We start from the raw sequence: 72089 nt of genomic DNA on the forward strand, positions 1-72089 counted from the left end.
CATTAGTTGGATATCAAAACTGCTTTTTTGAATGGTGATTTGCAGGAAGAAGTTTATGTAATTCAACCAAGTGGTTTTCTTGTAAAAGTTCAAGAGCAAAAGGTATGTAGATTGCGTAAAGCTTTGTATGGTCTCAAACAGGCTCCAAGAGCATGGTATGAGAAGATACATACTTATTTGATTGGCCAGGGATTTCAGAATAGTCCAACAAAAAGTACTTTGTATGTCAAAAGAGAGATGGAGTTCTCATTATGCTAACACTTTATGTGGATGATATGCTTCTTACAGGCAATAATGCAAATGAAATTGAAGCGTTTAAAGATGCTTTGAGAAAAACCTTTGAGATGTCTGATCTTGGTTTGCTACATTATTACTTGGGTATTCAGTTTGTGCAATCAGAGGATGGCATATACATGTTGCAGGAAAAATATTTGCATAAAATTTTGGACAAGTTTGGTATGCAAAATTGTAAACCAATCTCTACACCCGTAGAAACTGGATCAAAGTTGAGCATGCACGATACTGGAGAACCTTTTGATGTACATACTTATGCAGCAGCGGTTGGTTGCTTGATATATTTGGCAGGCAACACTCGTTCAGACATTCAATTTGGGGTTTCACAAGCAAGCAGATTTATGCACAACCCAGGTATGCATCATTGGCAGGCTGTGAAGCGCATACTTCGTTACCTTTCAGGTACCCCTAATCGTGCCATGTTCTTTCCAAGGGGGGATATGTATGGAAAGCACAGTTCTATGCAGCTTCTTGGTTACAGTGATTCAGATTGGGCTGGTGATTTTGACACACGACATTCCACAAGTGGAAATTGTTTTTTCTTGGGAAATGCATGTATATCTTGGCTAAGCAAGAAGCAACCCACAGTGGCTACATCAACTTGTGAAGCTGAGTACAGGGCAGCTTTCACGGCAATAGTTGATTGTGTATGGATACGCAGGTTATTGGCAGATCTTTGTGAGTGTCAACAGGCACCCACTACCATTTTCACTGACAGTCAGAGTGCTATGGCAGTTGCAAGGAATCCAGTATTTCATGCAAGAACAAAGCACATAGAGGTTCACTACCACTATGTCAGGGAAAGGCTACATGCAGGGGAGATCACACTAACTTACTGTCCTACACAGGATAACATTGCAGATCTATTTACAAAGGCGTTATCACGAGAAAATTTTGAAGCTTTCCGAAAAGCTTTGGGCTTACTCTCATACACATGATGATCTGCTACCTTGTACGGATTCACACTATCACTACAGGGGGGATTTGTAGACATGTAGTAGTGTTAGTGTGTATACGCGCTTCACCAGGGGCACTTTTCTCCCACTGTGTTTTTCCCCTTGGACATCTGGTGTGAAAGGACACCTTATCTCTTAGGGTTTCATATAAGCTTTGTAGCTCTGAGTTTGTAGATACACTATTATTCTAATACAGAGAGAGAGACTATAGAGATCTCATACACAAGCTCTGTGTCTTCTCCTTCTCCATCTTCTTCCTACTCTGAGTTGTTGTCTTCCTTCTGTTTCCTGTTTCATCATCTTCAACAATAAATGCTCGCACAGAAACATTGCAACATCATACTCAAAAATTTGATATGCCATACATTTCAAGGGAATTGGAGGAAGTTCACGTAAATGATCGTACTTCAATGGATGAAAAAGAGCCGGATCACCAACATGTGCAATAGCACGAGTATTCTCATTGCCAATGGTGCATCTTTGTGAAGTGAGACTGGTGGATTTACATGCAAAAACATAATGGGGTAAGTATGATTGACTATATGCTACTCTCCGAAGCCATCATGTATCGCATAAAGAGTTTTAGGCTTGGCCAATGGACACCGGAATCAGACCATCGAACCTTATGAATTGACCTTGCATGTGGAGAAGCAAGCAAGCAAGCATGCTATTCTTAGCCAAAGGGAAGAGAAGTTATCACTTTGTATGGATTTCAAATGGGCACCAGTGTATATTATTTGTTCTTGTGCCAGATAATTCTTTGCCATAAATTATGTCCATGGTATCAACAAAGATAGATCACACAAAGGGTGGTTTGATAAAGAATGTCAAGATGCTCAAAAATCCTTGATAAAGCTTGATGCAAATATGGACAAAGACAACTATCATAGTCATTTGCATACATACAAGGCATTGATTCAAAAGAAGAGAAGAAGATAGGACGTAACGCATCAAATTTTTCAAGTCCAAGAAAAGGTACATTGGTGCAACCAAAGTCGATCGACCATAGAAGATGTAACCAGCAGGAGTGTATAGGCTAGCACATGCATGACAAAGTGTTGGGGCAGCTACAAAGATTCTAGGCAGACAGGTAGCAGTGGACATGTATGTCTGATGAGGTTTTATAAATCAAAAGGGCTCCAGGGTGGGCCTGGCGAGGTGGTGGGTTAAGGAGGATTGTAGGGCTGGTTTTTGGCTTAACACTAGAATGGTAACCTAACAGGACACAAAAGTGTCCTTTCAGGGTTTTGGGAAAAAATTCCAAAACCATAGTAGATCCACTCATTTTGAAAAATCCTTTCATGAGCTTATAGTTCAATAACTACTACATATGGAAAAAATGAGAAACTTGTAATTTTTCTCATCCCTTGGTCACTACAAGCCTCCAAAGTTGATGGACCAGTGCATTTTGTCCAAAACAACAGTTTCTTACGATTGATTGCATATAAATAAGAGTGGAGATTTTTGTAGGACATGAGATAAAATGCCCCGTTAACTCCAATGGGTTGGTGACCAAAACATATGGTTTCTTTTACCTCACTAATTTTTTTTTGGGCTAAAAATATAGGTACAAAAAAGTTGCATTTTTGCCATTCTGTGGACCTATCATCAAAGATTCTATAGTCACGCTCAATACAGATACTATATACATGTTTTCTTAGTTGCCTTTGGGCCTCTGGATTCAAAAGGAGCCATGGAGCATGTCAAAAGGATAATGGATCTCTTACAATTGGAACCTTGGGGGCAATGATAAAGTGCTAAATATAGCAAACATGAAAAAACTGGGTTTAGCATTATGACCTCTAGAAACCCATAGAAACTACTCAATATCTAGCCAAGTTTGTAGTCTATGATTAGATATGGTTACTACCTACAAAATACACACAATTGGCCTAAGAAACTAGCAATATTGAGAAAGTTATACTTGCTACTCTAAAATGTATCGTATTCTTCAGCAATAAAAAAACTCAACCATCATCATATACTATGCTATATAGCATATTAGGTCCCCCAAAACTCAAGGAAGATTAGCTTTATGTTATACATTACACTTACATAATCAAAATTGAATTTGGATATCAAGAAAGCCACCAAAAAAATCATAAAAGTGCTAATTTTGGCCAAAAAAACAGGATTATGCAATTCTTGTAAATTAGTCATAACTTTCAATTTTAACACTTAGCTCTCCCTACAAGCATCAAAACATGTTGAGAACTATGAAGGCCTAACCTCTATCCATCTAAACCTCACAAACATGAAGTTTAGAGTGGTATAGTTGCCAAAATTTGAAAAAAAAGCCAAAAACAGGACCCGTTTTTTCACACAGTTAGGTTCAAAAATGTTGTGCAAGAGTAAGGTTAATGGTGAGATCGATACTCAAAAAAAAATGCTAAGTTTTTTTCAGCTCATAAGGCAACTTTGTGCATATGTAGCACCTAGAAATTCATTTTCATACTCTTCAAATAATTCAAGCAAAATGGTCACTTAACAGGACACAAAAGTGTCCAAGGACATAAAAGTGTCCTGTTACCATTCTAGTGTTAAAGTGGTAAAGCTTGAAGTGATGAGGGAACGGCTAATCAAACAGAGCTGCAAGGCCAATATATTTGAGTTTGAAGGTGCATTGCATTGCCGATCCGAGACAGATAGGGCAGGTGATGGCAAGTGGTCAAAGGTAGTTTGAAGTGGTGGATAAGTAGAGCTTGTTTTATGGAGCCTACCGGTCTTTTCGGATTGCAAATTGGAGCTCTATAGTGCTAGGTATATCCATTGGAAGATTTGTTGGGAGTGAGTTATGGCCCGGATTGAATGCATTGAGAGGCATGCCATTTGGTGTTGTTTTACACTTGCCAAAGTTCAAGAAGGTAGTACACATCATGTGAAGTCAACAAGAAGTGACAGACCTCCCGTTATGAGTCCTGAGCAGCAAGTTACAACTTGTTGAAATTGGGGACGGTTGCCCGAGCAGTGGTGCCAGACAGCTTTTCCGGTTTAGGACGCAGCATCGGTTTGAGACCACACAATAGTCAAGAGGTGGCAAGGATTATGGGGTTTGGACTCCGGAGTCCTCGTGATGAAGTCTTGACCGAATTTTACAGGTTTGGAATCAGAGCATGGAGCAAGGAATTACAAGAGCTTGAAGGTGGCGGAGAAAAAGGGTTTTTTTAGAGGTTAAATAGGGAGTTTCAAGGGGTTTAATGGGCAATTCATGAGCGACCGCCACGTGGCAATGACATGAGCGCATATGTGCATCCGTGGGCAAAAAAGCCATGTTATAAAACCTAGAGTGACGCTACCAATGTTCGGGAAAAATGTGTCTCATCTTAATATCGTGTCGTTTTCAATTTCAAAAATGCCGGTTGAGGGCAAAGAGAAAGGGAGAAATTCCGCTCCAAAACAGAGAAAAATAGTGTAAAAACCCAAAAAATTAACCTAATTTTCTAAAATTTCCCTTGGCAAATCCAAGGAAAGGAATTTTGTATGTTTGGAAAAAAGATTTTTCCCGAACACTGGGGCGGCGCTACTTACTGGTGTGTCAAGGAGTAGAGGCGTACCTCTCCTGGTGAATGGGCATGACAGGTACGCCTCTCGGCGCTGCTCGGGCGGAGCTGACGCAGCTTTTGTTGGGAATGGTGGTAGCGCCAATGGCGCGTGGCGGTGGTGGGTGTCTACGATGCTGCATGGTAGTGCCTGTTGATTGTGCCTAATGATGATGTGGTGGCCCTAAGGGGCTTGTCCTACGGCCCGTAGTTGCCTTAGCTTCTTGAGGACAAGGGCATGGTAGTGCCTGTTGATTGTGCCTAATGATGATGTGGTGGCCCTAAGGGGCTTGTCCTACGGCCCGTAGTTGCCTTAGCTTCTTGAGGACAAGGGCAAAGACACCTCCCCCCCCCCCCCCCCCCCCCCGTGTCCCAACTCAGGTAGGGGAGGGGTCTCATGTGTCATGTGAGAGAAAAAGAGAACTCAGCAGTTCGAGGGAAAAATGGGCTCCCAAGGAGCATGGTCAAGGTGCAATTAAGGAGGTCAGTTCAAGCCGGTGGATAAAAGACAATGCCGGACAAAGAGGTTCAAGGTAAGGCCATCCAAGGGGCAAAAAATCAAGGAGGTCATCCAGAGGAGGGTCCTCAAGGTGGAAATAAGAGAGAGAAAATAAAATGCAAGAGGGGCACAAACAACATCGCTAGTGCCCCCACCCCCCCAAGTCCAAGAGTAGAGAGGAGCAGTACTCCCCAAGCTCTCAAAGGAAAAAACTCTCTATGCAAGCATTCTAACTAGGAAGTGGACAAGTGTGCGGTGCTCCCTTATTTACTAAATAAGGGTGATTTCTCTTATTGATAACCAAAGATGGTCAATTTTTGGGGCTTTTTGCATTGTGGAGGCTTGCAGAAACCTGGTGTGGAGTTGTTATGTGTTGAAGCTCGCCATTTTGGCGTTATGACGGTTGTAGTATCTCTCTGCTAAGTAATACTAAGCCATTGTCCCACTTCTTGGTGTTGTTTCTCCCCTTCCCCTTAAGTTTCTCTTGCTCTTTGTGTGCATGTTGGTGCCTGTGGAGTTGTGTGCCGGCGGATTGTTGTGTGGTCAAAGAGGGAAAAATTGTAGTGTGGTGAGGTGGGTTGAGTTGTTTTGGTGCATTTGGGTTGAATGGTGGTGTTGCTGAAGGGGGAAATATTGTTTTGTGTACAAGGGTTGAGTCCATTAGTGCAAATTGGTCGGTTTGAAGGTGTTATCTGAGAGGTTAGGGATGTTGTGGATACCTTGAGCTATAGGGAGACATTGTGTTGTGTGTTGGGTGTGTTTCCCATTTCCCCACTCCAACGTGCATGTCCAAGATTTTGGAGAAACTTGAGGGACAAGCAGGTTGAGAGTTTTGGTAACTTGAGCCTTGTGGATATTTACACACATTGTAGGCAACTATATGAGCAACCAAATGCTCGAAAAATTCCATTTTATGGTTCACTCCTATGTATGCCCACTTATCTTTACTATTGAGGATGTGTGTGGTGGGATCGAATAGTTGGCCACTCTCAAAGCGGGAGATCTTCAAGATATCAAGCTAGAAATGATCAAATGGATGGGAGATTTTACACATGAGTGGATGTGTGAAATGTTCAAACTTGAGCTTCAACATGGTATGCCTTGTGATTGGATTCTAATTGGGTCAAGCCTTCGCATAAAGGAGGAGATGTAAAGAATGTAAATAACTACAATGCTATAATGATTGGGTCTCTTACGAAAAAGTTGTTTTGTGCATAATGGAGATAAAATTGAGTGATTGGACTAAAGAGAATGGCAAGCATGCAAAAGAACAAGCGAGTTTTCGTTGATGCCATAGCACCATCGATCATGTTGTCACTCTTCATGTTCTCATGGAGGAAATTATTTTCAAAGGCAAGTGATTGTATTGTTGCTTTATGGACTTTAAGAAAGCATTTGATATGATTTCACTTAACAATTTGTAGAGAAGGATGGAAGAACTCCAAGTGCCAAGTGAGTTTATGCTTGTGGTTTCTAGAATCCATGGGAAGGTGATGTGTCAATTGCACATGGGAAGAGGAATTTTAGATTTTTTTGCAAGCACTATTGGGGTCAAACAAGGATGCCCGTTGTCACAATGAATCGTTTGAAAGTCGGAAAGAGAGCGTACTATGCATTTGAGAACATGTGTAATGCAGGAAACATCAAGTGTTGGGTTCTCAAGAAGTACTCAAGTGTGGGATCTCAATAAGTAGAAGAGGGAGTAAACATTTGTGAAATTTACAAGTCTAGAGTAGTGGATTTCTCATCACAAAAAAAGAGAAGGGGTTGCGATTCTCTTTTTGGTACTATAAAAGGGCCAACAGAGTGTTAGCAGGTATGGTATGTATACAACATAGATTTGGAGGATGTATGTCAAATACATGAAGCAGTTCTATTTCCCATGATTGCAAGCTATTTATTTATCAAGAAAGTCATTTTGCATAGTAGTTCATGATTTTGCAAAAGTGTCTATACTATAGTAGAATGGCAAAATGAGACGATTTTCAAGTGTGGGAAAGTGTGCTCTCCTCCACTTTAATGAAGGCATTGCAGGAGGCCTTTAACTCTCTCTCTCTCTCTCTCTCTCTCTCTCTCTCTCTCTCACACACACACACACACACACACACTTTGTCACTTCATTTAACAATAAATATTGCATCCAACTACACACACACACACACACACACCTTTTGGCAATGCATTTTTACAATGGCTCCTTTAAATAACTCTTGGTTTGGCACTTCATCTGGCTGTAGTTGCTCTAGCACCTCATCTGGAGGGGGGTTTTGATTATGCTCTGAATCACTATATCTGGCTAGGAACAATGACATCCAACTATATGCACTCGATTTAAAACTTGAAATGTTGCCTTATGGGAGATTACCTTGTGCTTTACTATACACCTCCCATAATGATAACTCCTATCTTTTTCTATGCAGAACTCAATGGTTAAGAGGAGCTATCCACCATAGATTATTTTTTATCTAGAAAACCCCGCACCCATTTTGGTTACCTTATGGGTTGAGCCCCTTATTATAACTCTTACTAAATTTGCTTAGACCCCATTTTTTGGCCTCATGCCTGGGCGAGAGTGGAGGCTTCTGATTTGATCGGATTACCTAAGATTTAGCACTCTGTTGTGACGGGTCTCTTCCATTCATGGTGCATCACGATCTCGTTCTAATAACCTAGCTTGATGGTGGGTGGCTTGGCATGGATTTTTTGCCTTCCTCTCTTGGTATAATTCTTAGCAGTAAAACCTCCTACACTCATATTGAGAAGGTTCGGTGCTAGGCTGTTGCGGCACCTCCACATCTGAGAACTTTTTGGTGATTTCCCCTGCCTCTTCCACTATATAAGGTGAGGGATTTTTTCTCCTCCCTCACTTAGACTTGGTGTAGAGGAAGAATGTGCGAGTAAGGTCAGATTCATGCTTCACTCTACAATAGTCTATATCCGCTGCTACTGTGATGATGGCTTCCACTTCAAAGGTTTTATTCACCATCATTAGTGTATACTGTGCATTCTATCACATTGGAGCCTCTATTCTAAACTAGTCTTTTACTAATGTTGATTGATGATACACCTGTTAATCTGATTAGCAGGGTTTCTGTGAAACTTAAAATCGTACATTTTTGCTCTTACAAAAACTTGAAATTTTTTATATTCATATAATGGGAAGGCTTGGGCATAAAAAGTGGTGAGAATGGTTTCTATTACTGGTCTTTTGTATAAAATAGTTGAACTCTGGTTCTTGATCGCTGGCCTAAATCTAGGTTTTTTTTATAACCATATTCTCCCTTGCTAGGGGTCTCAAGGGTCTTAAGTTATTATCATGTTCGCTGTGATTTGATCTATATACGTGCTTCAATAGCAGGTTTTCTCGGCTGGATAAGTATTGATAGGATATTTGGTCTACAACTCATTTTTTTGGTCTTTTAATCTTGGTCTCTACATATGGATAATGATCTGGTTTTTGGTCCTTTACTACCTAAGTTTTTATGGTATTATGATATGGGGGAGACTGTTTTGACTTACAAAAATTCTAACCTTCACCTATTGCTTCGATGTCTGGCTTAGATCTTGGTTTTTTTTACCATATTCAAACATACATATTCCACTACATCTAGTTCTTGGTGGTGATGCTGCCATAAAATATATGTAAACCTTATACATATTCGGGTTTTGATACTTTACTTAGAATCGGCATAAATTTTGACCAACATATGGGTACTGATCTGGTTTTTGGTGCTTTACTACTACCTGAGTATGTTATGGTATTGTGATATGGGGAGATTGTTTTGCTTTGACTTCCATAAAATGTGACCTTCAGCTTGTTGCTTGGATGTCTGGCTTAGATGTGGTCTTTTTTTCTGTTAACCCCCACGGCTCACAGACACCATATCACCTACGACGGACGTTGTATTATTTACTTGGTAGAGTCAGGCACCGGGCTTATCAGTCCAATAGGGAAAGGGTAAGAGTGATCGCCGATGAGAGGCGCACTCTAACTGGAACATTCAAGGGATTAGTTGGCTAAGCATGGGCGCCCAAGTGTGAATGGGGCGAGCTCATATAAAAGTCAACTAAACCTAAAATTCACTCATTCTCTCATTTGTGCAATTGAAGAGTGCTCTTGCTCCATCTCCATCTTCTTCTTCTTCATCTCCTTGTGTGTGTGTGTGTATGCGTGAGAGAGAGAGAGAGTGTCTGTGTGTGTGCAATCGAGCATTGCGGCAGCACGACGGCGGCGAGGCGGTTGAGCGCGGCGTAGCGGCGTCTCCCTCTTCTTCGCGGCGAGGAATCCTCGTGACGAAGCAAGCATAGAGCGGTGAGTGACACACCATCGTCATCTTTGAACTTACTAGTTTAGGCTTGTTGTTTGCTTGGAGCCATTTGTAGCTCGCACGCAGTGTATCGGCAAGTTCCTTGCATTGACATGTGCGACATACGCGCACATTTTTGGCGCTGTTTTCGGGGAATGCCATACACAAAGCTTGAATGGCACTCTGTGCTTCTTTTGTGGTGCAATTTCTATTGTAGGAAAGGTAAGGAAGGAGGGTGTGTGTGTTGAGAAGAAGGATTTTGTGTCATATTGTGTATTTTTTTTGTTAATGGAGTTTTCAAAGGTACTATGTTTATTCTCTGTGTATTAAGGTTGTTAGTTTTCTTTGTTAATGGATTTTTCAAAGGTACTGTGTTTATTCTCTGTGTATTAAAGTTGTTAGTTTTCTGTGTACAGTAAGTAGGAAGTAGATCTGTGAGAGCTAATAGAGTGTGTTAGTGTGTAACAGTAGGTGTATTAGTTAGAAGTAGGTAGATAGCGTGTGTGTCTGCTCTCGCACAGGTCGCGGCGACCTTATCTTCTAAAATAATAATAATAATTTAAAAAAATTAAAAAAAATTAAGGTAGGACCGGGATCAGGAATATCTCCCAGACCCAAGCCCAAGCTCACGCTCAGGCGTAGGCCTCAGTCGCCTTTTAAAATTACAAATTTTAGCTTCACACGGAGCTAAAAATCGTTTTTTTGAGGACCAACGGAACTTTAGATGCCCGAAAATTGTGCTATAAAGCACACACCGACCCTCTAAGTGATACGCTCGTTTCGAGTTATCACACTTTAATCAAAAAAATCAAACATTAAAAAACATTTTAAAAAAACATTAAAAACATAAAAAACACGAGTGAAAACGGACACTTAAAAAAGTAAGTGGTTAACCTTTGAGGTTATTGGCCGACGCTTGTAGGGTTCCAAAGGCACATGCATCTGCGCTCTGGTCATGTGCTAGAGACGGAGCAACTAGAGAGAATTTTGACTTACGCGAGTTCTCAATATCCACCTACTTTTGGTTCCGGGCCCTCGGCGGGGACCCAAGGTAGTACAAACCAAGACCCAAACATAGCGACTAGTGACTCTTCCTCTGACTACGACGTCATGGAGGGTTTTCCAATGCCTAATCCCGATAGCTCAAGCCAAGACATGCATGCCATGGGCCCGCGGTCCGGGCCGAGAATGCTTAGCCGCCTGAAGGAAATCTTTAGTAGAGCCACTCGCTCCGAACATGGAGCTAATGATATAAATGAGGGGGGTGTGGAAGTAAATTCTCCATTTGTGACCAACGTAGACCCTATACCGTTAGAGAATGTGTACGTGAATACTTCATTCACTACACCTCCTGACTCTTTAGAGTTATTCCCCTCTGAGGTCATATTACCCGATGGTAGAAGCCTTGCCGAAGTGCAAGAGATTGAGCGATATATCCTTGCAGCGAGGGAAAGGAAATTGAGAGCTTACGCAAGGCGGAGCAACGAAGAGAGCTAAAATCGAAAGGGCATATGTCAATATCCTTGCTAAAAGAGCAATCAAGTGCTCCTGACTTAGCAACCGCTAAGGGCCAACCCCTAGAAAGCAACATTGCATCTAGCTCAAAGGACACCCCTAGCACCTCAATCCTAGATGGAGTGTTCTTAAATGAGAACTGGGAGTACAAACTACAAACGAAAACTTTGACCGACCTATACACAGGTCACACCTATCACGTGGGTTGGTTAGATGTCCTACAATCCACAATGGGTGCTACTAGTGTGGAGGATCAACAACAAAGAGTTTGTGAGGTCATCCATAGGGTCATTGAGTTAGAGAGACAGAACAAGGGGATCAACATGCCTTCAACGGGTCTCATGAGATTCTTAGATATGGGAAAGGCTAAACAACCAACCTTATCGCAAATGGAGACTCCCTTGGTAAGTCCAATGGATCCTCCATATGTTGTTTCTCCAAGGGTCTCAGTGTAATCTGAACCCACAAATGATAGCTTCACCTTTCCAAGTCTAGCTCATCTTTCCCTTGATGACACCACGGCTACCATGCCTACCCCAATGATGGGCATGCCAAGAAACACGCCATGGACCTCATTTGTTAGTAAAGCACCACTACATGGTAGCTCAATGCTTACAACAGTACCTACAAGTGTGTACCAATCGTATACACCCATGGGTCCTCGTACCCTACCCCTCCCATTGTTTCAACTACCTATGCTCCACAACCACAACACCCAAGTTCTTATTTCCATTGGACTATACCGGCTAGCATTAGCATGTTACATCCGACGTCTGCTATGCCTAGGGCCACACATATGAACTATGGACCACCACATGGCACAACATCGTACCCAACGTGGAACCCAAGGGCTTCCTATGCGCCAAGCCCGATGCCAATACCTATTCCACATGTAGTCTCTGGAGCACCTCCACCCACGGTGTCTGCTCATTTAGGTGACTTGGCAACATTTGCTCAAGCTATCGGTTGATCTATTGCTGAGAATATGCATAACGCGCCTGATAGAGAGCCTAGAAGTAAGGCAGTACAAATAGCCAAGCTCACACAAAAATTTAGTGGAGACGGGGATGTGAGAAAGAATATCGAAGTGTTTGAACAAATATGTGATTCTCTAGGAGAACACAATGACCTACATAAGAGCAATGACCTACATAAGAGCAATGCTTTAAGCCTAACCTTAAGTGAAAAGGCTTGGGATTGGTATAGAACCCTAAGGGTGGAAGAAAAAACGATTTACCCTACTCTTAGGAGACAGTTCTTAAAAGAATACATACGAGAGGGAGTGCTTTGGAGTGTAGCCTCTCAGCTCCAGAAAGCCCAACGAGAGGAAGGAGAGTCAGTGAGAGACTTTATTAGTCGCTTGAAGCATTTGAATTCTCATTGTAATCCAAATGAGCGCTTCAACAATAACCAATTGCTTGATAGATTCATTAGGGGGTTACGACATGAGGATATCTACAATGGCTTAGTCATTAGAGGTATCACCACTTGGGAAGCACTCACCACCAATGCGATCCAATTGGAGGATAATTTAATGATTCAAGGAGAAAGAGTGTCCGTTGAGTCTAAATCTATTAGCTCACAAGCATCGGGGCATCAGTCAATGACTCTAAAGCCTATTGCTAAGGAGCCAAAGATATCTGAGATGACTTTAGCAGATCTCACCAAGGCTATTCAAGAGAGTCTTAGAGACAATCGTGCTCCACATAACAATCATATGTATCCAAGAAGGGAGCAACAATGGTGCTCAGTATGCTATGGACCGTATAGTACCAGTGAATGCCCTACTTTTAGAGTAAAATTCAATGGGAATTGCAATGCATGTGGAAGGTATGGTCATCAAGCTAAGGATTGCATGGTATTTAAGCGTGCGATGGCCAATAGACCAACCTTAGCATGGACAGACACACCTCGAGTGCCTACATTGATGCCGGCCCCACCTCTTGAACAAACATCACAACACATGGTCCCTAGGGCCCAAAATATTATTCAAACAACACCTTTACCACCTCCAGTGCTAGGACCGCAACCACCACATCCGAGAATCACTTCAAGTGGGTTTTGAGTCATCTATTTCTTGTTTGGAAGGCTTTGAGGAAGATATAGATCCTAATATTGCCTATGGGATGGATGTGCTTGAAGAAAGTCCACAATACCACATGGAGACTATTGGGGACAAGTCAAACCTGTATATCAAGTAGCTGCTCTTGCGGCAAGAGGCCAAAATATCAATTACACTGCTACGAGACCACCTCTTCAATGCTATGAGTGTGGAGGTTCGCATCGTGTAGCCGAATGTCCTATTAGGCTACAAAAAAATGCCACACTAATGCAAACCAATCAAGCAAGCACATCTACAATGCCGATACTCATGTGTAATCGATGTGGCATAGATCATTTGATTGCCCAATGTCCAAATAATCCAAATGCACCGAAGATCACGCCATTAAACTTGATTGAAGTTACCGAGGAGCCATCACAAAGTACACATGTGGTACCAGTAAATGTACTCACACGATCGATGCTCCAAAAACAAAATTATATTCTTGAGGAAAGAGACACGGCATCAATTGCCCAATCTCAAAAAAAGAAGAAACACGAAGAAAGAGATCGCAAAGAGCAACCAAGTTACCCCAGTTCAAAGACCAACATAGGGACTGGTGACGACCCCGTATATATGAACGACGCTGAAGAAAATTCTGATTCAGGTGAAACCATGGAGACCAAAACGACCACGAAGATAAAAACCAACAAGGAAGATCTTCATGAGCCACAATGGCCAGGACCCAAGAAGAAGATAGGAACTTATCCAAACCCTACAAAGGAGATTGAGCGAGTCAAGCAATTAAGGAGTTTGGTAGAAGATACCCAAAGGGATCTAGAACGAGCACCTAGGCAGATCCAGATTACAGACACCGTGTTTCCTACGCAACAACAACCTCACCAAGTCCATAGACCCTTAGCCATACCTAGTGTCATCCAAGAAGAAAGTGACTTAAAATCATGGGAAAGTGGGCGTACTCACTTCTTGATGGAAAGAATGTTTACAGAGGGACTACTTGATCCTATCGAAGAAATGGAGATCCCATCTTCCCCACGTCAAGGGACTCAAGTCCAAAAGGTGTCGTTAAACATTTTCAAATTGATGGATTTCATGTCTTCAAAAGTTAGAACCACCATCATGTCCAAACTATACAAAGACTCTGAGCTAGTCTCAGCTCTTCGAGCCTTCCTCAATGGAGAACTAAAGTTTGGGCTACCACAATTTTCACAGATGGATGGAGCTGGGGAGATGCGAATAGAGGAGGAACACTTAGATCCACAACCAAACCTAGATGAGAACCTTGTTATAGAAATACCTGTTAACAAGTTGGGACAATACTTTGAAGGTGATGAATCCAATGCGACCATACCAATCACTACTAAGGGATTAACTGTGAAGGGAATCCTTGATGGAGGCGCTGGGGTTAGCATTGTGACTAAAACTTGCTGGGAAACTATGGGAAGACCTCACCTTGCGACCACAACCATAGTAGTGAAGATGGCCAATGGGTCTATTGTTAAACCTATTGGGATGCTAGAAGATCTCAAGATCAAGATCTTTGGACATAAAATAAGGATTACCTTCATTGTTATGGATTTCTCCAAACACACTATGGCATCGGAGATGATCTTAGGACGTCCTTTCATGAGGGAAGCAAAAATGGTGCATGACTGGTCTAAGAACCATGTCTACCTGCAGTTCCAAGATTCTGTCATTCGAGTGGATCTTGTGACGGGTCGAACACATCCTCTAGGAAACAGGTTTATAATTGATCATAGATCTGACACCACAATTCACTCGGCCCCATTGCAGTATTGTTACACGTGTAAAGCGGACACTGATGTTGGGGAAGATTCTCCTTATATGGATGTACTACCTGGGATGACTGAGTCGGACAATGTGGATTGGGTCCACTTAGCAGCAACAATAGACACTTGGGGAAATAGGGGGACAACCTGGGTAACACCTGAGGGGGATGAAATACCACCACTTGTACCCTTAAATATGCTAGAAGCAATGCATATAGCTTCTGATGATCTACAAGACGAAAGTTTAACTGGCATTGGAACCAGTAGCGCCTCACAAGACTATAGCCCACACGATTTGGGGTCAGAATCATCAATTGAAATTGACTCTGAGGATGAAGAATCTGAGTTAAATCTTAGTGCAAATGTGGGGACAAACCATTCAGGGCCCAGTGGTAACCTAGATGACAATCTATCCAAGGGAGCAGCAGATACAAGTAGTGATTCATCTAGTGACTCTTCACTAGAGATCGGCCGTAATCGAGAATTAAAGAAGAAGAGTAAGAGATATAAGAGGCGACGATATCGAGCAAATGTGCATGCTAGAATAAATGAAAAGAAATCTACTGCAGAATGGCTTAATTATATAGGGGCATGTGATGCTCATCGGAACTTGGTAGATAACTGGGGTGAATACCTTCAAAGCGTTATGTGGTGTAGTCCACAACCCATTGACATCGCACAACGAGAGGCTACAGAGAAGCCAAAGTTGAGCCGTACTGTAAGGAGACGACAAAATCGAGAGTTAGCTCAACAACAAAAGGAATCAGAAGTGAAATCACAGTCCACAGAACAACAGGACCCCACAAACTTACACCCTGCACCTGAACATTTCAAATCCTATACCACAGAGGAACGTAAGGTTTTGTATACAAAGGCTCAAAGAAAACCTATCGATGGGAGCAATGGAGTCTATGGCGGTCCAGCGATAGTTAAGGAAATAGAGTTAGCAGACCCAGGAGAAGAGTCTAAACTTGTTTTCATTGCCCAGGATCTGATCGAGACTGAGGAGTGTGTACTTAAAGAACTTCTCAAGGAATTTAGGGATATATTTTCCTGGACATATCATGATATGAAAGGTGTTCCACCTTCCGTGGTGCAACACACAATCCCCATGAATAGCATGGCTAAACCAGTTCAGCAACGACCCCACCCAATGAATCCTAAATATGCAAAAATCGTTCAAGAAGAGATTGAAAAGCTTGTGGAATGCGGATTCATATACCCTATTGAGCACTCAGAATGGGTGTCTCCAATAGTCATTGTGCTAAAAAAGAATGGGAAACTCAGAGTGTGCATGGATCTCAAGAAGGTTAATGCCGCCACTAGGAGGGACCATTACCCCTTGCCATATTCAGAACATGTGCTTGAAAGAGTTGCAGGGAAGGAAGCTTATAGTTTTTTAGATGGGTACTCTGGCTACAATCAAATCACAATTACGTTGGAGGACCAAGCTAAAAGAGCCTTTATAACCGAATTTGGAGTGTTCGCATTTCGTTAGTATGGCTTTTGGTTTAACCAATGCCCCTACTACCTTTCAAAGATTAATAAACACTGCTTTTAGAGAATATTTGAGGGAGTTTTATGAAGCTTTCTTAGATGACCTTTGTGTTTATTCCTCTTGGAAAGAACATCTATCATGCTTACGAAAAGTGTTTGAGAAGTGTAGACTATATCGCATCTCCTTAAACCCTTTCAAATGCCAATTTTGGGTTAAACATGGAGTCATTTTATGGCATATAGTGTCCAAAAATGGGATTTCCACAGATGAGGGAGAAATTAAAGCCATTGCTGAATTGCCACCACCTACAAACTATAAAGGAGTTCAAAGGTTCATGGGCCATGTTGGTTATTACCGATGGTTTATTTTAAACTTTGCCGAGATAGCTCGTCCTTTGTACAAGCTTCTTATTGAGTTCCAATGGACTGCGGAGTGTTACCATGCTTATGAGTAATTGAAAAAGACCTTGACTAGTGCTCCTATTCTATGAGTGCCCGATTGGAATGTAATTTTTCATGTGCATATTGATGCATCGAACTTTGCTATTGGGTGTGTTCTAGCTCAACCCGGAGAACATAAACTGGACTACCCCATTAGCTTTGCAAGTCGTCAGTTGAATGATGCTGAGAGAAACTACACCACTATAGAGCAAGAAGGTTTAGGGTATGATTTATGCAGTGAAGAAATTTCGCTACTACCTTCTCGCCAACAAGTTTGTGTTCTATGTTGATTATCAAGCCTTGTTGTATCTAGTAAATAAACCTTGCTCCACGGGAAGAATTACACGATGGTTGTTAATTCTCCTTGAGTTTGATTTTACCGTTGTGGTGAGACCTGGTAAAAGACATGTCATGGCGGATCATTTGTCTCGCATACCCAATGGTGAAGCCCCTACTGGAGTCGATGATGAGTTGCCCGATACTTCTCTATTCTTAGTCGAAACCATACCTGAATGGAGTGAGAAGATTGTGAACTTTCTAGTTAATGGTTTTCCCCCCAAAGAGCTTCGTAAAGACATAGCTCGAAAACTGTTAAAAGAATGTGAACCGTACTCTCTCATTGCAGGAACTCTCTACAGGCTAGGGAAGGATGATATTCTTAGACGTTGTGCCCGTGAGGATGAGTATTTATACATACTGCAAGAAGCCCAGATGGGTATAGCCGGCGGACATTTCTCAGGGGAACTAACAGCTAGAAAGGTGTTGCAATCAGGCTATTGGTGGCCTACCTTATTCAAGGATGCATCACTTTTTGCAAAAGGATGTGATGAATGCCAACGTTACAAGATCACACAACGAAAGGATAGGATGCCCTTACATCCTATTAAAGTGACTCAACCATTTGAAAAATGGGGTTTGGACTTTGTAGGCCCAATTAGTTCGGCAGCTCGTAGCACTCAAACTCGATATATTATCGTTGCCATTGACTATGTGACGAAGTGGACGGAAGCCAGGGCGACACGTAAGGCCGATGCGGAATCCAAGGCGACACGTAAGCCCCTTTGAGATTGTGAGTGACCATGGTACTCATTTTATAAATGGAGTAATAAAAGAACTCACTACCAACTTTATGATAGCTCACCATAAGTCCACACCTTATTATCCACAAGAAAATGGCCAAGCTGAGAGCACCAATAAGACCTTAATCTCTATCTTAACCAAAACGGTGGAAGCTCATCGCACAGATTGGGATTTAAAGCTTACATCAGCTCTATGGGCTTATCGTACTGCGTACAAAGTTGCCATTAACTGCACACCATTCAAGACAGTGTATGGCCAAGAAGCGGTTATGCTATGGAAGTTTGTCGTTCCTAGTCTTCGAGTAGCTTCTCAAGAAGGTTGGGATGGTAACCCCTTAGTTGAGTGATTATATATCCTTGAAAGGCTAGATGAAGAGAGGCAATTAGCTGTGCAAAATGCACTTGTGGAGAAAGATAGGAGGAAGAAATGGTTTGATCGTCATCTAAAGAACAAAGATATCAATGTTGGTGATAAAGTCCTTATGTATGGAGTGCGTAACAAAAAGAAAAAGTTGAAATATGCGGGAAAAGGACCATATAGAGTATGTGAGATCACCCTACAAGGAACCATTCGTGTGGAGACTCTTGATGGAGTTGAAACCATTGGATTCTTCAATGGGAGAAAATTTAAAAGATACTATGATCCTTTAAGCCAAGAGGAGCTACGTGCCATCCATACAAAAAAGGCAACCAAGGCACAAATAGAATTGAAGAAGATACAAGCTCAAGCTGAGGCTAAGGAGCGACAACAACGCATAAGACGAAAACGAGAGGCTAACCTTGGAGTCACACATGCATTCCACGTAGAAACCGACGAGGATTGGTTGGACTCTGACACACCTCTACGATACCCTATTGAGCTAAATAGCACCTATGAAAAAGTGCTATATAACACCTTATTAGACACGGGTGCTAAATATAATCTGCTATCATATGGGGTGTGGTGTCAGTTAGGGAAGCCACCTCTATCTGAGAGTATTATCCAAGTCAAGGGTGTCAACAAAAAAAAACTGCGGTTTTTGAAATCTGGCAGACTTCTGTCAGTTATGACAATGGGGTTGTAGCTCAAGACTTTTTGGTCATGCCTGTTGGAACTATGGAGGGTAATATAAACCTCGGACGCACATGGATGATAGCCACCAAATGCACTATTGATTGGGGGACAGGGGGTGTCACAACACAGAAACCAACTCTTAGCCCTGCCACTCAAGCCATAGTCCCTGAGATATTGCCTCTTAAGGAAATAAAACCCAAAACATTGCATGTCCAAGAGGTTGAACCATATGTTCCCATAGCTCTCTAGAGCTTCAACTGATGTAGCTGAAATAAAGCTTGAGACATACAAGACCCATCCTAATATAACAAAGAAAACATACAAGTGGGTCCCTCAAGCTTCTTTAGCGACCATAGCCAGTGCTAAAAGACAGGAGCCTCGTAAGAGACGTCCCATTCGCCCCAAGAAATGTAAAGAAATGTTTTGTTGGATTCCTAAAAAACTATTGGAAGTCAAGGCTACTATGAAGGAAATGATCAAATTTGGGTGCCAAAACGTAAATTGTGCTCTTACTTGTCACCGGGCCCATGTGAGCTCAATCCTGTGGCTCCAAAACAAATTGAAGATCCCGGAAAGGAAAAAATCACGGAATGCTACACACCTGCTCCAGAACTAGTTTGGATACCGAAGAAAGAACGATTTGTTCCCCCTAGCTCAGGAATATCGAAATCAAATGAAGCTTCTTGCTCTTCATGTAGTTCGTATACAGAAATAGAAGCTTCAACACAACCTCCACCTACCAATGTACATATCCATACAAGCAAGAAAGATTTTGCACCTCCCGTTGTAAGTTCACCACCTACAACAATGTTGCAAATAAAATCATGGGAGAGTACCTTGCCACCCTTGCAACTAGATGAAATGCATAGGGCGGTCGAAAACTATTGGTTAAAGCCTTCACCCATAACAACTTGGAACAATTGGTTTCAAAAGGTGACGACATCATTCCAAAAGGTATGATCTACCCAAGGAAGGGGGAGTGTTTGCTGACATCCATCATTCACTTGCTTCCCCCTCAACCTTCCTCCCTAACCTCTTAATCTCTAATCTTAGGGAATGTATATATAAAGCCTTATACTCACAAAAACAAGATAAAAAAGTAAAAGAGCAAGAGCCATAACACAAAATCATAAAAACACATTATGCACAAGAGCACGACCCTTGTAATATTTGCACTCTAACCATCATCTATTTGCCTGTACAGATATGGCTAGTACGCTAGAGTCATTCACTCATGCCTTGGGTGAGAGGTACCCTCGTTACTTTTCACAAGTGTTCCACATGGTCTTTCCGGTGCTTGCATGTGAATGGGATTTGGTAGGTACGCTAGCATGTGAGAGGAATTTCGAGGAGTTAGAATGACTGATACGTCTCTTGACCACGACTTATCCATACAAAGTAAAGAGTGTATCTCCCATTGCACAAGACTACCCTTTTGACCAAGATGACTATAGGCGTCTAGTGACCTTCTTAGTAAACATGGGTACCTATGATGAAGAAGAAGATTTACATGACTACACAGATGGCACATATGGTCTCATGGATGATACTTTGTTTATCTCGACGACGAAGATAGGGGTTTAGCCTTAGGGTTTCCCCCCAATCTCTACAATATCCTATTCCCTTGACTCTCTAGGGGGAGTGCAAATAATTAGGTTAGGGTTCCTTATGTTTTTTGTTGTGTTCAATAAGTGTTGGTACCTTTTCCCACTGATGTGTCTCCTAGAGGTATTCTTTGTGTTTCCTAGTGTGTACAGGAACGTGTTGCTGTGGTTAGGATTTGGACCTTCATGGGATCTTTCTCTCGTTCACACTTCAAATAAAGCGCGACCATCAACACAAACAGGTGTTTCTTGTCCATTAGCATTGTCCCTTATCTTTTTTTCATCCATGTTTGTCCGCTTTGATTGTGATTGGTGCATAATATTCATCGCATTTGCTTAGTATCAAAAATTTAATTCAATGGAATTTTTTTTCATAATCACTTGTTTAAGTTTAAAAATTAAGCAGTCTGACTAAGCTAGTTTGACCAAGCTAGGCGTTAGAGATCTTCTCTTAATACCATGGAGAATGCCTTCCTAATAATCAATGGTTACTTAGGTTCTTAATCCGATTTAGGCAGCATTGTGTGAAATGTACTAGGGCTTTCTAGTGGGCTTAATCCCTATTGACCTTTAGCTTAAGTATTATAAAGGAAGTTTACTAGTGTGATGAGCCTGGGGAGGTGTAATAGTGTTATATGACCCCCCAAACTTACAAAATTAAAATGTTGAAACTGAACAAACAAAAAATCAAAATGCCACAATGTAAAATCTTAAGCTGGAAGAGAAATCTCAGCTTGATTTGGTACTTCACTCACATGTATCGCCTATGGTACTAGAGCCCTAGAGGTTCCCAGTGTGGGCACTTTTCCTTGAAAAGCAAAAAACCCAAGGCATACAAAATAAGCACACACATCAAAATTGAATCACTATGAAAAGACTTTGGGGGGTCAAAGAAAAGGCAATCAGTCAGGCGATGATTTCATGAGAAATTCCTTTTATCGTAGCTTAACTACAAGGTCTTCTAGGTATAGCCTCTAGTCAACCCTCGAACATGAAATACTTGGCTCTCGCGATTAAACAACTTAATTGACCAGAGAAAATTAAGAAGCTTACCCATGGTATTAATAGTCGATCTTTAGTGCCTTTCGATCGTTAAATTAGCGACCCCAGAGTTGTTTAATTTTTTATCTTTACAGCTGTTTATGCATTTGATTATATTGCAATTTAATGTTTATTGCTGACAAATGGTTTAAAATTCTGTTACCAATCAAATTGTCTGCCTACAATTGCGCATGCTTTTTAATTGCTTATGAGAATGCAATTACTGTGCCAATGTTGTTTGATTTTGCAGTGATTGAAGGAAGCTAAGGACATTCATCTCAAATACTCTTCCACCTCACAAACGAGCTTTAACTCAATAGCTTCTGAGGACGGAATCTACATCAGGAAGGGGGGCATGTTAACCCACACGGCTCACGGACACCATATCACCTACGACGGACGTATTATTTACTTGGTAGAGTCAGGTACCGGGCTTGTCGGTCCAATAGGGAAAGGGTAAGAGTGATCGTCGATGAGAGGTGCACTCTAACTGCAACATTCAAGAGATTAGTTGGCTAAGCATGGGCGTCCAAGTGTGAATGGGGCGAGCTCATATAAAAGTCAACTAAACCTAAAATTCACTCATTCTCTCATTTGTGCAATTGAAGAGTGCTCTTGCTCCATCTCCATCTTCTTCTTCTTCATCTCCTTGTGTGTGTGTGTGTGTGTGTATGCGTGAGAGAGAGAGAGTGTGTGTGCGATCGAGCATTGCGACGGCACGACGGCGGCGAGGCAGGCGGCGAGGCGGTTGAGCGCGACGTAGCGGTGTCTCCCTCTTCTTCACGGCGAGGAATCCTCCACGAAGCAAGCATAGAGCGGTGAGTGACACACCATCGTCATCTTTGAGCTTACTAGTTTAGGCTTGCTGTGTGCTTGGAGCCATTTGTGGCTCGCACGCAGTGTATCGGCAAGTTCCTTGCATTGACACGTGCGACATACGCGCACATTTTCATATATATATATATATATATATATTCATATATATATATATATATATATATATATATATATATATATATATATATATATATATATATATATATATATATATATACTCCACTACATCTAGTTCTTGGTTGTGGTGCTGCCATAAAATATGTAAACCGTATATATACATACATATTCTGCTTTTTTATGCTTTACTACCTGAAATTTGGCTTAACCTGTGATTCTATTACCATATACATGTGGTAGTGATGTGTGTGAACACACTAGGACCGCCGGGGCATTATATCAGCGGGTCGTGCACGAGAGTGGCTGCTCCATATAATATGTAGGAACATGAAGTCCAACACCGCATTGCTTGACAAAAATCTTGAGGCTAGAGTGTTTGACTTTGGCATGGCAAGGCTAATACGTGCTCTAGAAACTCAATTGAGTGTGAGGAAATTTACAGAGGCACCTTGCTATGTGCCTCCAAAGTACTACCAAAGCTTTGGTGCACTTTCACAGGGGGTGTCTCTCATTTGGGGTGATCTTGCTAGAGCTCCTCATTGGGAAGCGATCTACATACAATGAATTTTTTGAAGATGTGAATGAGAGGTGTACATATGAGGCACTAGATACGGGGCTTATACAAGTAGATAATGGGAACAATCAATGTGAAATGTTGCAATACTTGCAGATCACATGTATCTTCCAAGACATTCCTTCCAAGCGACCCACAATGTGACCAGTAATCTCTATGCCCAAAGGAGTTATTGTTGCAATGTGATGATCATGGAGAAGGCAACCATGCAGGAACTCAAATACACATCCAGGATTCCAGCTTGCTGGTGCTTGATTGTCAAATAAGTGCATGTAGCGAGCAATGCTGCTACTAAAAACTTTGATGGTTGTAAAAACTTAAGAAACAATATTTGGTTCAACAAGCTGTAAGATACGTTTATATCATGGATAATTTGTTATTTGGTTTACAAGCCATCAACTGGTTAATATGGTGTACCCATGCATCCACTTGCAAAATAGAGATCAAAACTCATCGCCATTTTTTGGCCAAGGAATTGGCTTTCTAATGAAGCCTAGTAGCACATTGAATTATACATGCTCTCAACATGATACTTAATTTAAAACTCCATAAACTCCAATAGAGAACATTAAATAGAGATGATTCATCCAAACACCAACATTAGTCCCTGGTTTGATTGTACACCTAGGATAGCTTTTGTGAGAAAGAAACTTTAAGCTCAATATTTTTTTTTTTGGCAAAGCTAGCTTGGCCTCGTGATTTTATCAATTGTTTCGTCTTCTATTATACTCTTTTGGTTGTGCGCACCACTGGGAAGCTACAAATCATCGTCAAGGCATAGATCAAACGAGGAGTGTGGTCCTTTGTGGGAGACCACCCAATGCTGCAAGTGAGGGATCCGCGTAGTGTTCAAGAGGTCTGTTATATAGATAAGGTTGCTTACACACCGTATGCGGACGTGGAAGACAGTTAGCAAAAAATGATGGGCTGCGAAGAACGGATAACGCCCAACAGAATGGATAGTTGAACCCATCTTCCCAACATGGCCGAGTGTTGAACTTCATACAACTCAACCAAGGCCCATCGTCAAACCAATAGGCTAAAGCCACGCGACAGGATTCTTATCACTTTTATGAATTAAGGACTCAGTGTTGTGTAACACATACCCGCCCATGCGCAAAAGTGATGGGCACGAGCATAGCCAGTGTGTATCCAGCCTAATATTTTGGTATGAGTTTGATTTAGTTCGTATGCTCTGGACCAAAGAGTGTCGGTGCCATTGGCGAAAGGAAAGTCCGTTTTGGGACATTTATCCTTCCGCCTCCGATCACTCTCAGCTTGGTACAATAACACAGGCGACTGGGGTTCAAATCCCGGCAATCTGCACCTGCTGCTGTTCCGTTGTGTCTTTCATTTTGGCAAAGTCGAATTTCTTCTGTGCACGCTTATTCTTCACAAATTTGTTCAGGCATGAGGTCGACGAGCTCACGTCCCTTCAGCCACTGCATGCACCATATGGTGCATGCTGCCATGCTCCCACGTGATCCAGTGTCGATATGACGCTCATTCTGCTGCTCCCTAGGCAGTCGCAGCACGGAACAAAAGCAGTCTTTGGATGAGGCTCTTCAAAGTGCATGTTGTACATGCCAGGCCCGCCCACCCACATCGGAGCGTTGTATGGATGTGGCTCTTCAAAACACATTGCATGCCTACATACAAGGCGGCCTGCCCAGCCACTCCGGTCACCTGCACCACACGCTCCACAACAATGGCACTGGGATAGGCGGTGGGGTGCAAATATTCTTGTGCTTTGAAAGCCTGTGCTGTCAGCCGCTCCTTAAGTGATGGCAAATGGGTTCATGGTCAATTCATTAGCAGTGGACTGGAATTGGACATCCTTGGGTGCACCCTTGTTGATACGTACGGGAAATGTGAGGAGCTCGAGGAGGCTTGCAGAATGTTTGATGACCTGGAACAGAAAGATGTAGCGTCATGGGGTGCAATGTGCTTCATCCAAGGCAACTGCATCCTAGCTCTTTGTTTGTACGGTGAAATAAGAAGGAAACAGGTCGAACAAAACGCTTTTGTTATGTCTTGTGTATTGAAGGCTGTGACTTGATAGGGACCACATATCAAGGAATGTTCGTGCATGACCACATCATCAGGCACCGACTCGAATCAGATCAGTTTGTTGAGAACGGCTTGATAGACCTGTACGTGAAGTGCGATTGCATGCGTGAGGCAAATAACGTGAGGAAAGCTTCTAGGAATGGCAGTGTTGTTTTGTGGGGTGCTCTTATTTTGGGGTGTGCCCAGGGTGCCGACGCCAAGGTTGCCATGGAATGCGTTCAGGATATGCAGATCCAGGGATCGAAACCAATTGAGGCGATATATGTGATTGCCATTGCAGCTTGTGGGCATGCACGTCAGGTTGAGGACGGTCAGGTCTGTTTCGGTTCCATGATGGGAAGCCAAGGCAAAGCATTTACTGTCAAGCCTTACAATTGTGTGGCCCATGCATATGCACACACTGGATTTCTCAAGGAGGCATCAGAACTTCTTCACAGTTTGCCGACTCCACCAGATGCATTCGGATAGGCTTCTCTGTGCAGTGCTTCCAGCTTGCATGCATGGCAAGGCAGTCAATGATATCTTCACGTCTCCCCAATTGTCCACGCTCAGGTTTTGCCAATATTCTGAGGACTTCGCTTCTTTGACCAAAGGAATTTTGGTTCGAAGTTTTTCAAAAGTGTTTCATTGATGCTGTGTATGCATTAGTGATATTATCTATAATCAACCACAAGATGTGGAGCATATACATTCTGAATGCGGTTTGATCACTTGTAACAATTGAATTTTTTTCGTTTTTAATACCCTTTCATTACAAAATATCATAAAGGTTGGCACTAGAATGAACCAGACTGAGAATGTAAGAGGTGTTATGATCAACGAGTCTGAGACACAAAGACTGAGAGTTCTTCCTTATTGTGAGGTAAAGCAACACATTAAAAGGCTCAAAACATTTGAGAAGTTCATATAATCCAAGGGCAACACCCCGATGGCTTCCTGATTTGAATTTGATCGAGCAAAGCAATTCATGCATAATTACATTCGCCAGGATGTTTCAAGCACCATAAGGGTTGGATAGGCATGGCCTTGATGCCCCGAGAAACCATGTGGTAGCGCCAATCGCTGAGGCGATAAAGAGCATCGACAGAGCGCCTCTCTCCTTTACCATCCCGGTTGCCGGACCACAGGGACTCCGCCAGGGCAGATGCACGAGGCCACAAAAGCCCGTCTAGAACAGTCTCATCTGCCTGCTCTGACCAAAGGCACACCTCCCCTCCCATCACAAGCCCTGCCTCTTCCTTTGTCAGGTTGTACGTGATATCGTAGTCGTAGATCCGTTGCCATGTCTTGTATGGTGCGCACCATGACCCCCCGCTACCACCATAATTGTAGGAGGGTGTCCCAGGAGTGGGATTCACCTGCTGATCAACGTTAGTATTATTCCCTACAAAGTCTCCTATGCCACAATCAAGATAGTAGAAATCCGCTGAAGCAACAATTGTGCGGTACCCTGCGGCAGTGAGACGCTTGGTATTGAGGGGTCCCTCATTCCATGTCTCGAGGATTGTAGTTTCAGGTGGAAGAAATGAAGAGCTGACATGGACGTCATCACTAAGCAAAATATCCTCCCAATATATGGCAGTTTTGTTGTTAGAGGTAATGTATGGGTGGGTAAGGCGAACAAACTTTTCCAAGAGGGTGCTGAGTGTATTATTGCCCTGTTTTAGGTACTCCGCAATGTCCGGACTGGATTCCCAGCAGGCTGTAATCGGCTCATCTTTGCCACCATGAAAGAGCTGGTCAGGGAAGGCTGATGCCACATCATCGATCACATTTTTGAGTACCCGATATGTTTCATTCTTGAGGGGGTTCAGTTGGCCAGGTGCGGGCTCCACTGCCATATCAGGCAGCCAAAATTTGTCGTAACATGTCACTAAATCTGGGTATGCACCTGCCCAAGATCCGCTGTGTCCTGCATAGATAAAACAAATCCCTCTTCCATTTAGTCAAAAACATTGCCCCTGGCGATAAAGAAAGAATCCACTCTATTTCTCAAAGCAACAGAACCTAGAGGCAATCATTGGCATCATACTTACAATGTTAGCATACCAAATATCGAAATTATACATATAATAATGCGTACCGACCAAGTCTCTCAACATCTAACTGCTAAATTGCAATTTCATGTACTGTCTGGACCTCTCATGTGCATTTTTGGCTACTACCTACAAGGTTGAGCACATCTTCGGACGATCCAATGTTATAGAGCTTCTTGTTTGATCATCCGACTTTCCTGGATGAGGTTTAGAGGTGGAGCATGTGGTGCCAGACCCTTAGGCAACGATGACGGGAGGTTTTGTTGGAGTGCGGACTTCTCCTATGTCCACGTTCTTTCCTTCCCCGATGTTAGTGTGGCGCTACAGATTTGTTCATTCCTTTGCCCTTTTGTGAGCTTGTCAGTACCAGTTGTCCGACAGGTTTGCAACCTTCTAAGGGCAGCAGTCTTGATGTTCAACAGCAGATTTGCTGAGATCATTTGGATGACAAGTTTGCGCGCGTAGCGTCAACAGTTAGTGGGGACATCTAGTTCCTACTCTCGCAATCGGCAACATTTGGATGCTACTTCCATACATCCCTTCCCTTTGGAGAGCTCCAACGGGTAGTCCTTTGGGTGCAGATCTGCCCCCGGCTGGCAGCAGGTTCTTCCCTTGCATTTTTTTGCCGAGCTTTCTGGCATGTTACAGATCAGCCCCAGCGTTCATCACGGGCTTGTTCCCCGAGCCAATTCCTTTACTCTATTTTTGAGTATTAGTTCACGTTGTGTATGGGATATTGATTGTATGGTTCAGTTGTGGGACAAGTGAAAAGGATAGTTTTGGTGAAGATTTGAAGGAAGCAAGTTACAACAGTGGGAGCATATGTGCTCTTCCGAGCCTTTATGCAATTTGGCATATTGTACTGGATTGTACCTACAGGTTTGATCTTTGCAGATGCACAGAGGTGACAAACATTTGGCTTGATCTCAAGGAGTTTGCTTGAGTAGCTAGGTTCTTGTTGGACCCCAACGGCTTCTTTAGCAAACATGATCCTTAGGTGACGACCTTCCAGGTCTTCTTATTCCTAGCAGTCCGAGTTTACGGATGGTGTGATTCTCTTCGAGTCTCGAGTTCCATGAGATTCAAGTTTTGCTATTCAGATACAAAGGAAGCAGTTTTACTCCACGTTGTCTCAACTCGTGGTACCTGAGAGCGTACGTTTTAGGATACTTCTCTTTCAAAGGGGGCTTTCTCGTGATAAAATATTATCTTCATTTGCCTTTTGGTGCTCCATTCAACGGAGTACCATGCACGGTGTCTTCCAATCCTTGGTTTCCTTGCCCATTTCTTGCGGCCTTGGATGGTGTGCTTTAGCCCACAGTGCAGTCAGTATCTTGGCGGATATTTTTCTCTAGCCATTTCGATGGTTGCTTCGTCTTTCGGATTTGTGGTGTGATGGTTGCTCTTTCCAATGCATTTGAGTTTTCAACCCGTCGTCGTTACCGGCGATAGCAGATCAGCCCACAACCTCGTCGTCGTTGTCGTCGCAATACCAAGCATCTCCAGCAATACCCATTAGTACCTCAGCAGCACCGCAGTACAAGTACCCCTCGTCGTGTCGTCATCGTCAACACAATACCCCAGCATCTAGCACCCCTTGCATTTTGGCTTGGCTCCTGCCTAGCTCAACGTAAAAATCATCACGACCACAGTGTCCTTAGCACCGAGGTACCTTCAATACCCGCAGTACCAAGTACCAAGAACCTGCAATATCCATCACCTCTAGCAAGTACCCATCAGCACCTCGGTAGCATCAAGTACCCATTAGCATTTCAGCATCTCAGCATTTAGCATCATTGTATTAGCATTCTGTGCAAGTAATAAAGCAAGTACTTGCTTTGGCATAGAGCAAGGGACCCTTGAAGGTAGTTGGGACCCGACATACCGTGTCATCTCTCTTTTCTCTCTCTCTCTCTCTCTCTCTCTCTCTCTCTCTCTCTCCATCCCTCTCTTTTATTCAGTTCAGTTCACTTCTTTCAAGTGAAGTAAAGTAACCTTGTGTTTGTGCAGAGTACTAGATCCGAGCTAAATCCTTAAACACTTCCGCTACACCTGACATTGCAGGTGTTCTACATCGAAGTCGAGGTGTCCATCGGATCATGAGCCACTTCTTGTCTTCATTGCATCTTCCACTACCACCTTTGACACACGTGTCCCTCCTAAGCGTCCAGAGAATCATCGCATTGAACTCGTGGGAGGAGCGGAGCCCGTCAGCAAGACTCCCTACCGCTTGAACGAATCTCAAGAACAAGAGTTAAGAGCGGCACCTAAGTCTAACCAAGCTGGTGACCAAGGGATTCATACAACCTAGTGTAAGTCTATTTTCTGCTCCTATTTTTTTGTCTGCAAGAAAAATGGTCGTCTCGTTTGTGTGTAGATTAAGTGTCACGTGACACATCCAGCCCTATGTGTCCGTGGACAAGCTACAGCATGATCAAGGTTCAGTCAGTCCAATCAGTCTAGATTAGAGGTGATCCGGCACTTTTGTGAGTCTATTCGTAGACCGTGCATGCCCAGTCACTTAGCATAGATGCATATCCTCTGGTTGCACACAGCATGATCATCAGTATTCCCATCAGAATCCATTAGAATCAATTAGGGGAATTTTCCAGTGCATTTAGCCTATTTTCCCTATTTTTGACATTTTTCACTTATTAATTTGAGTGACTTTCCAACAAGAGTAGGTAGGGCAATTTTGTTAAGTTAATATATAAGCAAACCCAAGTTAGCACTAAATGGCAGAAGAGGCAGCAAGAGCACATGCTCAACAGGCACCTTCTCAGCAAGAAGAACCCCATCAGAACCCTGGCGTTTTGCAGATTTCCTTCATCACCGGACATTCCCTCACTTAGCGTTTCAGATTTGCTTGACCGCCATAGACTTCAGCCCAACGTTTTGCATATAGCCACACCTCCCCCTGATCCCCTGGCGTTTTCAGCTTGACCATCGCCAGCATACCAACAGGCCAACGTTTTTGCACTAACGCTATCAAACAAGGCAGCCCCAACGTTTTTGGTTTTCAGCCTCAATCGCATCATATGGTCAGCGTTTTCAGCCCTATTGGACAGCAGCAGATTCAGCCCTGGTTGCTTGCAGAAGATAGCCATTTTCAGCCATCGAAAACGCAGCCAAAACAGTCATTTTCAGCCACCGAAACAGCCCCGAAATTCAGCAGTTAGAAGACCACATATTTCAGCCCTAAAGTCGTCGTTGTCATCGGCATAGTCCCCAAGTTGCATCAGTCCATTGCATACGCATTGTACCACTTTGTGCAATCAAAAGTAAACCACTCTCGCCGACGAGAGTGGGGCCTTCGGAGGAGGGTTTTACAACGTCTTTGGTGTCATGACTCATATCTCTCTTCTTTCTCTATCTCTCAGTCTCATACACTTGCACACACGGTGTCCATTCACTTTGTTGTGATCATAGCACTTTCCATTAAGAACGGAAGGCTCTCCCTTCTATAAGAACTAAAAGAAACCTTGAGCACAATTCGGAGCACTCATCTTGAGCAAAGCGCAAACAATCATTCCGTTGCCCCTAACATTGGTATCAGAGCTTTGGCAGTGTTCTGTATCACTCAAGGAAAGAACTGTTGGGTTAAAGGCCTAAATAACCCCTTTTTTGTACATTTTTATACTTTGTCCAAGAACCCGGACACATTTTTTAAAGGTCACTTATAATAAAAGTGGGAAAACCCAAAACTCATTTATTGAGTTTTCCCCAAAAACGTGAGCCCTCTCTCTCTCCCTCTTCGTTCTGCTAGCACTTCCTCTCTTGCTGGCTTTCGCCACCCCTCTCTACACACACACTGCACATCTTCGCGTGCTCTATCACTTGCACACACCGCCGCGCGCTCATCAACTGGTATCAAAGCCAGATTAGGGTTTAAAAAGCTTTGCGCAGGTGGCTGGACAACAGGCGAAAGGCTTCTCTCGCGTCAAATTTCCGCTTTCATCGCGAAGCCCCTTGCTTCCGGTGTCACCTAGGGTGATTAAGGTTTCCAAAACAGGCTGAAATTAGGTCAAAACAGGTAAAAACCAAAAAATTACAGGTCAAAACAGCAAAACCCAGGTGTTCTAAATCGATTCCCGTGAATGTCCCTTGCTTTTCCCACTCAAAACAGGTCCATTTGATGCAAATTGATGCGCCAAAACAGTAAATTTGCAAAAAATTCAGAATTGGACTGTTCTTATGTACACAAATTGAGGTTTATGTACGCCTTTTGTGGGTTTATGCAAGTACACATTGGGGATACTAGTTAATTGCTGAAATTTTTAGCACATTGTATGCAACGTGCGGTACATTGTGATCACTGAAAATTTTCAGATTTTGTGTAGACACTTTCTGCTGCATTTTTATCCGTGCAAATGGCCTCTACTTCCTCGTCATCTGATGCCAAGAGCTTGATGGAAATCAAGCGATTTGACGGTACAGGTTTCGACCTATGGTAGGACAGGATGCAGGGGATTTTGTTCCTCAAGGATTGTGAGGACGCCCTTTTGGCTGTAAAGCCTGAGGATATGCCGGATGAGGATTGGGCAAAGCTCAACAAGAGGGCAAAGGTCTATATCAAAATGGTTGTGACCGATGACATTCTGGTGGACATAAAGGGCTTGGACACTGCACATGCAATTTGGCATAAGTTGAAGGCCACTTATGAGAATGCCACCCCTGTGAATCAGGTGCATTTGATGCGCAAACTAGTGAACATGATGCTTGACGAAGCCAAGTCGGCTTCTGAGCACTTAAGTGCTTTCACCAGTGTTATGAGTCAGCTACAGGATACTGGGCTTCAACCTTTTGATGACAAGTTGAAAGCCATATTTTTGTTGATGACTTTGCCAGACTCTTCGGAAACGCTTGTGGTTTCTTTGAGTAATAGCCCCAACCTCACATATGATGGAGTGTGAGGCTCCATCTTAAATGAGGAAATTAGACGCAAGTCTAGTGGTGGGAAAGGTGACAGTTCTGCTTACAATGCGAGAGGCAGAAGTCAGAAGCAAAATACAGGTACCAAGACTCAAAACAGGAGCAAAAGCAAGTCTAGGGATAAGGATGTGACTTGTTACCAGTGTGGCAGAAAAGGCCATAAGAAGCCAGATTGCAGGTATTTCAAGAAAGAGCAGGAAAGAAAGAAGGAATCACAGGAGAAGAAGAAGACAGAGGATAAGAAAGGGGAAAAATCAGCAAGTACCTCCTCCAAGGATTCGGAGACTGTCAATGTATCCTCTAGTGTGGTTATCACAGAGTTATCCGACAGTGAGGAGATCTTGGTTGTAGCTTCATGCCCCTCAGATTTTGTTGTAGCAAATGCAGAAGACATGCTTATCTCACATAGAGATGTCATTGATGCATTGCTAAGTGCAAATGATGGCCTTACACAACCTTGGATAGTAGACTCGGGTGCCTCATTTCATGTGACTCCATCTGTGGAGTGTTTTGCTTCTTATCATGCAGGCAAGTATGGCAAGGTTTACCTTGGGGATAACCATGCTTGTGACATTGAAGGAATGGGCACTGTGTGCTTGGCATTAAACAATGGCCAAGAGTTTATGCTTAAAGATGTAAGGTATGTACCAGGCATCAAGAAGAGTCTATTGTCTGTTGGCCAGATGGATGCACAGGGTTATACAACCATTTTTGCTGGGGGTTCATGGAAGTTTCTTAAGGGATCAATGCTCATTGTCAAGGGATGCAAGAGTGACACATTGTACTATTTACATGGCAAAGCTTTGCCTGGCAAGTTTCTTGCAGTGGCCGAAGTTGCTTCTCATTTGGAGAAAGACTTGGCCATATGAGCCAGAAGGGACTTGATGTGCTCTCCTCTTTGAAGAGGGTTGATGTAAAGGGCACCAAGTTAGATTTTTGTAATGACTGTTTGTATGGTAAACAAAAAAAGTCTTCTTATTATTCTGGTGTCTCGCGCAAAGCTAATGCTCTTGATTTAATTCACTCCGATGTATGTTCAATGCCTGTTAAGTCTTTTGGTGGTGTATCATACTTTGTTACATTCATTGATGATTGCACTAGGAAAGGCTAGGCATATTTGTTAAAGAATAAGAGTGAGACATTTAAGGCATTTAAGAGGTTTCATGCTTTTGAGACCACGCAAAAGGGTAGTAAGCTTAAATGTCTGAGATCTGACAATGGGGGGGAGTACACGTCTATTGAATTTCAACGTTATTGCGAAGAATATGGGATTAAAAGGGAGTTGACAGCCCCTTATAATCCATCTTCTAATGGTGTGGCTGAGAGGTATAACCGTACTATATGTGAGAGAGTACGTTGCATGTTGTCCACGGCTAATCTCCCTCATGGGTTTTGGGGAGAGGCTTTGAAAACTGTAGTTCATGTATGCAATCGCTCTCCTAACAGTACGCTAAAAAATGACATTCCAGAGGAGGTTTGGTCTGGCAAACCTGCCTCTTATGATCATTTGAGAGTGTTTGGTTGCGAAGCTTTTGTCCATGTTCGTAATGACTTGAGGACAAAGCTAGATGCCAAGTCCATCCAAGGACTCTTCTTAGGTTATGGGGAAGAGGGTGAAATGGGCTACAGGATATGGTTGCCTCAGTTTAAGAGGGTAGTACGCAACCGAGATGTAGTGTTCAATGAGGCTAAATTGCTGAAAAATGCTACATCTTCTGAAATTGACAAGAAATCGGTCAAATTTCAGCCTCTCTTGCTACCTATTGATGTTGAAAAAGAGCCTCACGATGCATTACCGCAAGCTGAATTTGATAATCAGCCGGTTAACCTTGAGCCAGAAGAGGTAGGACATGATTTAGATGCTCCAAATGAGGATGGACAACCACCTGTCATTGTTGAAAATGAGTTACCTCCTAATGTAGAACCTGTGCCTGAGAATGTAGATCATTGGGTACGCAAGTCTACTCGTGTCAGAAGGTTGATACAACGCTTTGACCCCTCTTTGCATTATGTTATGTTGACAGATGAGGGAGAGCCTCTTACATATAAAGAGGCAAAATCATGTGAGTTAAGCAGTAAGTGGGAGCTTGCGATGCAAGAGGAAATCAAATCTTTGCATGCAAACAATACTTGGGATCTTGTGCCATTGCCTAAAGGAAGAAAGGCTCTTTCTAACAAATGGGTTTACAAGGTCAAATGTGTTGATGGAAAGCCCAAGTATAAAGCAAGGTTAGTTGCCAAAGGGTATGCACAGAAAGAGGGGATTGACTTTCAAGAGATCTTTTCTCCTGTTGTAAAGCTTACGACATTGCGTGTCCTTTTTGCTCTCGCTGCAGTGCTTGACTTAGAATTGAATCAAATGGATGTAAAAACAGCTTTTCTTCATGGTGACATTGATGAAGATATCTACATGAAGCAACCTGAGGGTTTTATAGTTCTTGATAGAAAGGAACTTGTATGCAAACTAAGAAGGGCACTGTATGGTTTGAGGCAATCATCACGTCAGTGATACAAAAAGTTTGATACTTTTATGCTGTCTCAAGGCTTTAAACGCAGCCATTCAGACCATTGTTTGTATACAAAGAAGGATAATGATGGAAGTCCTATAATCCTTGTGCTATATGTAGATGATATGTTGATTGCTGGGAAGCATAAGTCTACCATTGATGCTCTTTAACGTCAGCTGAAGTCAGCTTTTGCAATGAAGGATTTAGGTGATGCTGAGCACATTCTGGGCATGAGAATCAAGAGAGATAGAAAGCTGAAATTGCTCTTCTTATCTCAAGAAAAGTACATTGCTAAAGTACTTGACAGATTTAACATGGCTGAAGCTAAGTCACTTGGAGTACCTTTACCTCCACACACAAAACTTAGCAAAGCCGATTGCCCAAAGGATGACGTGGCAGTGAATGCTATGAAGGGAATCCCTTATGCATCAGCTTATGGTTCTCTTATGTATGCTATGGTTGCCACTTGTCCTGACATTGCCCATGCGGTGGGAGTTGTTAGTAGATACATGTCCAATCCCGGCAAAGCACATTGGGAAGCTGTGAAATGCATTCTGAGATACTTGTCAGGTACACAATCTAGGTGTTTATGCTATGGCAAAAGTGACCTGCAGTTGCAGGGCTATTGTGATGCAGATATGGCAGGTGACTTGGATACCAGGAAGTCCACTAGTGGCTATGTGTTTGCTATTGCCAGTGGTGCTGTCTCTTGGTGTTCACGACTGCAGAAAATTGTGGCATTGAGTACTACTGAGGCTGAATATATTTCAGCCACTAAGGCTTCTAAAGAGGCCATATGGTTGGGCAGACTTGTCAAAGAGCTTGGTATGCCTGCTAGTACTCTTGTCTTGGGATGTAATAGCCAAAGTGCTATCTATTTGGCCAAGAATGCCATGTTTCATGCACGGACAAAGCACATTGATGTGTGATACCACTTCATACGACAGGTATTGGAGGATGGTCTAGTCACCTTGACTAAGATTCACACAGAGGATAACCCTGCAGATGTTCTCACCAAGAGTCTTGCTAAGGCTCAACATGAGCATTGCATACAGTTGGTGGGAGTTGGTTAACTTAAAGGCGTCATTTATGCCTTTAAGTGGAAGGTTGTTGGGTTAAAGGCCTAAATAACCCCTTTTTTGTACATTTTTATGAACCTGGACACATTTTTTAAAAGTCACTTATAATAAAAGTGGGAAAACCCAAAAACTCATTTATTGAGTTTTCCCCAAAAACGTGAGCCCTCTCTCTCTCCCTTTTCGTTCTGCTAGCGCTTCCTCTCCTGCTGGCTTTCGCCACCCCTCTCTGCACACACACTGCACATCTTCGCGTGCTCTATCACTTGCACACACCGCCGCGCGCTCATCAAGAACCACAAGAACCACAAGATTTTTTTTTTCTTGTTGAGGTCGCACGAACCCAAGTTCGCTTGGGCGTGTCGATTCCTAATCCTGTTTTGTTGAAGAGTGACAAGTATCCCAAGAAAGAAGGGCTTGTCCAGCCTCCCCTTGTGTCTCTTTTCACTCATCGAGAGCGGACCGTGCACTTAGAGGCCGGCCAATCGACGTGAGGTGGGAAAAAGCAACCTTGGTGTGAGTGCAAGGCCGCCAAGGGGTGCGCCCGTGGAAAAGAGTAGAACTCGCGTGAAGAGAAGATCCTTCTCAAACGCGGTTTGCAAGCGAAAGAAAAACCTCAAGAACCTCAAGACCCTCGAGAACCCAAGAACCCAAGACCCTCAAGAACCCAAGTTCCTCGTGAACTTAAGGACCAAAGATCATAGTGCATGGTCCTCACCCGAAGCGGAATGGATACTTCACATACAGGTGATGAGCATGAGAGAGGCGACGAAGAATTTTCCCCACCAGGAGATTTTTTCGACCCTTCCCCTTCGCCATCTACGCCACCAAGTGTACCAAACCCTATGGAGGAAATGGTCAAGCGATGATGGCCATGATGGATAAACAAGAAGCAAATTGCCTTGCTAAGGACCACGAGCAAGAAGCAAATCGCCTTGCTTTAGAACGCGAGCGCGACGCACGCAAAGAAAGAAAGCAACAAAGAAAGGCAGAAGAGGCAGCTCAAAGAGCGGCCTTGGAGACCGAGCGTGCAGCTCAAAGACGCTCAAGAATTGCTTCGACAAGTGCTAGCCTCGAAGACCAAACCACCCAAAGATCGTGGAAGTTCCTCAAGTGGTGCAAGCCACGACGCGGATTCCAACCATCCAGTCACAGAGAAGTTGACTTTCAGTAAGTATGACGGTAAGATGGATGCTAAGGTTATTCATTCTTGGTTGCATCAATTTAATGCTTATTTTGCGACAACTAAGAAGACGGGAAATAGCAAAGTTTTGATGGTAGCTATGTACCTTGCCGGTGATGCCATCAATTGGTACCACGCATGGCAAGAGGCACAGCTAGCCGCGCACCTAGAGGAAGCCGACGGATTGACGCCCCTTTCCTTCAATTGGGCTGATTTCCAAGACAAGCTTAAAGCGCGGTTTATGCCACCTCAGTACCTCGCACGATTAAAGGATGATTGGCGCTCTCTCAAGCAAAATGGTATGCCGGTTATGTCTTTTTCTAATCGTATTTTGCAGCTAGGTACTCAATTACGCAAATCGGATGATGAGCGCAAAGAGGCTTTTCTCTTTGGATTGGACGAGTATATCAAGTACGATGTCAAGGCACTCAATCCAATCGATCTCAACAAGGCGGTAGCGATTGCTCTCGCACAAGAGATGAAGCACAACAAGGGAAAGCCTAAGGAGAACAAGACTTCCACAAGTACCTCGCAGACTTCTCAGAACCCTCAGAATAGTAAGAACGGTAAGAATGGTAAGAATGGTAACTCTTCTAACCAATCTTCCAACAGTCTCTCAGAAAAGAATTCTTCCAATGAATCTAAGGATAAGGCTAACACAATTGCTAAACCTAAGCTTACTCCAGATGAAAAGGTAGCACAAGGAATTGTAGAAGGATACATCACGTCGGAAGAGCAAAGCACTTATTCTAAGGAAGGTCGTTGTTTTCATTGTCACATTAAGGGTCACATAAAAAGAACATGTCCTAAGCTTGAATCGAATGAATCTAAAGAATCCACAAAACCCACTTCCTTTGTCAATGCAATGAATGATCACACGAGTGTACCCCACGTTTCTCCTGACCCTCCCATTGATGATTCTCTCATTAAATGTTATGGTCGTACGTCGGGGTAGCGTTTTGTCATATTGTTTGACCCAGGTAGTATGCATGATGTGATCAGTCCCGAGAGAGCCCGCCTCGAAGTTAGTCCGAGATCTCCTATCGAGGTCTCTAGCTTTTGTCCCGGTATGGACGCTCTCATCACGGAGGAGTGCCTTGATGTATTGTTTGGAATTCAACAAGCTGCCTTAACTAGAAGATTTGTTGTTTCTCCTCTCTCAGGATGTGATATGATTTTGGGCACTCGATGGTTTCGTGATAATGACGCTCTCATGAATTTTGCGGCTAACACTTTAACTCTCAATGCCGACAGTGATTCTCCTATTGTCATTCATGGAGAGGACATTGTTCATTCTCCATCTCTCATTGCTAATATGCAGAACAAGATTGAAAGAATTCAGGAGAAGCAGACTCTCTCAGTCTCTTTTTCTCCACAGCATGACACAGAATTTGCATGATTATGAGAAGCATGATGATTTGAATGATAATGATTTACATGATGGTTTGGATGACAAAGATAAGCATGATGATTTGCATGATCAAGATGTGATTTCTCACAAGCATGATGAGTTGCATGAAGAAGATGTGATTGTTCACCAGGATGATGTGTTAGTGGATGCTAACCTCGTTGTAGATTCAATCAATCACGAAGAACCGATCTTGGCTTTCGAGTCGAGGTCCAAAGAACCCCCATAGGACGATTCGATCATTCAGGAAGAATTGATCTTGGCTCTCGAGCCTAGGTCCAAGGAACCCTCACAGGAAGTATTATGTGTTCACATGATTGATACGCACGGATTGTTCGAATGTTTCATTCGTGATCGTTTCCTGTATTTTAGTCAGCCACTTTATGTGATCCCTTTTCCTAGGCATGACATATTGTATGTTGAGCACGTTTCTCTCATGAATGAGCACGAATGTATGCGGATTTTTCATGAAAAGCTGAAAAGTATGTATGTAAGAAAGCCACATTCCAGGTCTCTTCCTTGGCATGAGATAGTTTCCGAACGAGCACATGAAAGTATGAGCACCAAGAGTCGGCATTTCCATTGTGAATTGCCACAGTTGATTGCTCTAGATCATAAGAGAAAGATTCGATCTCATTGTTTGCATGTGTTTGATGAACGGTTTGTCACTCCGTCTCTATGTTCATCTACATTGCATACACAGTCTTTAGAGAAGACAATATTTTTTTCCTTCACTTTACATCGAATGGGTATGTTCATGGTTTTGTGTTGGAAATGGTTGCAAGAATTTTCAGCCATGGAGAGTCTTGAAGATGGAAGAAGCAGGTCTCTAGACGATGTTGAAGCAAGGAAGGAGCCACAAAAGACTTTGTGTCGCTTTCGGCGCGGCCCAAAGAAGCAAGCGTTACAGACCTTTATGAAGTTCCAAGTACCGCACGACCCACACATCAGAGTGGGCCAGCGAAGAGTCCCTTCCACGATTCCGGATGCTATTGGCGATCTCCCTCGACGCCATACAGTTAGGTACAAGTACCTCACTTTGAAAAGGAGGGGATGTCACGTGACACATCCAGCCCTATGTGTCTGTGGACAAGCTACAGCATGATCAAGGTTCAGTCAGTCCAGTCAGTCTAGATTAGAGGTGATCTGGCACTTTTGTGAGTCTATTCGTAGACCGTGCATGCCCAGTCACTTAGCATAGATGCATATCCTCTGGTTGCACACAGCATGATCATCAATATTCCCATCAGAATCCATTAGAATCGGTTAGCGGAATTTTCCAGTGCATTTTTCCTATTTTTGACATTTTTCACTTATTAATTTAAGTGACTTTCCAACAAGAGTAGATAAGGCAATTTTGCTAAGTTAATATATAAGCAAACCCAAGTTAGCACTAAATGGCAGAACAGGTAGCAGGAGCACATGCTCAACAGGCACCTTCTCAGCAAGAACCCCATCAGAACCCTGGTGTTTTGCAGATTTCTTTCGTCGCCGGACATTCCCTCACTTAGTGGTTTCAGATTTGCTTGACCGCCATAGACTTCAGCCCAGCGTTTTGCATATCGCCACACCTCCCCCTGATCCCCTGGCGTTTTCAGCTTGACCATCGCCAGCATACCAACAGGCCAGCGTTTTTGCACTAACGCTATCAGACAAGGCAGCCCCAACGTTTTTGGTTTTCAGCCTCAATCACATCAGATGGTCAGCGTTTTCAGCCCTATTGGACAGCAGCAGATTCAGCCCTAGTTGCTTGCAGAAGATAGCCATTTTCAGCCATCGAAAACGCAGCCAAAACAGTCATTTTCAGCCACCGAAACAGCCCCGAAATTCAGCAGTTAGTAGACCACAGATTTCAGCCCTAAAGTCGTCGTCGTCATCACCGTTGTCGTCATCGGCATAGTCCCTAGTGGCATCAGTCCATTGCATACGCATTGTACCACTTTGTGCAATCAAAAGTAGACCACTCTCGCCGACGAGAGTGGGGCCTTCGGAGAAGGGTTTTACAACGTCTCTGGTGTCGTATCTCTCTTCTTTCTCTCTCTCTCTGTCTCATACACTTGCACACACAGTGTCCATTCACTTTGTTGTGATAATAGCACTTTCCATTAAGAACGGAAGGCTCTCCCTTCTATAAGAACTAAAAGGAACCTTGAGCACAGTTCAGAGCACTCATCTTGAGCAAAGCGCAAACAATCATTCCGTTGTACCTAACATTAAGGCATGACAATCAAGAAGGTTCTCTATGCCTTCACATTGAGTATATCCTCCATAGGCTCAATGGGGCAAAGGTTTTCAGCAAGGTCGATCTCAAGAGTAGATACCATCAAGTAAGGGTATTCAAAGGCGACATCTACGAGACTGCCTTCAGAACTGAACGAGGGCAATGGGAGTATGTTGTTGTTATGCCTTTTGGATTGACAGGCGCCATGGGTACTTTCAATCGTCTCATGGTAGATCGCTTTGGTGACGTGATCGGCATATGTGTTTATTTTCCTTGATGGCATTCACATTTTTTCTGCATCATGGGAATAGCACGGGATGTAGAGAAGGTTTTAGCTTGTTTAGATGAGTGCCAACTGTATATTGCAGCAAAGAAGTCGAAAATTTTTCTGACTGAGGTTGATTATCTGGGCTATATCATCTCTGCAAACGGTGTCAAGCTGGACCACGCAAAGGTAGCACAGGCTCGTAATTGAGATTTGCCCAAAATAGCATATGATGTGCGTTGATTATTAGGTCTGTGTCAAGCATATAGTTCGCATATAGAGAATTTTGCATAGCCGCACCAATGATTGATGTTTTGAAAGGGGTTAAGACTCACCGTCAACGTGTTGTCTTGCCCGAGGCAGCCGTTGTGGGGTAAGCAATAGGGTCTTTTGATGTCGTTGCCTATTCCCGGAGGCCCATTTCAAGACATTTTACCATAGTTACCGGGGAACGCCACCCCATGGGCAAAGAACTTCGAAACGGCGTTCCGAGGGGGGGGTACATGGTCCGGAACGACCAGACGTGCCACAGAGACTTTTGATACCGGAACGGCTCAAAACGGTCGGCCCAGAATGGACAGATTTTCAGATTTTGGTGATTTGTCTTGTGAGCCTTCCCCTTGTTAAATGTCCCTTTCCCCACCCCTTACCTTCACAATGCACACAAGCTTTCAAGGGCCAAAGCTAAAGCTCTACCCTCTCGAGTCTCGACTCTCAAGCTCTAGCCTCTTTCAAGTAAGAGCATCCCAGAGACTATCCAAGGTGGGTGTGTCATATCGAACAAAGAGCATAGTGTCATCAGCATATTCCTGATCCAACAAATCTCGCGAGTCGGCCAATGGCATAGCAAGACCTCTCAATTGTGGGGTTCCGTGGCGCAAGAAAAGAGACATGACCTCCACAAAAAACAGAAAGAAGTAGGCAATCGGGGCATCCTTGGCGAACTGAATGAGACAGAGGAAAACGAGGTCCAATGTAGCCCTTGATTGTGACAACGCTGGAAGCAGTACATATAATGCAGAAGCACCTCTAACCCACTGTAAGGGGAAACCCATTCTCTAAATAGTGCCCTCCAAGAAACCCTAATCTACTCTGTCATAAGCCTTCTCAAAATCAAGAAGCATGATAGCTATAGGTTGATATGTCCGACGAGCCCGCTCGATTGCTTCATAGAAAGTGAAGATGTTATCTAAGATACAACGGTCTTGCACAAAACCTGTCTGCAAAGCATGGATGAGATGGGGCATTAAGGGTTTCAAGCGCATACTGATCATGCGAGCGAAGATCTTATACACAAAAGACATGAGGGTGATTGGTCTCCACGGTCGGAGGGACGATCCATCTCCGCCTTTTGGTATAATAGAAATAAGTTCTGAACACATGGAGGCAGGCATCTCTCCTGTGTCAAATATGTGTTGCAAACCTGAAAGCATAACAAGGCTAAGAGTATCCCAAAACCTCAAAAAGGATTGTCTAATCAACCCATCCTCTACGAGACAAGAGACACTATCAAGGCCAACCACTGCATCATGCATCTCCTGCATAGTGAAAGGGGCTAGTAACATATGGCACATAGCCTCCGTAACCACAGGTACATGAGACCAAACCTCTTTTCTAGCACGCAGAATATCATTTGTAAACTAGTCAACGATAAACAAATGCTCAAAATAATATGAAGCTATGTAAAGGACCTCGTCAGGGTCTGTATGTAATCTGTCTACAAAATCACATAAGGCTCTAATGGAAGTCCCCTTGGGACGCTCTCAGAAGTGGGCAAAGAAATTCTCATTCATCCTCTCCGCTTGAATATCCATGTCGAGATCGAAGCATGATAGGCAAATTCGGATTTCTAAGTCCGAATGTAAGTAAGTGTCTCTCTGGTTTAAAGCCCTTCTTTATATAGGAGAGGATGGAGAGAGTTTAAAGCCCTTCTTTATATAGGAGAGGATGGAAATAACACCCCCCCCCCCAAAAGTTCAAAAGACCTCTCCCAAACTGTCATTTTTTTTTAACTTTGGCGTTCCGGATATGCCTGGAAAGGGAACGACGTTCCGTTCCCGTTTTGTTTTCGTTTCGAGGAGGCATCGGGCTTGGGAATGCGTTACAGGAACGGGAGGGCCCCGTTCCGCCCGTTCCCTGTTACTATGCTCGAAACTTCCGTTTCGAGGAGGCACCGGACTTGGGAACGCGTTACGGGAACGGGAGGGCCCCGTTCCGCCCGTTCCCTGTTGCTATGCTGGAAACTTCTCAAGCTATCAGCGAATGCAGCTCACACGGTCCTATAAATCATGTTCTCTACGAAACAGGCATTATAGCGCCCGGCTGACGGACTCACACGGCGAGCATTTGAGTTAGCCATACGGATAGCGCTAGATATGATAGAACTTGGTACACCCAGGTCACAGCATGGTTCGGCGCACATGGCCTTGATCTTGAGAGCTTGCCACCATTCCAGTATGACCCCGACTCACCCCAGGTTCATCTCTCACGTAGTGAGAGAGACATAGTGCTCCGACAGAATCTCTGGCAGCTATATATCAGACAGACTTGATCACATCTCCCCTTCAGTGGAAGATGTCACACTACAGAGATCATTTCCTTACCATACTCGAGGACGGGTTCATACAGGCTACAACAACCACGCTATATGGACACCTACATGCCACACAGCTCACGGGTGGCGACTGGTCAGCTTGAGAGTATCATCACACAAAGAGATAGAGGTGGGCGAGCTCATGATATTCCCAGGAAGGAGAGTCTGTCGACTATGCAGAGAGGAGGTGGAGAGTGAGGAGCATTTTGTCTGTAGATGCAAAGCTTATGATGATATTAGAGGCAAATACAAGTCGTTATTTATAGGGCAGTCTTCTCTCTGCAAGATCATGCAGTTTCAAGATCAGAGACGGTTGGGGTGCTACCTACTAGAGATACAAGGGCATAGAGATACACTTCTGCAACCACAAAGATACATGTGGGGGAAGACGGTCACAACTTAAAGATTTTTTCCAAAGGACTAAACCTCCTCCACTTCCAGATCCACCAAGTGGAGTGACTCTCCAGCAGGCTGAAATGAGCCGGCCAAACGACGTCCATGTGTTACCAGAATGCGGAGCCCCACGACTCCACCACTAACAAATCGAGGAGATCTAGACCCGAGAGCGTCGAGCTGTTGAGGATAGACGAGCCCAAATGATGGCTCACCCAACTGCGTTAATGGGAGCAGCCCTTGCTCTTGATCCTCCTATGTACCACATTCTACAACCCCTGGAGCTAGTTAGCTTGATGCATCTACATGGTTGTACTACCCTGAGAATATAGACATGCACAAATCCCTAGTACTAGAGCTTTGTCCCCCTCCCCCCTATAGATCCCATCATACACCAAGGTTTTCTCTTTATTTTGTACAAGTTTGGATTATTTTGTCTTTTCCGATAGATGGAAGACACACACATGTATACTTGATTTGTCTCATAGGCCGACTTCGGCCTCACATAGACGTTAAAAAATCTTTTTATCTTTCTTTCTTTCGCTCTGTGACAGGTTTTAGGGTTAGGGTGAGGTCATAGACGCATCAATCCAATGCGTTCGTTTGGCCCACCCTAGAATCACTCTCCCTAGGAATGTGGTCCATGTCAATCTTGGTCAAAGCCGGAATCCTCTATGCCATGATTTGTTCTCTCTATGTGGTATTTGCAACTTAAGTCATATGCATGGTGTTAGGATATATGAGTGACCTTCGGGTCTTGGACTAACTTGATTGAGTTTTGCAAGAACCGGCCAAGAGGCCTAACACCTAAAAGAAGACAAAGAAACACAAGGATTCCCAACTTATGGAGTCTCGTCGAGTGGCCCAAAGAGTTACGAATTAATAATCATGAACCTACCAACTTATGGAGCACTAGCCGAGGGGCCTAAAACCCAAAAGTGAAAGGCTTGGACTCTGGAGCTAATTTCCGCGATTTGCGCTCACTTCCACATGGCACAACTGTACAGAATCTCGCATTTTGCGCTGACATGTTGACATGGCAGACTGTAGACTTTTCTACAGATTGTGTTGATTGATGGCGTGGCACTGTTTTACGGATTTTGGCTTTTTGCGCTGGCAGCCAGGGGTAGATTTTCACGTAGGGTTTTGGGTGCAGATGCTTTCAATTACAAGTGCTTTTAGCACTAATGCTCTTGGGGCTCAGTTTTGCGCATCCCTTGTAAGTTTATAAGTGCCTAGAGGACCACTCCTTGAGAGCATCTGGACGCAAAAGTCTCGGAGAGGGCACAGTCTTTGGGACCAACGTGTCTTGGCTCACATCTCCGTCGCACCGTGTCGTCTATTCTCTCTTTTATTCAAGTGTTTTGAAGTACTAAGAGTGTCGTTGAGTGTGTAGATTGTTGTTATCTCTGTGTTTCAGTCCGATCGCTTGCTAGAAGTGATCTCTCTCTCTCTCTCTCTCTCTCTCTCTCTCTCTCTCTCTCTCTCTCTCTCTCTCTCTCTCTCACACACACACACACACAAAACACATTCATATCCACATCTCTATAAATATGTATATCTCATTCTGTATAGCAGATCCCCATCTCTCTGCATAGTTTTGCCTATTTACATCGAGCGATCTATCTCTCTATCAAGTTCTCTATTCATTTTGAGAAAAAAGCCACAAAAACTGGTGAGGAGAATCACAACTAAGTGGCAGGACGGCAGCTCATGGAATCTCCTCAATGGTGAAAAGGGAGACAATTCAGCATGCTCTTTGGGAATGCAAGGAGGTCCATCCTATTTGGACTACAATTCAACAACTACTCTCAGAATGTGGACCGGTGGACATCATCACCTGAAAAAGCATCGATTGGAACAAGGGACAGAATGAATTCTATGTTGAGTGCCATTGGGGAAAACGGGAACCCATAATCCACAATGAATTCATTTGATACAACATTTGTCAAAGAGTAACTTTCAAGAATCTGATAAATGTGGTCCAGTCTGATGGTAAAAGTCACCACTACTATTCTACCAACTAAAATGGGGTGACCTTTTGGTGTTGTAGCATTCCAAATTTTGAAAATGTTCACTCTTGGTGCATTAAAAAAAACCATATATCTTAAGTTCAATTCAGCCTTGGATTCATATGTCTTTATCATAAAAAACCATTTTTTTTAATTAATTTTCATGAACATAATTTTGTTAGAAAAGAACGAATCAGTTTTTAATTCTAAAACACATTCTAAAAACCAACTCCACTTGATCACGGCAAGGTCTCTGCTAGAAATAGCTAGAACCCACATTCCATTGATGAGCCAATATGTATGCACTGAGAAATCTAACTTGACAAACAAAACACAAAAGAGACAGCTAAAAACCAATTATATGTATGCTGACCTGGATTGTCAATTTCAGGCACAATGCGGACACCATAGTAGCGGGCATAAGAGACAAGCCGCCGGATGTCAGATGCATAGTAGATGAATTGGGGCCCAAAAGTTCCTTTACTTGCAAGCTCAGGCTCTGACAATATTTCCAAGGGGAAGGATTGTGAGTCCGTGAAATGCAAATGTAGCACATTGAGCTTGTTGTGAGCCATAGCACGAACAGTTCTCATCAAATCTGGTATCGGATAGAAGTTCCGAGCAACATCCAGCATTATGCCGCGATAGCCATAAAGGGGTGCATCTGACAAGGTCACACCTCTTTCTAACACTACCTTTCCAGCCACTTTGTCCCATTGCACAAGCTGAGAAAATGTTTCAAACCCATGAAGTGCTCCCCATACTGTATCAGCCTTCAAGGAAGTATTGGAGCCTCCACCGTCAGGTATCGTTAAGGTGTATCCCTCTTTGACACCTTGCTGCAAATCCGCATGCAAGTCTGCAACGCTCACTGTCAAGTAGGAAAGCTCTAATGGGATGACATCAGCGACGAAAGAAGTTTTATTTGTAGAGACTGCGACAGGAACCCATTTCTCTCTGAAGATGAGGCGGCGGTAGCGTGAAGCCGCAAGTAGCAGCTCTGGTGGGCTCTGATCAGGAAGGCGGAAATGGAAAGAATCGGACAAAAAGATGGGCAAACCCGAGCCCCAGGATATAGAGCGGGGCTGGGGCCACAGAAAAACCTCTGCTAGTGCCACTTGCTTGACCATCAACGCGACCAATGGCAAGAAAATCAATAAGAATGACTCCATTACTGCAAAACGAGCACAAGCAAACCTTGCTTCATTGAGCATTGCTTTATACAGAACGGCGGCCGGCCACGGCGGCCAGACTCCATGTCTGCCGCCCGGAGGAGAGAGCCATGAATGCGGGCGTCAGAACTCTCAACAGGACAAGGTACAAGCCTACATAGGCTAAATCCATTCGCATACGCCTGCGGCCTCAATGTCTCATCGCGTGGCTTGTTCTCACCTAGTGGCGTATACTCATGGTATTCATGAGGTGTGAAAAAAACTTTCTTAATTAAGTTGAGTGCATGACCTTAATTAGTTGTCTTCATAGTTAGCACCAATGAAGCGCTACGCACATGAGGCTTACAATTACCCGCAACGGCAAGACCATCTGACGTGGCGAGAATCTTTCAGCTGTTGCGTCCAAGCCTTCAAAGTAGGACTTGCGACATAGTTGGATGTTGCGGCTAGCTTCGAAAGTAAGGGGGAGAGAGCGATTTCTGTGGCTCAAGCTTTGTTATGTGCGCGAAGAAGGCTGGGCGGCAACTTGCTTAATTTGCGGATGCGCAGAACTTCATGTAGCGAAGCCCTCATGTGCGCAGCCTTTGAGACAGAGGGTTTGTTGAAGTAGTTGCCCACCTCTCTCTCTCTCTCTCTCTCTCTCTCTCTCTCTCTCTCTCTCTCTTCAATGCTAAGGGCATAATCTGGCAACACAAAAATGAAGAATACATGGTGCAGAATCTAATGTAGGAGGGTTGAACCATCATGGCATGGAAGCAACCCTTCATGATGAAGATGAAGTGAGAGAAGAGGAGGGGTCTCATCTCACAACACATGTCAGCCAAGAGAGACACTGGGATAAAAACAAATGCCTGGTAGGATCCAATACCTCATAGATGACACGCTTGTTCAAAAAGCTTATTGTGTGTGTGTAGCTATTTTAATTTAATAAATACACACCAAGGAACAAGATGTTCAAAAGATGACTGGCTAAAGATGTTTAATTAAAAATTAGTACAGAAATAGCTCAGTCTTTTATTCATAATTGTACAGCATAATAAGAATGAGGTATTATTCCAAATGAGTTTATACAAAGGTATCAAAACTATCCCAGTTGAATCATCAAGTGTTTTCAAAGTCGGACTGCAACAAGCTAAACCTTTTTAAGCCAAGATAGAATTCTCACCTGCATCCATATAGTCAAGACAACAGATTTGTTAGACTTGGCTACGTATGGCACGCTTCAAAGAACCTATCAGTTGTTATCCATATCCAACTTAAAAATTATTAAAGTAGCTACTGTCCTAAATATTTTCTTAAAAGTATAGATATACAAAAATACTTAAGTACTTCAACCTTTTTTCCAAAACTATAATGTCCAAGCAAGGATTTGCTAATTCAAAGTAGTGTATACATACTTTTACAAGTATTCCTTTATAAAAAACCCCGGTAGCTTCCTTTATCTCTATTTACAATTGCATTCTCAGAATATTACCATATGCTATACCTTTTAGAACAATCTTTTATAGTATCAAAGAGTACCAACCTGTCAAAAATTCTTCCATAATTAAAACCTTAATATGTAATTATATCCTCAAAGTTATTAATGATGCTTTCTATCGTTACTACAATTATGTTGCATGGATCCAAGTCGAACATTCTAGTAGTGCTACATCCTAGTAACAATGAAAAGAGAGATCAAGATCAGGGTCAGCTTTAATGCTATTTTAGCAAGCTCGATAGACAGCAAGAACCAAATTTCTAAAATTTCGTAGTAGAATTCCTTCAAGGCTTAGCCTATCATTCAAGAACCATATTTAAGCCAGTCATCCAAGAATTAAGCCAGTCATCCATAAGCCAAATATTAATGCAATATTCCGCAACAGGTTGAAGGTCAAATTTTTTGCAAATCAAAGCAACAGACTCCCCCCTGTTACAACATCATAATATGTTCAAGTATTAAAAGCATCAAAACCTGATTAGTAACCATATGTCGGTCAGAATCTGTTGGAATTAGGGTTGCAGAGAAACGCACATGGCTTGGAGAAGACGAAGGAAGCTCAAGGCACACAATAGAGAGTGTGTCTGTTGGAATTAGGGTTGCAAAGAAATGCACACAGCTTGGAGAAGACGAAGGAACATAGTGTGTAATGGAAAGATCAATAGCCGTAGAGTGATGGGCAATATATACAATGCACGGGGGGAAAAACCTCCTAAAGAGAGAAAAAATGCCCCGGCGGCCCTAGTGTGTTCACACACATCACTACCACATGTATATGGTAACAAATCCCGCCTAGAGTGTGTTGCACATCAGTGTAGATAGTGTTGGCAGTGTCTTGTCCAACACCCAAATCAACCATAAGGCGTATGAGCCATACACACTCAACCGTAGCTGTCAAGACTGCCCTGTACTCAACCTCACAACTAGAAGTGGCCACATTAGGTTGCTTCTTGCTCAACCATGATATACATGAACTGCCAAGCATGAAACAAAAACCACTAGTGGACACTCTCGTGTCAAAACAACCAGCCCAATCTGAGTCCAAAAAAGCATGTAAGTCTAGTGGCAATGATCCCCCCTTGGGATAAAACAAGCCAAGATGTAAAGTGCCACTAAGGTAGCGGATTATCCTCTTGACAGTGTGCCAATGCTTAGACCCTGGGCTATGCATAAATCTGCTGACTTGTGAGATTGCAAACTGAATATACGACCTTGTGTTGCATACATAAATGAGGCAACCAACAGCAGTTCGATAAAGAGTGACATCAGCAGGATCACCAGCATCATGTAGACTCAACTTCAAAGCTGTTTCCATGGGAGCGGCAATAGGTTTGCAATCCTCAAGTCCAAACTTACATAGCAATGTCTCTATGTAACTTTTCTGACACAAGGCAATACCACCATCACACTGCTTAAACTGTATGCCCAAATAATGATGCAACAACCCTAAATATTTCATCTTGAAAGTAGCATTCAAATCAGCCTTAAATTCAGCAATATCTCTCTCATTTGGTCTAGTGATCAGCAAATCATCTACATAAAGAACCACACTGAATAGTACATCACCCTCACGCTTTACATACAATGTGCTTTCTGTTGGACTGTTACGAAAGCCTTGTTTGACCAAATGAGTGTTTCAACCCATACAAAGCCTTCTTACATCTGCACACTTTGTCCTCTTGTCCTTTCTTGACAAAATCGCGAGGCTGCGTTACATAAACTTCCTCAAATATGTCACCATTCAAGAAAGCAATAACAATGTCTGATTGATGTACATCCCAACCAAAATGAGCTGCCAATGCACATAGAAAATGCACAGTAGTCATACGACAAGTGGGAACAAAAGTCTCTTCATAATCTATGCCTTTTTGTTGTGCATAACCATTTGCAACAATTCGAGCCTTATGGCGATCGATCTCACCATCTGGCTTGCGTTTCAACTTGTAAACCCACTTCGTACCAATGGCCTTTTTGCCAGAAGGCAAATCACATAAAGTCCATGTGTAATTTTCTATAAGTGCATCATATTCTGATTGCATGGCAGTCATCCAATTTTTTGAATTATGTGCTTCATCAAAAGACAGAGGTTCCTCAACATCATGTAAGCTAGACATAGCCAAAGCATAACAATCTGATGCATAAGATGCATGGCGAGAGCCTAAACGAGTACGACTAGACAAAGGTGCATCCAATTTACTGTCACGCAAAGTGTGCACCAACCATTTTGGCATACCTCTAGCTTGCTCATTTTCAGCCCTTTCCTCATCAAGTACATCATGTACATCTGCATCAGTAATAGGCTAATCTATAACATTGTCTGAAACCCCCATAGGCTGTACATTTGCCTCATTGGAATTTACATTTGTACTTCCACCACTGAAAAGAGGCAACAAAGTGTCATAAATGTCATGTGAGCTTACATTACTGTCTCTAGTACATGACAGCAAGGGCTGAACAGAATCTCCCACAAACATTACATCTTGTGAAACCAAAATACGCTTTGTTTGTGGATGATACAACGTGTAACCTTTGCTTTCAGCACTATAACCAACAAAAATACATTTGACAGCCTTATCATCCAATTTTTTGCGTTGTGTTTGTGGCACCAAAGCATATGCCAAACAGCAAAAAACATGCATGTGCTCGATAGAAGGCTTTCTATCATGCCATGCTTCATATGGAGTAATAGACTGCAAAGCTTTCGTAGGACACCTATTTAGTACATAAGTGGCACACATGATGGCCTCAAGCCAAAAAGAATGCGGCAAAGCTTGAATTTTGACCATACATCGTGCCATTTCCATCAGTCACCTGTTTTTCCTCTCAGAAACACCATTTTGTTGAGGTGTATAAGGCACTGTACATTGGTGTTTTATCCCACGACTAGCCAGAAATGGATTAAATTCATGAGACATATACTCCCCCCCTCGATCGGAACGTAGGGTGCCCATAGTACATTTGGATACATTTTCAGCCATAGCCATTGTTTGAAGCACATAAAAACTTCGGACTTCGCTTTAAGCGGAAATACCCATGCATGCCTAGAGTAATCATCAATGAAAGTCATGAAGTACAGGTAACTGCCCAAGGACAGAGTTTGCATGGGCCCACAAACATCACTATGCACAAGCTGCAACTTGCATGTGGCCCTAACTGAACCATCCTTTGGAAACTTAGAACGCTGCATTTTACCCAAAATAGAGCCTTCACAAACATGTTTAATAGGTGCTTCAAGAGGCAGCAAAGAAGTAACCATATCAGATTTCTGCAAACGCAGCAAATTGGCAAAATTCAGATGACCAAAACGTGCATGCCAAAGTTTTGCATCTGAAATAGCCCTTGAATCTGCAACTGCATTTGCAAAATTTTGTCCGCACTTGTCATACAAAGTGAGCTTATACAGCCCACGGCACAAAAGCCCAGATGCAACAATTTCATCACCAAAACTGAGATCATGAGTTGTACATCTGTCATCCACAAATTTGACTACAAGTCCAAGTCTAGCAAGTGCAGATACAGACAAAATATTCTTCTTGATCCCAGGTACATAAAGTGCATCAACAAGTGTGAAAGAACTGCCATTAGCATCAAGAAGCACAATCTTTCCAACTCCCTGAACCGGATAAGAGGCATTCTTGGCACAAGTGACTGAATTTCCATGAGGGATAAACTCGAGAGAGGTGAACAATTCACAATGTGAGGTAATGTGCTTTGTAGCACCACTGTCAAAATACCACACATGTGAATCTGCAGCAACTGACATGCATGCATCATGGACAACAGGATTGTAAGTGCACTCTGCACTAAAAGCCCATTTTGCATCAACATCAGCATTACAGTCTCCTTTTACAAAATACTCAACAATGGCTACATTTGTAGTGGAACCATCATTTGCAATGGAACCACCCTCTTTCTTCTTAGCCTCTTTGGCCTTCAACTTAGGACACTGCTTGATCAAGTGATCATTAGCTTTACAATAATGGCAACGCATCTTCTTTTTGCCAGCAGAAGCATTAGGAACAGAAGTTTTGCCACTCGCAGCAGAACCATAAGAAGTGACTGCACTGCTGTTACCACCCTTTCTTTGATTAGCAATAAAAGCCTATTCAATTGCACGCTGCCTAGTCCTGTTTTTTCTGGAAAGTGACTCTTGCAACAGCAATGTGCATAATGCATCAAACTTGACAACTTGAGGATTGCCTTGGGTCATAAGTCTCCAAGTACTAGCAAAAGTCTGGTAAGAATCTGCTAAGGCATCAAGAACAGTCTGCACAAGGGAACTGTCTGAAATGACTTCACCTGCAAAAATAAGTTGCTCATTGATATCCTTGACACTAGCAAGGAAAGTGTCCAAATCATCTTCCTCATGCATAATCTTCGACTCCAGCTCTTTACACAGCAAAGCAATTTTAGCCTCATTGCGACTTGCATAAAGACCGGCCAAAATATCCCATGCCTGTTTTGCATATTTTTCTGAACGGATATGAGGAACAATGGTGCGCTTCACAAACAACGCAATCAATGCATGAGCCTGCGCATCCTTTACATCCCAATGAGCTTGTTCTGTCGTAGGCAAAACAACTATAATAGCAGCAATCCTTGCAGCAAGACCTGCAACATCCTCAACATCGCCTACATCCTCAGAACCAGGACGTACATCAATGCCTCGCACAATATTCTAGACGCCCTTTGACACAAGAACATGTTGCATCAAGTAAGCCCACATAGGGTAATTGTCCCCATCCAATCTGTCCTCTGCAGGAAGCATCTTGAACACATCTATGTTGTTGTTGTGAGCCATGGTAAATGCTACACTTGATGTGAAAACTGCCTAAAAAGAGGAGAAACGAAGCGGGAACAACACGTGCTATATAGCACAAACCGTAGAAGACTGTAAGGCACCTGTTATGCAAAAAATGGCACTGACAAAAATTCTGCACAAAATGACGAAATTGCCTGTGCAGACCTGCCTGTAGTGGAAATCGAGGTCGAAATGAGCCTGAAATATTTGTCGACCTGGGAACGCTCGCCAAACCTCACTGTAGGTGTGTACTAGAGCTGTTGGGGACTAAGCCCGGGAGGATGTAACCTACTCTGATACCAATTGTTGGAATTAGGGTTGTAGAGAAATGCACACAGCTTGGAGAAGACGAAGGAAGCTCAAGGCACACAATAGAGAGTGTGTGACACCGACACAAGGTGTGAGGGGTACACCTCATAGACCTGGGTTGTGTTCAAAACCAACTAAAGAAGTAATTCGTAGCTACCAAGCTAAAGGGATTGGGACATAGATGTAGTTGTCAGACACAACAATTTGAACCTGGAAGGAGCGACTGATAGCTTCCTTCAAGCTTGTTATAGAAGAGGTCCATAACTACTATGTTTCTGAGATGCATTAAACTCGGAGGTATGGCACCCACCGACAAGTTGAGCCCTAGTCTCAACATCATTAGGGAAGTGAAATAACTCATATCTTGGGGTATGTTGCCCTCTAGACTGTTGTAGGAGAGGCCCAATACCTATGGCTACTAAGGTCTAGATCATCATTCTCCAGCATAGAGTCTAGAGAGGTTACATCATCAATGGAGTTGGGGTGATAGTTTTTGGAGTTCCGCCTGCAAAATTCCATAAATCCCACAATCCTCTATAACCACTGCTCTGAATTCATATGAATGCAAGCACTTGACCATGGAGGTGGTCTTTAGGCATGTTCACATGGCGCCAAATCCCTGGAGAGATGGACCCACTCAAGGAATTGTTGTTGAGATCAACCCATAGAAATTTAGTGGCATTTTCAATTTTATCAGGTATAGAGCCTTAGAGACTATTGATGCCCATTTCTAGCATTGTCAACTGCTACATGCTCCCTACGAAGCCGGGGTGCTCCCTATGAGCTGGTTTTTAGAGAGTAGGAGCCATTGCATTTTAGTGAAATTGGAGAGGTCAACATGTAACATACCAGAAAGAAGTACATTGCTCGTACGTTGTTATTTCGAATGAGAATTCTCAGTTTGGAAAACAACCCTCTCTCTTTTGGAATCTGTCCCGTGAACTCATTGTAGTACATTGAGAAGCTCTCCAAGTTCAAAAGAACCCAACCTTAGGAGATATCTCTATGTAGATGATTGAAGGTGAGATCCAACACCTTGAGCTCAAGTGCTACAATTGGCGAGGGCTGCTAGAATTTCTCCTTCGAACCCATCTCTCTCTCTCTCTCTCTCTCTCTCTCTCTCTCTCCCCCCCCCCCCCCCCCCCCCCCCCAGCGCACACACACCCACCCATGTACCCACCCAAAAAAAAAGTCAATGTCAAAACCCATAGTTCAACATGCAAGCTATCTTAACTCATGCCACCATGGACAATGGACACCACCTACCCATTGCGCATATGCAAGTACTTCGACAAGTTGCATAAGTGCACTGGTTACTCTCAACCTTCATTACTTACCTAGTGGAGCATGCCATCTCCCAGTTTGTCATAGCTAACACAACTCACCTCTTAACTTGCTAGTTGCTACATGGTTGTACTCTATCAAACCTATCTATAATTTCTCACTAATACAACTACCAATGACTAGCTCGCATGACCATGGGTGGTTGCAGATCGGGATGCAATATGGACACACCATGCTTTGTACTCACTCAAACCTATAGGTACCCCTCATGAGTGATACCCGACCAACAACAATAGAGTATATGATGTGCCTCAAGGCAAGAGAAGATTGCAATACACATATGAAGGCTATGAGAAGCCAATTTCATTCTCTTTGCTTGCAATTTGATGGAAGCTGTGAGATTGGGCGGTTAATACTATTGTACATAGAGTTTTAAAAAAAAATAGAGAAAGTATTGAATGAGTTAAAACGTAGAGGAAAATACAAGCACCGCTAAAGAAGGATAGGGGTTATCGTGTCTCCGAGAGTATATATATCAAATGGGAATGAAGAGAAATACCTTAAGATCAAATACATTCTAGAGGGCTCATAGAAGGAGAAAATGACTGCTCTCCATCTCTGCCATCTAAGGGCTCTTTGTAGGTCCTTCACTTCCATCACTGCAGCTTCAATGATCAAACAATAAATTTCCTTCATTGCTCCAATAAAATTGATAGACAATGAGACAACACAAGGGGAGTGAGGTCTCCCAAAAAGGGCTCGGTTCTTTTCCAACCAAATATGCCACAAGAGGACACCTATAAGGCAGGCCCAAAGAGGTACATCAGCAAAACTGAATTCTCCAAGTAGTAGGATCTCCAGCTAAGGATTGAGGCTTTAATAGTAAAAACTTTTTGAAGCTCTGATTTGAACAAGATGTTGAATTTTCAATGCACAAAAAGATGGACCAATGATTCTTCATGACACTTGCACCTTGGGCAAATAACATTTGCAATCCCAAACTTCTTTACTTTTTCACTTGTCTAGACACCTTGATGTAGGATGAGCCACATGAGACAACTATGCTTTATGGAAAGAGGGTAAGCCCAAATACACTTGAATCTTTAGCTCCATTGCTTGGCATTCTAAGATAAACCCCACTTGTGGTTGAGCTTTCTAACCAGGCTTGGCTCCATAATGTTCTCAAAAGCTTTAGACAAATAAATGTGATTACAGATCTGGGAGAGAGAGGTTGAATGGCCTTTGGCACATCTTTGCAACCAATTTTGGAATGTATGACATCTTGTTAAGACTAGATCTGCACATCCTTGTGTGATCTGAAACTTTTGGATAAGCTCATCAATAGTGAGAAACTTCCCCTCTTTATAGAGATCTTTCCAGCACTTGATTCCTACTCTAAAGCACTTGTGTGCCCTCCTAGACAACTCCCATCCTTCTGAATGGCCAAACCATCCAAAACAAATGGAATCTTGGAGCCAAAAGTAAGTTGAAAATTTCCAGATTTTGGGAGGGGACCTCCCAGACATTTAGATGTTCCAAGCCTTCTAAAATGTGCAGACGAGATCGGTTCCTCTAGGGGTAAAATTAGCTTTTGAAGTTAAAATTTCTTGAAGAGACAACCTAGGCTAGCAGGCTCTGAAACCTTTCAAATGGAATAGGTTAATCTTCCTTTTTATTAGAACATCTCAGCAGTCAGAAGAGGAGGCTGTCCTCATGATCCATTTACTGGCCGGCTTATTTGAGAGGTTAAAGGAGATATTGAAGGCCATTGCTATCCCTAGTAGCTTGAAAATTTGACCATCTTCAATAACTTTGCATCCAGTCTAAAAAATAATGGCAAGGCAGGGACAAGGGCCTCCCCTTTCAAGTTACAACTAGTTCTGGAATTTACAAGCACACGCCCACCCGAAGGACCATAGCACATATGACCAAAACCCTATCAAAGCATGGATTTACAACACATGCCGACCAATGCATATGAAGACAAGGGCCTGCCTTTTCACAATTGAACATCACAAACCCAAAATTTCAACATCAACTTCACAATTCATAGATACATGCCCTCCCAATTTGTCTGCACACAATTTGCGGCTGCCATTGCCATAACCCTACAGAGAACTAGTTGTAACTTGAAGAGCACAAATCCAATTGGGTCACTTTAAATTTTTAAAGCGAGCTTGAAAAATGACTGGCAAGAAAGGTGAATATGATCAATATTGATTCGCTTCAATTTTGCACACGCCACTATGTGCAAAATTGAAGCGAACAGGGAACTATCCCGGTACGACTACACATAGAGAAGGTAAGGCGAGGGCAAAAAACTGCATCTAAAAGCATCAAGGAGACACAACGAGATAAAAACTGCAAAGTTATGGACTTTTTCTGAATGTCTCTTAGTTTTTACATGAGTTTTAGTTATATACAAGTCTCACTTCAAAACACTCACTAACGGGCACTTACAGTAACCTGACAGTTGGCGCTACCCTAGTGACTTGCCCTGCATGTACATGTGCTTTCTAAAGCAAGATAAAAAACTGACAAAAAGAAATCCACACACCCTTTTTATATTGGGCGTCGTGTCCATATGTACAAATTTACAAAAAATGGGGTGTTGAAAATGCGCCCAACATAGTTTGCCATACCCCAGCTTGCTAGATCATTCATAATGAGCAACAAAAAAGAGATCATATAAACCACATGAGGGAGTCTTCATTTCATCTTCATAATTAGCCACATGATCAAAAATTTATTTGAAAGAAGGCTCATCCTCAATCACAGTCATCAACCTTGCAACATACTTCTTTAACCTGTAGCCATTCAAACGTGCTGTATGTGGGGTACCATCCAAGTTAGCAAATTGATAGGTGCCATTTGGAAACCTGTTTCAGACCAAGAAAGGACCTTGCCACTTGATTTGAAACTTCTTTTGAAAAGTGCTATCAAGTTTACTATTGTAACAAAGAACCATGTCACCCTTCTTGATGTCTTTGTCTTTCACCTTCTCATTTGCCTTTGCTTGGTTGTTCTTCAAGAGCTGCTCATAATGCTCAAAAGCTAGCAACCTATCCAATTGTAAACATTGAAAATATAGAAGCCTCTCCTTGAGTGCATCATTAGGCTCTTCTTCAAGCTTTAGCATGAGCTTCAAAACTGGTATCTCCACCTCAATAGGAAGTAAAGCCATTTTGCCAAAAACTAGATGGAAGGGAGAGAAACCAGTACCTAATTTGATGACAGTCCTGTAAGCCCATAGAGCACAAGGTAGCTCTAAATCCTAAGTCTTCATGTCGTTTCTTGTCATCTTTGTAAGAATCCCTATGAGTTCTCCATCAAACCTCTCATTCATTCCCTTAGGTTGGGGATAGTAGGGAGTAGTAAATTTACGACGCACATGAAGCTTCTCACATAGATAATCCACTAGCTCTCCCCTGAAACCTGGAACCTTGTCAAAAACCAACTTCAATGGCATGCCAAATTTACAACAAATATCTACATATACAAATTTGGAAACATCTTTACTCGTGATTTGTTTAACAACTTTGTGATGGATTCACATAAAACTCCTTATCCCAATTAGGAGCTTGCATAGCAGGAAGAGAACCAAGAACCTCTTTGATACCTTGAAAAACCTCTTCACATTAGTTTGTCCATTGTAGAGGATCCAACCTTGCTACTTGTAGAGAATAAGGAATTTGAGAGGACAAAGGAATAAATCTTGACATATACTTCACCTTTTGAATAAAGGTAGCAAGTTGCTTTGTATCCTTAGGTGATGGGAGGAGCACCAAAGCCTTCACTTTGTCAGGGTCCACTTCAATCCCATTTTTAGAGATCATATGCCCGAATAACTTCACTCTTGGTTGAGCAAGATGACACTTCTTTGGGTTGAGTTGACCTCCACTTTCATCATATTTCTTCAATGCTATCCAAGATTTGCACAATGATCCTTTCTAGAGCTATAAACACAAAAGTCATCAATAAGATCCTTCACAAACTTGCCAAGAAAGGGAGAGAAAACCTTATTGACGCGCTTTTGGTACCACGCGCAACCATTCATAAGACCAAAAGGAAGCACACAATAAAAAAAGTATCCTCATGGTGTGATAAATGTGATCTTCTTTTGATATTCTAAAGCCATGGTGAGCTAAAAATATCCAAATATCCATCACATACTATACCTCTCATGCCCTACAATAGAATCAAGTATGTCATCTATGAAAGGAAGAGGCTATGGATCTCTCTTCATAGCTGCATTTAGAGGCTTAAAATAAACACAAATCTTCCACTTTCCATCCTTTTTGGGTGTGACAACAATAGGACTCACCCATTTTGTAGTACTCACATGACATATAAAACCTGCTTTGAGAAGCTTGTCTACCTCTTCCTTTAAAGCATTAAGCCTGTCCCATTCTCCTTAGCTTTTGGCGTACGAGCTGAGATCCTTCCTTGATTGGAATGTGGATTTCCTCTCCTTTGAAGCCTCTAATTTCCTCATAAGTAGGGACAAACAAATTGGGAAATTGTTGTACCATGTATAGGTACTCACCCTTCTCATGACTAGTCAAGTCGGGGGACAACATACCTTATATCAGCTCCTGTTTGGCATTAGGTTGAACTTTGGGTTGCATAAGCTCTTAAATATTCTCATAAGGATCAGAGATATCCTCATTCTCCATAAGACAAAAAAGATTTTTTTTTCATCATGCTCTTCTTCAAGAAACAAGGAGGAAACATCTAGATCACTATCATTGCTCTCTTCCACCTCACTGCCATCATCCCCATTGTCTTCTTCTTCACTTGAGTACACTTATTCATCACTTTTCTCATCAAAATCAGCATCCAAAGATTTTTTTGGTATCCATGCCAAACATCTTCTTATCACCCCTTCTATTGTAGAGAGTGATGGTACCATGTCCCCAATTGTGTACGGCTTTGGTTGCCTGTAACCATGGTCTTCCAAGGATGAGAGGGAAAGAACTAATACCCACGAGCATAACATGACAATTGATCAACACTTTAACATCAAATACATCCACCTCCAAGTCCTTTATAACTCCCAAGTACTTCACCCTTGATTGGTTGGCAAGCTTTATGCAAAAACCTGAATTCTTCACCATGTTGAGTCCCAACTTTGATACACAAGCTTGAGTAATAACACAGACCTGTGCACCTCCATAAATGTAAGCCTCTCCAATGCACTAACTCTTATGCCATGCATCCATAGTAGGGCATATATCATGTAGCTCATTCAAAGATAGGACTCTCATAGACCCCCTTGTAGACTCCTTCTTCATAGGGTTGACCACATACTTCCACTGCCTCTTTAGCTTAGGAAACATCTCCATGAGTTGCCCAAAGGTAACATCTGTAAGGTGTGAGATTTGCCATAGAGTACTAGAGTATGAGTCAAGGAGAGGAAAGGTGGAATCTCGGGGGGTTCACTGGTTAGTACCCCCCTATATAACGTGCACTCGTGGGGTGTTAAAAAAACCCCTCTTTTAGCATGGCTGAATGAATAAAATGACCCTTTGATTTAAGTTTTTTTTTCAAAATTGATTATAAAAACCCCTTATTTTAATGTATCTCTGTTAACTTACCTAAATGTTTTGCATTTTAAAACCCCTCTTATCAAACTCACATTATAAATTAACATGATTACAAAGTGCACCCCCCGAGGGTGAAATTATCCCACATACAATGGTGCAAGGCTGTAGAGCTACTTAAAGCGCATTTCATGAATGAATAAATAAAGTCTATTTTGCATTACATCTCTCTTGTTAATGGTGAGCTTGTGATGGCTTATCAACAACTCAAGATCGTGTTTATGAGTCCAAGTTAATTGATCTTGGAACCTAATTCGCCTGAATGATAATATAGCCAACACACACTCACTTGTGTGCACGATGTTTCTCTTTCATCGACCCTAGCTAGCACAATCCCATTCCTATCATGTGGTATGAGAGCTCCAAGGTCGTGCTAGCCAAGGTGGATGAAAGATAAACATCGTGCACACAAGTGAGTGTGTGTTGGCTAGACTATCACCACTCAAGCGAATTAGGTTCCGAGATCAATTAACTAGGACTCATAAACACGATCTTGAGTTGTTACTAATCCATCACAAGCTCACCATAAACAAGAGAGATGTAATGCAAAATAAACTTTTTTATTCATTCATGAAATGAGCTTTAAGTAGCTCTACAATCTTGCACCAATGTACGTGGGATAATTCCACCTTTCCTCTCCTTGACTCATACTCTAGTAGTGTGTAAGAAAAGCATGTCTTACCATTTCATAAGTCATAACTTGAGGAGGTTGGACTGATTGTAGCTCCTTTTCGTAGCCTTCCAACCATACCCTAGCATCTCCCTTCAAATAGAAGTAGAAGATTTACAGCACCAATGCTGAGTCTTGCTTGTCAGCAAGAAGGCAAGAAAACTCCATTTTCTTAATGAATTCTTTGGCATTTTCATTTTCTTTCCCATTGATATCCAAAAAACTAAACACCATGTCTTCTAAAACCTGAAAATTGAAGGTAACTTGAAGCGATTCCTCGGTGGCAGCCACCAAACACCGTTGGGAAAAAGAAAAAATGGGACACCTCTATAGCTTTATAGCCCAAGAGTGTTAAAACTTCACCTTCAGCACTAAAAAGTATACCAAAACCACTCTTAGTAAACCCCAACTAAAAGGCCTATACTCCCTTGGGAATTTACAAGCACATGCCCACCCAAAGGACCATCGCACACATGACCAAAACCCTATCATTTGAGTCCAAAAAAGCATGTAAGTCTGGCGGCAATGATCCCCTCTTTGGATAAAACAAGCCAAGATATAAAGTGTCACTAAGGTAGAGGAAAATCCTCTTGATAGCCTGCCAATGCTTAGACACTAGGCTATGCATAAATCTGTTGACCTGTGAGACTGCAAACTGAATATCTGGCCTCGTGTTGCATACATAAATGAGGCAGCCAAGAGCAGTTTGGTAAAGAGTGACATCAATAGGATCGCCAACATCATGTAGACTCAACTTCAAACCTGTTTCCATGGGAATGGCAATAGGGTTGCAATCCTCAAGTCCAAACTTACATAGCAATGTCTCTATGTAACTTTTCTGACACAAGGCAATACCACCATCACACTGCTTAAACTATATACCCAAGTAATGATGCAACAGCCCCAAATCTTTCATCTTGAAAGTAGCATTCAAATCAGCCTTAAATTCAGTAATATGTCTCTCATTTGGTCCAGTGATCAGCAAATCATCGACATAAAGAACCACAATGAGAAGTACATAACCCTCACGCTTTACATACAATGTGCTTTCTGTTGGACTGTTACGAAAGCCTCGTTTGACCAAATGAGTGTCAGGTTTCTCATACCAAGCACGAGGAGATTGCTTCAACCCATACAAAGCCTTCTTACATCTGCACACTTTGTCCTCTTGTCCTTTTATGACAAAACCGCGAGGCTGCATTACATAAACTTCCTCGAATATGTCACCATTCAAGAAAGCAGTAACAATGTCTGATTGATGTACATCCCAACCAAAATGAGCTGCCAATGCACATAGAAAATGCACAGTAGTCATACGACAAGTGGGAACAAAAGTCTCTTCATAATATATGCCTTTTTGCTGTGCATAACCATTTGCAACAACTCAAGTCTTATGGCGATCGATCTCACCATCCGGCTTGCGTTTCAACTTGTAAACCCACTTCGTACCAATGGCCTTTTTGCTAGGAGGCAAATCACATAAAGTCCATGTGTCATTTTCTATAAGTGCATCATATTATGATTGCATGGCAGCCATCCAATTTTCTGAATTCTGTGCTTCACAGAGGCTCCTCAACATCATGTAAGCTAGACACAGCCAAAGCATAACAATCTGATGCATAAGATGCATGGCGAGAGCCTGAACGAGTACGACTAGACAAAGGTGCATCCAATTTACTGTCACACAAAGTGTGCACCAGCCATTTTGGCATACTTCTAGCCTGCTCATTTTCAGCCCTTTCCTCATCAAGTACATCATGTACATCTGCATCAGTAATAGGCTGATCTATAACATTTTCTGAAACCCCCATAGGTTGTACATTTGCCTCATTGGAATTTACATTTGTATTTCCACCACTGAAAAGAGGCAACAAAGTGTCATAAATGTCCTGTGAGCTTACATTACTGTCTCTAGTACATGACAGCAAGGGCTGAACAGAATCTTCCACAAACACTACATCCCGTGAAACCAAAATACACTTTGTTTGCGGATGATACAACGTGTAACCTTTGCTTTCAGCACTATAACCAACAAAAATACATTTGACAGCCTTATCATCCAATTTTTTGCGTTGTGTTTGTGGCACCAAAGCATATGCCAAACAGCAAAAAACATGCATGTGCTCGATAGAAGGCTTTCTATCATGCCATGCTTCATATGGAGTAATAGACTGCAAAGCTTTCGTAGGACACCTATTTAGTACATAAGTGGCACACATGATGGCCTCAAGCCAAAAAGAATGCGGCAAAGCTTGAATTTTGACCATACATCGTGCCATTTCCATCAGTCACCTGTTTTTCCTCTCAGAAACACCATTTTGTTGAGGTGTATAAGGCACTGTACATTGGTGTTTTATCCCACGACTAGCCAGAAATGGATTAAATTCATGAGACATATACTCCCCCCCTCGATCGGAACGTAGGGTGCCCATAGTACATTTCGAGACATTTTCAGCCATAGCCAGAAATGGTTTGAAGCACATAAAAACTTCAGACTTCAGTTTAAGCGGAAATACCCATGCATGCCTGGAGTAATCATCAATGAAAGTCACAAAGTAAAGGTAATTGCCCAAGGACGAAGTTTGCATGGGCCCACAAACATCACTATGCACAAGCTGCAACTTGCATGTGGCCCTAACTGAACCATCCTTTGGAAACTTAGAACGTTGCATTTTACCCAAAATAGAGCCTTCACAAACATGTTTAATAGGTGCTTCAAGAGGCAGCAAAGAAGTAACCATATCAGATTTCTGCAAACGCAGCAAATTGGCAAAATTCAGATGACCAAAACGTGCATGCCAAAGTTTTGCATCTGAAATAGCCCTTGAATCTACAACAGCATTTGCAAAATTTTGTCCACACTTGTCATACAAAGTGGGCTTATACAGTCCACGGCACAAAAGGCCAGATGCAACAATTTCATCACTAAAACTGAGATCATGAAGTGTACATCTGTCATCCACAAATTTGACTACAAGTCCAAGTCTAGCAAGTGCGGATAGAGACAAGAGATTCTTCTTGATCCCAGGTACATAAAGTGCATCAACAAGTGTGAAGGAACTGCCATTTGCAGCATTAAGCACAATCTTTCCAACTCCCTGAACCAGACAAGAGGTATTGTTGGCACAAGTGACTGAATTCCCCTGAGGGACAGACTCAAGAGAGGTATACAATTCACGATGTGAGGTAATGTGCTTTGTAGCACCACTGTCCAAATACCACACATGTGAATCTGCAGAAACTGACAAGCATGCATCATGGACAGAAGGATTGTAAGTGCACTCTGCACTAAAGCCCATTCTGCATCAACATCAACATTACAGTCTCCTTTCACAGAAGACTCAACAATGGTTGCATTTGTAGTGGAACCAGCATTTGCAGTGGAACCACCCTCTTTCTTCTTAGCCTCTTTGGCCTTCAACTTAGGACAAGACTTGATCAAGTGATCATCAGCTTTACAATAATGGCAACGCATCTTTTTTTTGCCCTTATCGCCAGAATTTCCAAATGAGTTGCCGCCAGCGGAAGCATTACTAACAGAATTTTTGCCACTCGCAGCAGAACCATAAGAAGTGGCTGCATTGCTGTTACCACCCTTTCTTTGAGAAGCAATAAAATCCTATTCAACTGCTGCCTAGTCCTGTTTTTTTCTAGAAAGTGACTCTTGCAACAGCAATGTGCATAATGCATCAAACTTGACAACTTCAGGATTGCCTTGGGTCATAAGTCTCCAAGTACTAGCAAAAGTCTGGTAAGAATCTAGTAAGGCATCAAGAACAGTCTGCACTAGGGAATTGTCTGAAATGACTTCACCTGCAGAAATAAGTTGCTCATTGATATCCTTGACACTAGCAAGGAAAGTGTCCATATCATCTTCCTCATGCATAATCTTGGATTCCAACTCTTTATGCAGCAAAGCAATTTTAGCCTCATTGCGACTTGCATAAAGACCAGCCAAAATATCCCAAGCATGTTTTGCAGATTTTGTTGAATGAATGTGAGGAACAATGGTGCACTTCACAGATAATGCAATCAATGCATGAGCCTACGCATCCTTTACATCCCAACGAGATTGTTCTACCACAGGCAAAACAACTCTAATAGCAGCAAGACCTGCAACATCCTCAACATCACCTACATACTCAGAACCAGGACGGACATCAATGCCCTGCACAATGTTCCAGATGCCCTTTTTACACAAGAACATGTTGCATCATAAAAGCCCACATAGGGTAATTGTTCCCATCCAACCTGTCCTCAACAACAAACATCTTGAACACATCTGTGTTGTTGTTGTCAGCCATGGTAAATGCTGCACCTGATGTGAAAAGTGCTCGAAAATAGGAGAAACAGAGCGGGAACAACACGTGCTATATAGCACAAACCGTAGAAGACTGCAAGGCACCTGTTATGCAGAAAATGGCACTGACAAAAATTCTGCACAAAATGACGAAATTGCATGTGTAGACCTGCCTATAGTGGAAACTGAGGCCGAAATGAGCTTGAATCAGAAATCTGAGGAGACAAAGCTCTACGAGCCAGCCCAAAATATTTGTCGACCTACGAATGCTCGCTAAACCTCACTCTAATCGGAGAAAGTGAGCAGGTGTGTGCTGGAGCAGCTGGCGACTAAGCCCAGGAGGACGTAAACTGCTCTGATACCAATGGTTGGAATTAGGGTTGCAGAGAAACATACACAGCTTGGAGAAGATGAAGGAATCTCAAGGCACACAATAGAGAGTGTATTACTTATTGTGCAATGGAAAGATAGATAGTCCTAGAGTGATGGGCGTATATACAATGCTCAGGGGAAAAAACCTCCTAAAGAGGGAAAAAATGCCCCGACAGTCCTAGTGTGTTCACACACATCACTACCACATGTATATGGTAACAATTCCCCTTTTGAGATGGGTAAGTCCAACGATTTAGCTCATGATTTGGCACTGTTCTTTTCCTAATGATCTATTTTAGCTCTAGCATTTGTAATATCCTTATTTCTCTGGGGGAAAGGTGAGAAAATATTGGAAAAGTAAGCCCACCTTATGGGAAGAGGCATGTCCACCATCTTTATTAATCAAGTATGGAATGAAATATCTATATTTATTCCTTTAATAAAGAAAAATTTGAGTATTGGGCTTATCTATTTTTCCAACCCAAAATTGCTTGGTCCAAGCAAGGGGCGCACCCTAGGCCTCTAGAAGCTCTTCCTTCCTAAGCTGGTCTTTCAAATTACTAAGCTCAAGGGATGACTGATCAGCTAGGGAATTAAATTCAAGAAAGGAAATTTACTTGTTGATCATCATTCTTCTGTTATATCTTAGTTCCTTAGATTTCCTTTTAAACATGGTTAAAGCCTTTTGAGTGTGCCATATGGCAACATCCCAGGCAATAAACACATTGTTATGTTTACTAAAAGCACTTTCAAAAATATTTTTAACCTTAGCTTTGACTGATGTAAGATTAAACAAGGAACTGTCTAGATGAGGCCAACCAGCTTTAAAAGAATGTTTAGACTCTTTATGAAGCTCAAACACCAGAGGTTTATGATGAGACACTAAGAGAGAGGACTTAGTTTTGCAACTCACCATCCAGTGGTCTTGCAAAAGATTAGCTGCCCTATACATCCTATCAAGTCTGAAAACTTTGTAACAAGTGCTTTGCAGGTTGTTTGCTCAAGTGAAGCGAGAGTCTTCAGAGGTATCTATTAAGGCTAGTCTCTCTGAAAGCTGCTCCTTGCTCTATTTCTCCTTGCCTTGTATAAATTGACCCAGAGCTTTAAATCTGTCATTTAAAGAAGTAACCATGTTGAAGTCCCCTATAATCATGAGGGGATCATTAATAAGACTTAGTTCTGTTCAAATAGATGTCCTTTCGAAAATGGAATTTGAAGCATAAAGACTGACAATTGTGTGATTGAAAGGTTCCATAAGAGTAACAACAATCAAGTTACCCTTTTGTCCAATGTGAATTTCAATGATTAATTGCTCATGCTTTAGGTTAATTCCAATCACACCTTCATCTGTAGTGTGATTAGTGTAAAACTACTTATAATTCCTACTAATTTTTTTGAAGACTAGAGTCCAAAGAGACGCCCTTAGCTTTCATTTCCTGCAGATAGATAAAGTCCACTTGCAAGTGCAAGTCAAGCATCCATTTTTTAATACAAACATCTCTGACAGGGTCTGTCAACTCTTTACACTTCAAAGAAAAACCAGCATTGGTCTGATTCAGTTTCTATGAGATTAAGGTGGTTTAACAAAGGAAATTGATGCCTTGTTAGAATTTGAACTTTATTCTTTCTTTCTTCTAGGTTTGCTGTTGGTTGAGATAGAGTCTCTTCTCTGCTTGGGTCATGATAATGTCCACATAATTAAGAGGGGACTGAGAGAATTTATTAAGCTGTAAGTTATCCTATTCTTGAAGCTCATTGAAAAAGTCTTCTTCTTATGGAGCATTGTTTGCCTGTGAGCACTCCTTTTTAGGAGTTGAATTGAATGTCTTAGGTGGTTGATATACCTGACTCTCCATCCAAGGTTTCAGAGTTCAGAGGACATGCCCTTGGAGTTGTCAATAGGGCTCTCATGTGGGATCATAGTGTCATTCTAAAGAGGGGTTTTAAGAGAGTCTTGTTGTGGTGCAACCTCCTCATTTGTGTTTCTAAGGGAACTTGAGAAGAAGCATTATCCTCTAGATCATCTACCCCATCTACATATGATGGGTTGAATACTTCATCTAAGAGTGCCCCAAACTTGTTGACATATCTATTAGTAATATTCCTTGCAAGGAGACACTGAAAGCAAGCATTAGGTAAATTTTTGTTTATAAATTTTTGAACATGAAAAACTTGACCCATCTGGTCTCTAGGTTGTATTCTCTCTTTAAGAGGGGTATTAGTGTTAACTTCAATAAGCAACTGAGGATCCCACTTGGGGTTAGTACCATTAGTAGGCTTCTAACCCAACAATTTACCCAATTGAGCACAATTTGTCTAAAACAGGGAAAGAATTCAATTGGATAATCTAGAAAGTCTACCCACACATGGACCTTATATAATTTTTCCCCTTGTATTAGAGCCCTTATGCCATTTAAAAATAGACATTGGGGTGTTCCAAATTAGTCATTTTACTCTACTGATCACTTGTAATGCACTGCCAGAGTCGTAAAAAAAGAACAAATAGTAGTTGTTAGGTAGATATTGCACCTGAGTGGAAAACAAGTTTTTGGCCTCTCATTCTTGGAAAATCCATTGCTAAAGTGCTTCAACAGAAGGTCCGATTCCATGACAGAGTCCAATAACTAGTCTCTCCTGCAAATGCTTGAACCAACTGTTAAATTCAGTAGTACCAACAATAACTTCACCTCCACCATCACTCTGGCTCTGAAAATTAGCATTTGCAGCTTCATCATGACAGTCTTCAGTATTATATGCAAAATACTCTTTGCTTTCCTCTTCTTGAGCTGTTGGTTCATGATCACTCTCAACATTTTCACTAGCATTTTGCAAATGAGGGTTTCCTTGCTTAATCTCAATATCTTTAGGAGGATTATCAATGTTCTACCAAACTTTTGATATGACAACATATTGACAAGTAGAGAAGGATTACGATTTACCTAAATGGGTCTCTACAAAGCAAAAAAGTGAGCCACTTCATTGAAACCATGACCTCCAGGGCAAGGCGATAGTGAGTTGAAGATGTCATGCTGGAAAAGCTAATGCATGACAGGAGAGGAGTTTGAGATGAGTTGGGTTTGCACTGCATGTGCGTATAAGAGGCGGCCTTGGGTTACAATTCTAAATGTAGGTCCAGATCCTCTTGAAGTGAGGTTGCGGGTAGGACTAGAAGCCCCACCATTAGGTGAAGGTGCAAACAAGAGAAGGACACTAATTAAGAGGATTGGAAGGAACCTCACCACAAGCCATTTACCAAATCTTCATGTAGAGCCATGATTTACCTTCCCCCAAAGGGGAAGGGAATAGGAGAACCTTAATAGAAAAAGCAGAGAGAAACACAAAGGGCATGGAAGGGGAAAGAGGTTCCCCGTAGTTACTTTGTATGCCTCGTGAACAGAGCCCGTACAACACTCATGTAGGGAGGCGTTATAGCATGACCTACTCGCAACCCACACAAAATTATCAAACCCATGGACCGGCAACCCGCGGCTAGGGCATGGAAGCACGAGCATCGAATTAATAGAAATATAGGATTCAAGAGATCAACTCTCCAATGCAAGTAGAGATTAGCCATGGCAAGACTAACTCTAAACCTACTCTAATCACTAATCAATCAATTCCTATACACATCAAGTCCACTGAAGTCCGACTTGCCATAGACTAGAAACCCCAAGAACACTAATGATAAGCACACACTAATTACCACATGTCAATTACGGCACTTCATCAATAGCTACACACACGAGGTGAATGGTGCTACAGCTTCATAAAACCTATGTACACACAAGCAAAGAATAGGGCACACACAAATTACAAGATTAAGACCCAACTTAATCCAACCTAACTTGTGATGCTAAATATCGCAAATCCATTGCTTGTAGAGAGATAAGAGTGGTTAATAGCAAGAAGTACATACCTCTCTCAAATCTAGAATAATGAGAGTGTAATACTACTCCATGACATAATGAAATGTAGAGAAGATAAGACTAATGAGAAAATAGGAATCAGGTTAATCAAGAAGAGCTTACTCTAATTACAATGGTTAGCACTAGCCTCTAAAACATAAACATTAAGCTCAAGGCTAGGCCATAGAGTGAGCACTCAAGAAAGAGGGAGCTCTCAAAAGTGGATTTTCAAGAGTGGATACTCAAGAATGAAGTCTCCTTGCCTAAAGGCTTCCTTTTAAGGGCTTTCACCACAATCCCTTCTACTATGGGTTTAAGCTTGAGCCCTCAAACTACCATATACAACTTTGGAATTCCAAGTGAGCCCAAGACTTATACAAAGTGAGTGGAAATATTGTGACATCCATAGCATATTTTCCGATTGATGCATATTTAGTGTAGCCTCAGTTAGCCGCTGCTAACATTCCCCCCTTCCTAATTTGGCACACGTCCTCGTGTGGCGGTGAAGCAAGACACAGAGACATGGTAGAAATCAAGTCCCTGGAAGAAATGTTGAGTTGCAAAACATAAGAACAATTAATGAGCATCAAAGGCCACCAAGAATGAATAAAATATGAAGCACAAGGAACAATCATGCAAAGTGAATTTTTTGCTTTCAAAAGATGGGTGAATCAGAGAAAAAACTAGACACATAAAGCAAAAAAACACCTAAACTATCATGAAGATTAAACCACTTGAAATTTCAGTTTTATGCATGAAACACAAGCAATCAATTATGACCCTAGGCAAATGCAAGTTCATAAATCTACTAGCCTTAAAACTATGTGACCAATCTTAATAAATCATTCAAGTCTATCATGTCTACGGGTTATAAAAAAGCTCCTAATCTATTAGTACATTGTCATAGCTTTTTGAAGCTCATGGAAGTTTGTTTTGTTCATTCATTAAAAAAAGTAAAACACAATACAAGGCTACCACCCCAAGGCAAGTCTAGGTGCAACTCTCAGCTCCTTGAACCCTCAAGAAGGTGTTCCAAAAGCCTCCTAGCCTACCAAGGCGACTGCTAACCCCTATCAGCCCAGGGCATCGGTTTAGGGCCTTGACCAAGCGAGCCAAGGTGATTCCCCTCGTCTACCAAGTGCTAATAAGGCACTAGGCCTCACATAGACACAACATAACATAGAAATTTTCTTTTCATGTGTCTAGTAGCATTTTTGCTACTTTTTTTTGACAGTTTTTTGTTTCATTGTTTCATAGTTTAGCACTTTTTTATTGATTCCTTTATGAGATGCTTATGGCAATTGGACTAAAGTACTAAAGCTTAATCATATCCCTAGGTCATGTTAAAAATGAATGGAGTATTAAGACCATCACTAAGAGTTTAAAACTAATGAGAAATGAACCTACATTAATCTAAGGTCAAGGCCAATTACCTATGATTAGCACACATAAAACCTAACTTTTTGATGAGGCAAAGTGTTGAAACTTAAGTATGCCTAACTTTTGAACATGAAAGAACCATAATTTAGAAGCAAAATTACGTAAGCCAAGCATAGAGAATGAAGAGATGAACAAAAGAGCAAAATCATGGAAGGATTACACCTATTCATGCTCTTTTGAGCATCCTTGAACAAGTATCCCCTTTGTGTAGAGAAGTCTCTTGATCCTTTTATTACTATCCAAGTTGATTTGAAGCTAAGTGTAAACACAAGCTACAAAAGCCAATTATTGAAAGCCAAATGCACACAAAAAACATTAATGAAAACCTAAAGCTATGGTCTTGCATACCCGAATTTGCCAAAGGGAAAAACCCAAGGGAAAAAATGCCTTTGGTTATGCACATGATGCTCTTTGTAGCAAATTTATGCATACATAACAACCGTGAGAGATAAAATGAGCTTCTACATAAGCAAATTGTACAATTTTTACCATCTCTCATGCATGATTCAAAGTAGATTAGTTTCTAGCTCACTTGAAGTATGGAATTTAAAACAAGCTAAGAGATGAAAATAATGCAAATTTGATGAAATGAAGTGGCTCTTGAAAGCCAAATTTTACAATTTAAAGCTTTTCAAACAAGTTGGCTAACAACTAGCTCACATGAAATTTTACATTCTAGAGCAATCTATGAGCTAGAGATGACTGCAACTTGATGATATGAGAATGAATGGCTCTCAATAGCAAATTTTGTACTTGAAAGCTCAAGCATTTGAACATCCAATACAAGCACTAAAAATCAACCACAAACCCAAAATTTTCATGCTCTCTCTTGGCCATTAAAACAAGATCCA

The 72089-nt window shown here is 42.3% G+C and overlaps 2 protein-coding genes across 2 annotated transcripts; one reads left to right on the plus strand and one right to left on the minus strand.

Moving 5' to 3' along the window:
• Window positions 1-22959: 22959 nt before the first annotated feature.
• On the plus strand, window positions 22960-25744 carry LOC147455923 (pentatricopeptide repeat-containing protein At5g13270, chloroplastic-like). Its single transcript, XM_086513781.1, has 3 exons — window positions 22960-23099; window positions 24977-25164; window positions 25254-25744. Exons 1-3 carry the CDS (start codon window positions 22960-22962, stop codon window positions 25742-25744), a joined length of 819 nt encoding a protein of 272 aa, XP_086369907.1.
• A 357-nt stretch (window positions 25745-26101) lies between these two features.
• On the minus strand, window positions 26102-47258 carry LOC147455924 (beta-hexosaminidase 2-like). Its single transcript, XM_086514553.1, has 2 exons — window positions 46276-47258; window positions 26102-27188 (listed from the first exon to the last, which is right to left on the minus strand). The coding sequence occupies exons 1-2, from the start codon at window positions 47114-47116 to the stop codon at window positions 26242-26244; spliced, it is 1788 nt and encodes a 595-aa protein (XP_086370679.1). The 5' UTR covers window positions 47117-47258; the 3' UTR covers window positions 26102-26241.
• Between the last annotated feature and the right edge of the window lie 24831 nt (window positions 47259-72089).

Source organism: Adiantum capillus-veneris, chromosome 6, assembly GCF_014529385.1.
Source record: "Adiantum capillus-veneris isolate H3 chromosome 6, ASM1452938v2, whole genome shotgun sequence".
Lineage (NCBI taxonomy): Eukaryota > Viridiplantae > Streptophyta > Polypodiopsida > Polypodiales > Pteridaceae > Adiantum > Adiantum capillus-veneris.

Bases quoted from the DNA above. Each gene is read 5' to 3' on its own strand.
- LOC147455923 (XM_086513781.1), top strand. From the start codon at position 22,960: ATGAAGTCCAACACCGCATTGCTTGACAAAAATCTTGAGGCTAGAGTG. The intron at 23,100-24,976 runs GTACTACCAAAG...CTGTGCTGTCAG, and splicing joins CCTTGCTATGTGCCTCCAAA to CCGCTCCTTAAGTGATGGCA. The intron at 25,165-25,253 runs GCAACTGCATCC...TGTGTATTGAAG, and splicing joins TGCAATGTGCTTCATCCAAG to GCTGTGACTTGATAGGGACC.
- LOC147455924 (XM_086514553.1), bottom strand. From the start codon at position 47,116: ATGCTCAATGAAGCAAGGTTTGCTTGTGCTCGTTTTGCAGTAATGGAG. The intron at 27,189-46,275 runs GTCAGCATACAT...TTATCTATGCAG, and splicing joins GCCTGAAATTGACAATCCAG to GACACAGCGGATCTTGGGCA.